The 64,279-nt window shown below is 57.7% G+C and overlaps 5 protein-coding genes and 1 long non-coding RNA gene across 7 annotated transcripts in view; 1 reads left to right on the forward strand and 5 right to left on the reverse strand.

Annotated features, from left to right (window-relative positions):
- Positions 1 to 5,630, forward strand: part of VANGL2 (VANGL planar cell polarity protein 2) — a gene marked incomplete at both ends in the record, with an annotated part of 8,545 nt that extends 2,915 nt beyond the window's left edge. Inside the window, 5 exons of one of the 2 annotated variants that reach the window (XM_084276803.1) lie at positions 1 to 130; positions 2,419 to 2,555; positions 3,392 to 3,530; positions 4,819 to 5,050; positions 5,370 to 5,630. The exon at positions 1 to 130 is cut by the window's left edge and continues 478 nt beyond it. In XM_084276803.1, coding sequence (XP_084132929.1) covers positions 1 to 130; positions 2,419 to 2,555; positions 3,392 to 3,530; positions 4,819 to 5,050; positions 5,370 to 5,630 — 899 coding nt within the window. The remainder of the gene's footprint in view (positions 131 to 2,418; positions 2,556 to 3,391; positions 3,531 to 4,818; positions 5,051 to 5,369) is intronic. The other variant, XM_084276804.1, reaches the window with a different exon arrangement.
- A 3,939-nt stretch (positions 5,631 to 9,569) lies between these two features.
- Positions 9,570 to 12,249, reverse strand: LOC311202246. The gene is made up of 5 exons (XR_014617907.1): positions 12,014 to 12,249; positions 11,217 to 11,318; positions 10,334 to 10,375; positions 10,172 to 10,233; positions 9,570 to 9,653 (listed from the first exon to the last, which is right to left on the reverse strand). It is a non-coding gene; the product is annotated as an uncharacterized lncRNA (long non-coding RNA).
- A 3,830-nt stretch (positions 12,250 to 16,079) lies between these two features.
- On the reverse strand, positions 16,080 to 22,795 carry LOC311202124 (SLAM family member 7-like; the record flags this gene model as incomplete). Its single annotated transcript, XM_084276669.1, has 9 exons — positions 22,724 to 22,795; positions 21,232 to 21,642; positions 20,499 to 20,765; positions 20,291 to 20,317; positions 19,505 to 19,597; positions 19,304 to 19,348; positions 16,861 to 16,913; positions 16,412 to 16,501; positions 16,080 to 16,211 (listed from the first exon to the last, which is right to left on the reverse strand). The coding sequence occupies exons 1-9, from the start codon at positions 22,770 to 22,772 to the stop codon at positions 16,080 to 16,082; spliced, it is 1,167 nt and encodes a 388-aa protein (XP_084132795.1). The 5' UTR covers positions 22,773 to 22,795.
- Positions 22,796 to 25,411: 2,616 nt separating this feature from the next.
- On the reverse strand, positions 25,412 to 32,905 carry LOC311202245 (signaling lymphocytic activation molecule-like; the record flags this gene model as incomplete). Its single annotated transcript, XM_084276793.1, has 7 exons — positions 25,412 to 26,086; positions 26,214 to 26,381; positions 26,918 to 26,991; positions 27,631 to 27,744; positions 28,759 to 29,040; positions 29,651 to 29,977; positions 32,842 to 32,905. 7 exons carry the CDS (start codon positions 32,903 to 32,905, stop codon positions 26,030 to 26,032), a joined length of 1,086 nt encoding a protein of 361 aa, XP_084132919.1. The 3' UTR covers positions 25,412 to 26,029.
- Positions 32,906 to 48,547: 15,642 nt separating this feature from the next.
- Positions 48,548 to 50,136, reverse strand: LOC311202125 (CD48 antigen-like; the record flags this gene model as incomplete). Its single annotated transcript, XM_084276670.1, has 4 exons — positions 48,548 to 48,636; positions 48,910 to 49,173; positions 49,253 to 49,570; positions 50,082 to 50,136. The coding sequence occupies 4 exons, from the start codon at positions 50,134 to 50,136 to the stop codon at positions 48,548 to 48,550; spliced, it is 726 nt and encodes a 241-aa protein (XP_084132796.1).
- A 6,635-nt stretch (positions 50,137 to 56,771) lies between these two features.
- Positions 56,772 to 59,547, reverse strand: LOC311202126 (uncharacterized protein; the record flags this gene model as incomplete). The annotated part of the gene is made up of 4 exons (XM_084276671.1): positions 56,772 to 57,122; positions 57,202 to 57,516; positions 58,606 to 58,923; positions 59,430 to 59,547. 4 exons carry the CDS (start codon positions 59,545 to 59,547, stop codon positions 57,019 to 57,021), a joined length of 855 nt encoding a protein of 284 aa, XP_084132797.1. The 3' UTR covers positions 56,772 to 57,018.
- Between the last annotated feature and the right edge of the window lie 4,732 nt (positions 59,548 to 64,279).

A 64,279-nucleotide genomic window follows, 5' to 3' on the forward strand; every position in this document is an offset into this window, starting at 1 on the left:
ACGCCCTGCTCTTCGTCCACTACCTGGCCGTGGTGCTGCTGGAGCTGAGGCAGCTCCAGCCCCAGTTCACCCTCAAGGCCGTGCGCTCGGCCGACGGGGCCAGCCGCTTCTACAACGTCGGGCACCTCAGGTACGGGCTGGGCTGGGTGCTGGGGGGGTGAGGTTACTGGGTGCTCCTGGCTGGGCACGTGTGCACATGTGTGTTCTTGTGTGTGTCTTTGGCTGGGGTGGGTGCTCGGGGGTTCCTGGCATGGTAGGTCCCCATTTTTTGGATGCTCCTGGGTGGGCACGTGCGCACACGCATGTTCTCATGTGTCTGTTTGGCTGGGGTGGGTGTTGGAGAGGTGCTGTCGTGGTGGGTCCCCGTTTTTTGGGTGCTCCTGGGTGGGCACATGTGCACACGTGTGTTTCCATGCGTGTGTTTGGCTGGGGTGGGTGTTGGAGAGGTGCTGTTGTGGTGAGTCCCCGTTTTTTGGGTGCTCCTGGGTGGGCATGTGCACACACGCATGTTCTCATGTGTGTCTTTGGCTGGGGTGGGTGCTGGGGGGCTACTGGTGCAGTGGGTCCCCCTTTTTAGGGTGCTTCTGGGTGGGCACGTGTGCACACATGTATTCTCGTGTGTGTGTTTGGCTGGGGTGGGTGCTTGGGGGCTACTGGCACTGTGGGTCCCTGGTTTTTGGGTGCTCCTGGGTGGGCATGTGCGCACACGCATGTTCTCATGTATGTGTTTGGCTGGGGTGGGTGTTGGAGAGGTGCTGTCGTGGTGAGTCCCCATTTCTTGGGTGCTCCTGCGTGGGCACGTGCGCACACGTGTGTTCTCGTGTGTGTCTTTGGCTGGGGTGGGTGCTGGGGGGCTACTGGCGCAGTGGGTCCCCCTTTTTTGGGTGCTCCTGGGTGGGCACGTGCGCACACGTGTGTTCTCGTGTGTGTCTTTGGCTGGGGTGGGTGCTGTAGCAGTGGGTCCCCATTTTTTGGGTGCTCCTGGGTGGGCACATGTGCACACGTGTGTTCTCGTGTATGTGTTTGGCTGGGGTGGGTGTTGGAGAGGTGCTGGCACGGTGGATCCCTGTTTTTTGGGTGCTCCTGGGTGGGCACGTGTGCACACGTGTGTTCTCATGTGTGTGTTTGGCTGGGGTGGATGCTGGAGGGGTGCTGTCGTGGTGGGTCCCCATTTCTTGGGTGCTCCTAGGTGGGCATGTGTGCACACATGTGTTCTCGTGTGTGTCTTTGGCTGGGGTGGGTGCTAGGGGGGTGCTGTAGCAGTGGGTCCCTGTTTTTGGGGTGTTCCTGGGTGGGTGCACACGCACACGTGTGTTCCCGTGCGTGTGTCACGTGTGTTGGTGCCCATCATGGATGGGGGGGTCCCTTCATGCGTGTGCACGTCTGTACTCATGGGTACAGGCTCCATCAGCAGAGGGGTGGCAGCAGGGACAGGGAGGGGATTGTCCCTCTCTGCTCTGCCCTCCCCAGCTGGAGTCCTGTGGCCAGAGCTGGGGCCCAACACAAGGAAGATGTGGGGCTGTTGGAGAGGGGTCAGGGGAGCCACGGGGATGCTCAGAGGGCTGGAGCAGCTCCCCATGGAGAGAGGCTGAGGGAGCTGGGCTGGCTCAGCCTGGAGAAGAGAGGGCTGTGGGGGGACCTCACTGCAGCCCCCCAGTCCCTGAAGGGAGCAGAGGAACAGGAGGGGAATCAGCTTGTTAAAGGGTGGATAATGGCAGGACAAGGGGATGGGGTGAAGCTGGAGGAGGGAAGGGGGAGAGGAGAGATTGGGGGGAAGTTCTGTCCAGAGAGAGTGGTGAGAGGCTGGAACAGGCTGCCCAGAGAGGGGGTGGGTGCCCCATCCCTGGGGGTGTCCAAGGCCAGGTTGGCTGGGGCCCTGGGCAACCTTGTGTAGCTCCAGGCCTGGAGGTTGGTGTCCCTGCCTGTGGCAGGGGGTTGGAGCTCTGGGACCCTTGGGGTCCCTCCCAACCCTGGCAGGGGGGTTGGAGCTCTGGGACCCTTGGGGTCCCTCCCAACCCTGGCAGGGGGGTTGGAGCTCTGGGACCCTTGGGGTCCCTCCCAACCCTGGCAGGGGGGTTGGAGCTCTGGGACCCTTGGGGTCCCTCCCAACCCAGCCCAGGCTGGGATTCATTCTATGGTTCTATGGCTGTGCACACCCGTGTGTTCCCCTGTGTGTGTTTGTGCACACGTGTGCAGCGATACACGTGTGTTGGTGCCCATCATGGGGCTGTGTGTGGGTCCTGGAGCAGACACGCTGCTCTCCATGCTGCCAGCTGGCTGGAGATGCCCCCAGCACAGCACATCCCACTGGGGCTACACGGTGCCACACCCCGTCCCTCCGTCCGTCCCTCCGTCCGTGTGTCCCTCCTGACCCTGCCCTGCTCCCGGTGCTGCCCGTGCCCGGCTGTCTCCCCGCAGCATCCAGCGAGCGGCCGTCTGGATCCTGGAGAATTACTACCAGGACTTCCCTGTGTACAACCCGGCCCTGCTCAACCTGCCCAAGTCCGTCCTGGCCAAGAAAATGTCCGGCTTCAAAGTCTATTCCCTCGGCGAGGGTGAGCTCCCCCGGCTTCTCCTCTCGTGCTCTCCCCTTCCTTTCCTCTTCCCTCCTTCCCCTTCCTTTTCCTGCCTTCCTTCCCCTTCCTTCTCCTCCCTTCCTTCCCCTTCCTTCTCCTCCCTTCCTTCCCCTTCCTTCTCCTCCCTTCCTTCCCCTTCCTTCTCCTCCCTTGCTGCCCCTTCCTTCCTTCCCCTTCCTTCCCCTTCCTTCTCCTCCCTTCCTTCCCCTTCCTTCCCCTTCCTTCTCCTCCCTTCCTTCCCCTTCCTTCCCCTTCCTTCTCCTCCCTTCTTTCCCCTTCCTTCTCCTCCCTTCTTTCCCCTTCCTTCTCCTCCCTTTTTCCCCTTTCCTTCTCCTCCCTTCTTTCCCCTTCCTTCCCCTTCCTTCTCCTCCCTTCCTTCCCCTTCCCCTTCCCCTTCCCCTTCCCCTTCCCCTTCCCCTTCCCCTTCCCCTTCCCCTTCCCCTTCCCCTTCCCCTTCCCCTTCCCCTTCCCCTTCCCCTTCCCCTTTCCTCCCCCTTCCCCTCCCCCTTCCCCTTCCCCTTCCCCTCCCCCTTCCCCTCCCCCTTCCCCTTCCCCTCCCCCTTCCCCTTCCCCTCCCCCTTCCCCTCCCCCTTCCCCTTCCTTCTCCTCCCTTCCTTCCCTTTCCTTCCTTCCCCTTCCTTCTCCTCCCTGTGTTTTCCCCTCCATTGGCTCCTCTCAGACCCACAAGAGCCCGGAGTGGGAGCTCACCGCATCCTGGTTGTAGGCCGGGGTGGGGGGGGCAACACAAGGCACCCCACAGCCTCCCCCCACCCCCAAAAAAAAACCCCTCCCTAACCCCATCCTTCTCCCCCCAGCAGAAAACACAACCAACAACTCCACGGGGCAGTCGCGGGCTGTCATCGCGGCGGCGGCGCGGCGGCGCGACAACAGCCACAACGAGTACTACTACGAGGAGGCCGAGCACGAGCGCCGCGTGCGGAAGCGCCGGGCCAGGTACAGGCCCAGCGGCTCCCTGGGGCTCCCTGGTGCCCTGATACCCCCTGGATCCTGGGGGCATCAAGAGGAGTGTGGGCAGCAGGTGACAGGAGGGGATCCTCCCCCTCTGCTCTGCCCTGCTCAGGCCCCACTGGAGTGTTGTGTCCAGGTCTGGGCTCCCTGGGATCAAACAGCCAGGGATCTCCTGGAGAGAGTCCAGAGGAGGGACAGAGATGCTGAAGGGGCTGGAGCATCTCCCCTGTGAGGAAAGGCTGAGGGAGCTGGGGCTGTTCAGCCTGGAGAGAAGACTAAGGGGGCACCTTATTAATGTTTATCAATATCTTCAGTGTGGGATGCAGGGGGAATGGGCAGCCCCTTTTCAGTGTCTGTGGGGACAGGACAAGGGGCGATGGGCTCAAGTTGGAGCACAGGGAGTTCCCCACCAACATGTGGAAGAACTTTTCCCCAGTGAGGGTGAGGGAGCCCTGGGACAGGCTGCCCAGGGGGTGTGGAGTCTCCTTCTCTGGAGAGATTCCAGCCCCATCTGGACACCGACCTGTGTGCCCTGTCCTAGGGAGCTGCTTTGGCAGGGGGTTGGACCCCATGAGCTCTGGAGGTCTCTTCCCACCTCTGTGGTTCCATGATCCCAGGACCTGGGCTGTGCTGGCAGGAGGGATGGGAACTCCCCAGGGTCACCTCCACCCCCCTGAGATGGTTGGGAAGCGGATCCCAAGCTTGGTGCTTGCATGGCACAGGCAGATCTTCTTCCCCAAAAAACTGGGGTTGGAAGCGGCTCCTCACAACCCCCAGGGCATCTCCAGCCATCCCCCAGGGCATCTCTTGCCCCTGGATGGACCCACTGTCCCCCCTGCTCCAGCCATCCCCCAGGGCATCTCCTGCCCATGGATGGACACCCTTTCCCCCTGCTCCAGCCATCCCCCAGGGCATCTCCAGCCATCTCCCAGGGCATCTCCTGCCCATGGATGGACACACTGCCCCCACCCTGCTCCAGCCATCCCCCAGGGCATCTCCTGCCCCTGGATGGACACCCTTCCCCCCTGCTCCAGCCATCCCCCAGGGCATCTCCAGCCATGTCTGAGGGCATCTCCTGCCCATGGATGGACACACTGCCCCCCCCTGCTCCAGCCATCCCCCAGGGCATCTCCAGCCATGTCCCAGGGCATCTGCTGCCCCCGGATGGACACACTGTCCCCCCTGCTCCAGCCATCCCCCAGGGCATCTCCTGCCCATGGATGGACACCCTTCCCCCCTGCTCCAGCCCTCTCCATGCCTTTCCTCCTGGCAGGCTGGTGGTGGCAGTGGAAGAAGCCTTCACCCACATCAAGCGGCTGCAGGAGGAAGACCAGAAGAACCCACGGGAGATCATGGACCCACGGGAGGCAGCTCAGGCCATCTTTGCCTCCATGGCCCGGGCCATGCAGAAGTACCTGCGCACCACCAAGCAGCAGCCCTACCACACCATGGAGAGCATCCTGCAGCACCTGGAGTTCTGCATCACCCACGACATGACACCCAAGGTGCGTGGAGTTTGGGGGGAAAACAGGGAGGTGGGGTGGGGTCTCTGGGTTTGCCAGAGGGTGAGGACTTTTTTTAGGGTGGGTTTTACTTCTGCACCATGTGAAATCATCACCCTGGGAGGAGAAGAGTTGGGGGATAGAGCCAGAAGAACGGGTGTCACCCCAAGGGAGCACCCTGGGGCTGGGAACCAGCTGCTGTGGGGGATGTTTTTCCTGCAGGACCCGCTGAGCAGCTTTGGGGCTGCCAAAAAAACTCAACCCCCAAGCCCAACCCCAGGCTGTAGGAAGGTGACTTGACATGCCCTTTCCCTCCTCCCAGGCGTTCCTTGAGCGGTACCTGACGGCTGGACCCACCATCCAGTACCACAAGGACCGTTGGCTGGCCAAGCAGTGGACCCTGGTCAGTGAGGAGCCGGTGACCAACGGCCTGAAAGATGGGGTGGTCTTTGTGTTGAAGCGCCAGGACTTCAGCCTGGTGGTGAGCACCAAGAAGATCCCCTTCTTCAAGCTCTCCGAGGAGTTTGTGGACCCCAAGTCGCACAAGTTCGTCATGAGGCTGCAGTCAGAGACCTCCGTGTGAGCTCAGAGAGGGGTGGAGAGGGGCTGGGGGGGGGTGGAGAAGACCCTCTCCGGTCCCCTCTGTCTCATCCTCCCCGTTGGGGGCTCAGGGAGGCCACAGCTCCAGGGCAGAACCGGGCAGCAGCACCCACGCCCAGCTCCATCACCTACCTGTGACCACTCGCCGTCCGCCTTGGCTCGGCCCACGTTGGGATGGGCTGAGCCCCTTCCTCCTCCTCCTCCTCCTCCTCCTCCTCCTCCTCTTCCTCCTCCTCCTGGTTCCCAAGCCCAGGTCCTTGTAGCACCCTCCCAGAAGGTGCAGCCAGGGGCACAGCCAGGAAGGAGCCAGCGTTCTGGTGCTGTAACTCAAGGGCTATTCTCACTCCTCACCTTCCTCACCAGCGTCTTCAAGCACCCTCAGGTCCCAAGGACCTTCTGCGCTCGCCCCTTTCCTACCTGGCAACTGTCCTGGCTCTGACCTTAAACCAGCACCTGGGGCTGGTTTTTAATTCCAAGGGATTCTTTGGGAATACTCTGCCAACACCTCCATGACCCGTGGCTGCTATGGAAACCTCCCCCAGCATCCCAGACACCGGAACGCTGGTGCTCCTGGCTGGAGGAGCATCCTCCTCACCCCTCTGCTGGTGGCTTCTGTGCTCAGCTCTTGAAAGCAAGTGGGAAATCCAGATTTGAAGAGAAACACGAGGTTGGGTTGGGGTTTTTTTTAAGGTGGTTTCCCCTGTTCCTGGGGTGATCCCGTGTCCCTGCTCCAGGCAGCATCCCTGGGGGGGCTTCCTGGTGCCAGCTGGAGCAGGCAGAGCAGCTTAAAGTGGCTCTTGGGGTCTAATCCTGGACCTTGAGGGTCTAATCCTGGACCTGGAGCTGGGGTGGTGAGTGAGATGAGGGGCTCCTGGTGAGGAAGATGAGGGCTCGTAGCTTGGTGAGGTCCTTAAGTCCCATCCCATGGTGGGAGGGGGCCCAGCGTGGTCCCACACCCCAGGGCTGCCTCCCCAGCAGGGGTGCAGGAAGCTCCTCCCTCCCCTTGGTTTTGTCACAGTCACAAATACCTCATGGATTTATTTTAATTATTAATCCCCCCCCCTCTGGATCCTCCTGTGCTGGGTTGGGGGTCTCAGGGGGGGTCCCAGGAGGGGGGGGGGTGTTGTGTTTGGGGAGGGCAGGGTGGGTTTGGCTGGGGGAGCTGCTGGATTTCATCCCAGGAAGGTGTGTGGAGGGGGTTGGGGGCGATTTATTTTGTCCTAAGCACTAAAAGGAGGGGGGGGGGGGAGATCAAGGGGAGGGGGCAAGGATGCTGCTTGGGCTGGGGGGCACGTGAGCTTCCCCAGTAAACACCAGTAACAAGATGCTGGAAGAAAGGTCCTGTGGGGTCCATCCCCATCCAGGCACCGTGCTGCCTTCCCCAGTAACCTCCATTTTTGGGGTGGGGGTGTTCTAACCCCTCCCTGCTCCCCCCCTCCAACCCCCTGAGCCCAAAGGACCCAGGTTCCACCCCCCCAAACCACCCCCCCCCAACTCCATCAGCACTCCTGGTGCTGGGAGCCCATTTTTGGGCTGCTTTGGGCTGTTTCCCTTGAGCAGACAGGGCAGCAGAGGGAGATGTTTTAAGACCCATAACCCCTTTTCCCCTCATTTCCTTTGGGGTCCCCCCCCTTGTCCCCCCACCCCCCCGCCAGGCAGAGCCCTTGTGCATGTGTGTAGAAAATTGTAAAGTGTAAAATTGGGGTTTAATATATAAAAAGCTGGAGTTTGGCAGTTTGCAGTGGCCCAAGGGGGTCCAGCAGCTCTAGGAAGGTTCCTCAGTTGGTGTTCTGGGGGTTGGGGTTTTTTTTTGGGGGGGGGGGGAGGTTTGTTGGGGTTTTTTTTTTTCAATAGAAGAATTAAAATTGTACAAATTTTTTTTTGTTTTTATAAAATAAACCTTTGGACATTTTTTTTTTAGGGTTTTTGTTTAATCCCTCAGCTTTGTTTTGGGGGTGGGGGCAGGGGGGTTGTTAGGGTGCTGCCTGATGTGGGGAGGGGTAGGGGATGCTGCAGTGGCAGGATGCAGCCTCAAGGGAGCTCTCAGGGAACCCCTGAGCTGCTTTTGGGGGGTTCTGAGCCTGTACAGGGCTTGGGGTGGGGGGGGGAGCCAAGGGTTTGGGGGCCAAAGGTGCAGGGGGGGAGGGGACATGGGTTTGGGGAACAAGGGTTTGGGGTTTTTGGGGGGGGACAAGGGTTTGGGGGAGAAGGTTTTGGGGTTCAAGGGTTTGAGGTTTTGGGGGGGCAAAGGTTTTGGGGACCAGGGTTTGGAGTTTTTTTGGGGGGACAAGGTTTTGGGGGTTCAGGGGGGACAAGGGTTTGGGGGACAAGGGTTTGGGGGTTCAGGGGGGTACAAGGGTTTGGGGGACAAGGGTTTGGGGGTTCAGGGGGGTACAAGGGCTTGGGGGACAAGGGTTTGGGGGTTCAGGGGGGGACAAAGGTTTGGGGGACAAGGGTTTGGGGGTTCAGGGGGGGACAAGGGTTTTGGGGGACAAGGGTTTGGGGGATAAGGGTTTGGGGCCTGTAGGTCCATGGGTTTGAGGTTTGGGGGGCCCAAAGGTTTGGGGGGGGCAAGGGTTTGGGGTTTTGGGGGCCTAAGGGTTTGGGGGACAAGGTTTTGGGGTCTCTAGGGCCAAGGGTTTTGGGGTTCAAGGGTTTTGGGGTTCAAGGATTTGGGGTCTGTGTGGCCAAGGGTTTGAAGTTTGGGGGGCCATGGTTTTGGGGGGTCTCTGGGACCAAGGGTTTGGGGGGGGCCATGGAGGGGTTTGTGTGAACTCCCCTCCCCCCTGCCCAGCTCCTTGTGGGGGGGGGGGCGGGGGGGGGGTGGGAAAGGGGGGGGCTGTGGGGCTGCTCCTTCCTGTCACAGCCCAGGTAACAGCTGCACCAACACCTTCGCCCCCCCATCACCCTCCCCAGCCTACACAGGGCTCTGAAAGCACCTTGTGGCCCCCCCCCCCCCCAGCAGCTGTTTCCTTTGGCTTTTACACCTCCTCTCAGCCCCCACATCCCCCCTACATCCCCCCCCCACCCCCATATCCCCCCCCCCCTACTGTCCACTCTTTCCTGGGGGGGGTGGGGGGGGAAACTGAGGCAGGTCAGTGCAGCCACAGCACTGACCCAGCTGCAGGGACAGGCACGAGTGTGGTGTCCCCATGGGGGGGGGGTGGGTGGGGGTGTGGGGGGGGTTATTTCCAGCCTGTGATGAGTTTGACAGTCATCTGCCACCAGGCTGGGGATGTGGGGGGGGTATTTCAGTCCCATGTTGGGGGTGTTTTCCCAGAGCAGCCCCAGTTCCATGACACAGGGGGGCTGGGGGTGGGGGGGGTAGTGACACCTGGGCTGAAATTTGGGGGGGGGGGGGGGGGGGGGGGGGCTGTTTGTCCCAGCAGAGGAAGTCCAGGGGTTCTGGGGTAAAATCCTGCTTTATTGGCACAGGGGTGCCCAGCACAGGCACCTGGAGACCCCCCCCCACCACCACCTCCCTGCTTGTACAGGGGGCACGACCACATCCCATGGGAGGGGTCCCTGCCCCCCCCCCCCCCATTCCCAGATCTGGGATGAGCATCCATAGGAGAGGCTGAGGTGCTGCTCCTGGTCCCTGGTCCCCAGCTGCTGCCTGGCCCCTGGCTGGGAGCATCATCCCTGCTCAGGCCCAGGGTGGTCTCTGCTCCATGGGGGGGGGGGGGGTGTCTGGAAGCTGCTGGGATCCCCTCCCCACCTTGGACCCCTCAGTCAGCACCAGGCTCCCCAGAGCTGCAGACCACCATCAGCTGGGGGTTACCAGGCTGGGGGGGGAGGAAGGAGAACAAGGTGTTGGGGGCTACAAACCTTCCCCAGGGACCCCCCAAGGGCTGGAGGGGCTCAGCTGGAAGCCCCCCATACCCCATCAGTGCCCAGGGGTCAGTGCATGGGGGTGCAATACCTGAGGTGGGGGGGGGTCTGGCTGGCAGAAGGTGGTTTCAGTGTGCTGTGGGGCTGGGGGCTTCTCTGCCCCCTTCCCCTCCTCCTGCAAGGAGGGCAGGGGTGCTTGAGGAGCTGCACTCAGCATCCTCATCACCCCTCCCACGGCGCTGCAGGGCTGGGGTGACAGGGAAACTGAGGCACGAGGTGGGAGACTGAGGCACAAGGTGGGGGAAACCGAGGCACGGGTGACAGGGGAAACTGAGGCACGGGTGATGGGGAAACTGAGGCACAGGGGAAGCTGAGGCACGAGTGATGGGGGAAACTGAGGCACGGGTGATACCAAGGCACGAGTGATGGGGAAACTGAGGCACGAGTAATGGGGAAACTGAGGCACGAGTAATGGGGGAAACTGAGGCACGAGTGATACCAAGGCACGGGTGATGGGGAAACTGAGGCACGAGTGATACCAAGGCACGGGTGATGGGGAAACTGAGGCACGGGTGATGGGGGAAACTGAGGCACGGGCTGGGCTTGCCCAGAGCTCTGCAGGGGCTGGAAATCAGCTCACCAGCACCCAGCTCACGCCCTGAGGGTGCCAGGATTCCCATCAGCCCGGCTTACCTGGGGACTGGTGATGATGGGGGTGGTGTCATGGGTAGGGGGGTGGTCCAGGGCTCCCAAATCTGCAATGCAACGAGCTGGGATGTGAACCACGGCCCTGAGGGCTGGGAGGAGGGGGGATGCCCCGGCCTCAGGTGGCTCGGGGGGGGGGTCGGGTCCCACCTGAAGAGTCGCTGGCGGTGGCAGCACCTGGGTCCAGGGTCTCTGTGGGCCGGGACAGACACGGGTGTTACACGGGTGGGGCTGGGTGGGGCCTGCACAGAGCCCCTGGGAAGTGGGTGGGGGGGATGGGGGGGCAAGATGGGGAGATTTGGGGGTGCTTTGTGGGGTGGGGGTTAAAGCAGAGAGGGGGAAAACCCCCCCCACCCAGGGCCAAGGGTCTGCAAAGAGCCCCTGGGAAGTGGGGGGGGGGGGGGATGGGGGGGGCAAGAGGGGGAGATTTGGGGTGCTTTGCAGGAGGGGGATTAAAGCAGAGGAGGGAAGAAGCCCCCCCCCAGGGCCAAGGGTCTGCAAAGAGCCCCTGGGAAGTGGGTGGGGGGGATGGGGGGGGCAAGAGGGGGATATTTGGGGTGCTCTGCAGGAGGGGGGGTGTAAAGCAGAGAGGGGGAAGAAGCCCCCCCAGGGCCAAGGGTCTGCAAAGAGCCCCTGGGAAGTGGGTGGCAGTGGAAGGGGGGGGTAAAGCAGAGCAGGAGAAGAAGCCCCCCCCCACACCAAGCCCAAGAGTCTGAGTGATGCAAAACTGGGCAGGAAAAGAGCCTTTTTGGGGTTAAACTTGTGGGTTTGTCCAGCCTGATTCAGGGGCTGAGCTGCTGTCAAAGGGCTGAGGCTGTGGCTGGTGCAAGGGCTGGATGCTGAGCCCCTTCCTCCCCCCCCCCCCCCAGCCCCCCCTTTGAAGCCCGACCCCCTCCCCATCCTCACCGAGCTGAGACAGAACAACATGTTTGTTGTGCTGGGGAGAGGATGTGGGCTGTGGGGAGGTTCTCACCCCTTCCTGCTCAGCCCTCTGAGCAGCTCAGCAAAGGGGAGAGGGGCCTGGGGAGCTCACCTGCCCCCCTCTTCCTCCTGTAGGCCACGAAGAGCACGACCAGGGCGATGACAACGAAAATGAGGGGGGCCCAGTACCTGACTGGGACAGCTGATGGGTTGTCTGTGGGAAGAGAGAGCAGGTGTGGGCCCTCCAAGGGGGCCTGGAGGGGGGGGCAAGTACTTAAGGGGGTGGCAAGTACTTGAGGAGGGGTCCCAAGTACTTCATGGGGGGGTGCCAAGTACTTGAGGGGGTGCCAAGTACTTGAGGAGGGGTCCCAAGTACTTGGAGGGGGGTCCGAAGTACTTTGGGGGGGGATGCCAAGTACTTGAGGAGGGGTCCCAAATACTTGGGGGGGGTCCCAAGTACTTGGAGGGGGGTCCAAAGTACTTGGAGGGGGTGCCAAGTACTTTGGGGGGGGTCCCAAGTACTTTGGGGGGGGGCGTGCCAAGTACTTGAGGAGGAGTCCCAAGTACTTGGGGGGGGTCCCAAGTACTTGAGGGGGTGCCAAGTACTTGAGGAGGGGTCCCAAGTACTTGGGGGGGGTCCCAAGTACTTCGTGGGGTGCCAAGTACTTGAGGAGGGGTCCCAAGTACTTGGGGGGGGTCCCAAGTACTTCATGGGGGGCTCCCAAGTACTTCATGAGGGGGTCCCAGGCACTTTGGGGGGGTGTCCCAAGTACTTCATGGGGGGGGTGCCAAGTACTTGGAGAGGGGTCCCAATTACTTTGGGGGGGTCCCTGGGGGAGACACAAGCCCCTCCAGGGATGGTGGCACCTCCCCAAGCTGCTCCCCTCCTCCTTTCTCCATGGGACTCACGGGTTTTGTTCCCCCCTGGGTCTGCTCCTAACAGCAGGGGGGTGGTGACGGGGTGCCCGGTCCCAGGAGGGGTTGGGGTGCCTGTTGTCCATGTGGTCAGGTTGTCCAGGTCCCCGGTGGGGGTGCTGGGGTGTCCTGTTGGCTCTGGGGTGTCATCCTGCTGCGTGGGGCTTTGTTGCAGAGGCTTCGACTGGTTTGATGCTGGGAAGGAGAGGCCTTAATTCCTGCCAACACCCTCCCCCCTCCCCAGACCAGAGCTGCTCCCAGGGGCAGAGATACAGAGCTGGGGGGGGGTCCTTTGCCCCCCACCCCCTGGTTCTGCACCCAGGAGCTCAGCCCAGCCCCAGCTTTGGAACTGGGGTGCCCCGAGCTGTGGGGCTGGGGGAGCAGCTGCCACCCCACATCCTGCTGTGCTGCTGGGCAGCTGCCTTCACAGGGGTCTGCTGAGATGAACCCCCCCCTAAAAAACCCCCCTAATAAGGGTAAGAAGCACAACAGCATCCGGGGAGATGCTGGAGCCCAGGGCCACCCCCTGCCAGGGCAGCGTCACGCTGACACAGCCCCTGGCAGCCAGGGGAGGTTGGGCAACTGGCAGCCACACCATGGCCAAAGGGTGACACCCCCACACCCCCCCAAGAAGCCACCCCTGGGGTCACCACATTCCTGGGGTCAACAAGCATCCCTGGGGCTTGGCCAGCACGGGGCTGGGGGAGCAGGGCAGGGGTCTGGGCACTGCTGGGTGCTGGGGGAGCCCAGGAAACCCCAATAACACACACCCCCCCCTCACCCCACCCCCTGAGCCAGCCCCTGGCTGAGCAGCACAGAGGGCAGCCTGAGCTTTGCCACCTCCCCCTCCCCAAAACAGCTGGCTGAGCATCCTGCCCTGAGGGTCCCTTGTGAAGGCATCACACCCGCTGCCTCCACACCGACCCTCCCTCCAGCCCCAGGGATGAGGGGGGACCCCCTGGACCCCACCCCAGCACCCCCCCAGCACCCCAGCACCACTCACCAGCTCGGGAGCAGAGGGCAGCGATGCAGAGCCACGCTGTCCCCACACAGCTCAGCTCCATCCTGCTCTGCCAGACCAAACCTTCCACCCTCTGCCCCTTCTTGCAACATCTTCCTTCCCCTTTCTGCCTGGCCAACGGCTTCCTGTGGCCTCAAAGGTGTTGGGACCAAAATAGGATGATTAATATAAAAACCATCTGGGGTGGTGCCTGGGGTAAGGGATGGAGCCCAATGGCGAAGGGGGAAGTGATGCTCCAACACTCCCCCAGCTCCATTTGGGCCGGGCATAGAGTCATAGAATCCCAGAGTGGGCTGGGTTGGGAGGGACCCCAAGGGTCCCAGAGCTCCAACCCCCTGCCAGGGTTGGGAGGGACCCCAAGGGTCCCAGAGCTCCAACCCCCCTGCCAGGGTTGGGAGGGACCCCAAGGGTCACAGAGCTCCAACCCCCTGCCACAGGCAGGGACACCAACCTCCAGGCCTGGAGCTACACAAGGTTGCCCAGGGCCCCAGCCAACCTGGCCTTGGACACCCCCAGGGACGGGGCACCCACCCCCTCTCTGGGCAGCCCCTTCCAGCCCCTCACCACTCTCTCTGTACAGAACTTCCCCCCAGTCTCTCCTCTCCCCCTTCCCTCCTCCAGCTTCACCCCATCCCCTTGTCCTGCCATTATCCACCCTTTAACAAGCTGATTCCCCTCCTGTTCCTCTGCTCCCTTCAGGGACTGGGGGGCTGCAGTGAGGTCCCCCCACAGCCTTCTCTTCTCCAGGCTGACCCAGCCCAGCTCCCTCAGCCTCCCTCCGTAGGGGAGCTGCTCCATCTCCCATCCCTGATGCCCTCCCTGCTGCTTCAGGCCCTGCCCAGGGCTGCAATTGGAGCTCCCAGGGCAGATTTGGTACCAAACAGACAAATTCCCCTGGTAAACCCACATGAGCCACAGGGGTATTTATATTGAATTGATCAGCATGAATTTGAGGAACTCAAACCCAAACCAGTCACGTGCTGGGAAAAGGCACAAATGACCCCACAGGCTGGTCAGAAATGGGCTGTTTTCACCCAAAATGACATGCAGGCAGAAATCGAGCTCAGATGTGTCTTGCATTTTTATTCCAGTAGCTCCTAGAGGGCTCTCCTGTGCCAGGAACTTCAAAGGAACCTCTGCTTTCATCCCTGAATAATTCACTTTCCTCACAGACACCAGGGGATGAGGCAGGGGAAGAGGCTTCCCAGCCAGGGCAGCGTCTGTCTGTCCAGCAGCACTGGGAAACTGGTGGCAGTGTGCAGGGTTTTGCTCAGTTACTGGTTCTGGGGGGAGATCTGTGCCCTCCCTGCTGGGTACCCAGGTCCCTGGGAGTTGGAGATGGGGTGAACCCACAGACATCACACAGGAAGCAGCTGTCACCGTGCTGAGTAGCATCCTGTGCCCTGCAGCAGCAGCAGCCCTGCATCCCCTGCCCTGCAGCAGCAGCAGCCCTGCATCCCCTGCCCTGCAGCAGCAGCAGCCCTGCACCCTCTGCCCTGCAGCAGCAGCAGCCCTGCACCCTCTGCCCTGCAGCAGCAGCACCATCCCTGCATCCCCTGCCCTGCAGCAGCAGCATCCCTGCATCCCCTGCCCTGCAGCAGCAGCATCCCTGCATCCCCCCCGTCCTGCAGCAGCAGCATCCCTGCATCCCCTGCCCTGCAGCAGCAGCATCCCTGCATCCCCTGCCCTGCAGCAGCAGCAGCATCCCTGCATCCCCTGCCCCGCAGCAGCAGCATCCCTACATCCCCTGCCCTGCAGCAGCAGCACCCCTGCATCCCCTGCCCTGCAGCAACAGCACCATCCCTGCATCCCCTGACCTACAGCAGCAGCACCCCTGCATCCCCTGCCCTGCAGCAGCAGCACCATCCCTGCATCCCCTGCCCTGCAGCAGCAGCACCCCTGCATCCCCTGCCCTGCAGCAGCAGCAGCATCCCTGCACCCTCTGCCCTGCATCCCCTGCCCTGCAGCAGCACCATCCCTGCACCCTCTGCCCTTCCCTGCTGGGAAGCCACCTAATTCTGCTGCCAGAGGTGCCATCCTCCCCCACAGGGGCTGTGTCCCTTGTCCTGCTCTTGTGGGAGACCTCAGACCCCCCAGTGCCCCCCTGCCATGAGCAGGGACACCCCCCACCAGCCCAGGGTGCCCCAAAGCCCCATCCAACCCAGCCTTGAGCCCTGCCAGGGGCAGCCCCAGCTTCTCTGAGCATCTCCTGGTCCCACTGACTGGGGATGCAGCCCAGGGCACTGGTGGCTTCCTGGGCCAACATTTCCAGGTCACACTGAGCTTCTCACCCCCCCAACACCACAACATCCTTCTCCTCAGGGCTGCCCTGCATCCATAATGCTTGGGATGCCTGTGACCAACGTGCAGGACTCAGCTTCATCTCCCCTGACCCTGAAGCATCTCAGAAGGGCACAAACTGCTTGTAGGACCCTCCCAACCCCTCCAAATCAGCAACAGTGGTTCACAGAGGAAAGCCAAACCGAGCACGGTGCTGGGGTGCAGACTTAGAAGCAGGAGGAGCTGAAAACACATCCAGCACCAGCAAGAAAAAACACAAGAAGTTGTTACTTTTCTTTCCTTTTTCTTTAAACAAACACCAGGTGAAGCAGTCAGGGTGCAGCTGTTGCACCCTGAAGCAGAAAGTAAAATCCTACCAGGGCTTGAGGAGGTCCCTGGAGTTTTCCTTGTGCATGGGGGAAAATTGTCCTAGAGGTAAAAAAAGACCCAGAGGAAAATAGCTTAGAGGCTTGTCAAAGATCCAGGCAAAGATCTGGAGGCTCCTCAGAGCTGTCAGGGGCTGGGTTAGCAGCAGTAGTGTTAGGCTGTGTTAATTGGTCTGGTTAGAGAGAGGAGGTAAAAGAGCCCAAATTCCACATGGATGCCAAAGAAAATGGGCAGAGCTCCTGTACCAGGTGAACCTTCCTTTGGAGGGATGCTGGTATCCTTCCCAAGAGGCTAAAGCAACCATGGGGAGGGGAAGGGGGGGGTGATGCTGCAGCCCCATGGGCCAGGGTCTGGCTGTGAGGAGCGTGGTGCTCAGAGCAGGTTGATGGAGACGCCGCGCCGGTGCTGCGCAGCGGGGTCTGTTTCACTGACTCTTGAGTAGATGCTCTTCTCATCCTGCTCTGGGCACCTTGGTGTGCTGTTACCCATCTTCCCATCACCTGTCTGCAGTTGGAAAGGGGCAGAAGCTTTGGTGGGGCTTCTGGGAGCTCATCCCTCCCTTGGCAGGAGATGGGAGACCCCCCCAGGCTCGGACCCCAAGGAAGCCCAGTGAAGATCCCTCTATCCCTTCTCCTCTCTCACCCCCAGGACTTGCTCAGCTCCATGTGAACACCCACAGGAGATGGCCATGAGCACCAACTCACCTGGGTCAGGCCCTGGACGGTGGAATAGATGGTTTTGGGGGTGTCCTGGGTGTTGTCTTGCTGTGTCTTGGGGACATTCTGCAGGTGCACCTGGGGAAAAGACTGGAGCTGGGAAAAGCCCTGGTGTCCCCAGGGCTCAGACCTGGTGAAGGGATCTCAAAGCCCATGGGGGTTAAAGCACCCAAGTTTGGTGGGGCTGGGGATGGAGACTCTGCTGATGCACCATGAAGCACAGGTGCTGCCCATGGGCAAGCCCCAGCGCTGGCACGTCCCCCTTCAAGTTCCTGGGGGGATTCAACAGACAGACAGACAAACCCTGGGGTTGTCCATCCAGCTGCTGTCCTTCCTCTCTGTCCCACACCACCCCCATCCCATGCAGAGACCCTCTGGCCAGGCAGCTGCCTCCAGCCCCATACCTGGAGCTCAGGGATGAGCTGGTCTGGACTCACCTGATGGGAAGAGCCGACATGGTCATACACTGTTGAGTAGTGGACTTCAGCCTCTGCAAGGAGAAAACAGCACAAGGTCAGCAAGGGAACAGGCTGCTGCATCTGGGAAGGGGCCAGGCTGCTCCTCAGTGAAGGCTGGAGGGAATCCCAGCACCTTCAGAGCTGCTGGAGGTGTTTGCCATGGGTGTGGGTCCAGGGGAGCATCGCTGAGCATCCACCCATCCCTCCTGCAGCAGGGTGGCTGCCTCCAGCTTCCAGCTTAAATCATCACAGCTGAAGGGACTTGAAAGTGAAAACCAGGTGCTTTGGGGTTTTTTAAATAGAAATACAAGATCCCTGGCTGCTTTCAGAGGATGATGTGGACTTGTGTCTCCTTCACAGGTTGCCACCCTTGCAGCAAGCGTGAGCATCAGCTCATTGAACAGAGGGGTGAAGAGAGGACTCAGATCCTTCAGAAACCCCATTTTGGGGTCAAAATTGCAATGCCTTCCCTTTGAAATGCTGCTGCCAGCCCCACAGAGAGGAGCACACTGGGGAAGAGGTTTTGCTGCTGGAAGAGCTGGATCCAGGAGGAGCCTGTGGTGCTGGTGCTCGGTGTGCTCCGGCATCCCGCTCGGGCACAAGCAAATGCCAAACGCAAGGTGGAAGCTCAGGTCAAGTTTATTTCTCTTTAGAGTAGCAACACAAAGTATAGAACAAGGGAAACAGCTGATGAGATGTGTGTGTGTTTGTTGGCTCAGTTGTAGCTCTGATGGAGATGGCACATGATATCCCTGGAGAGGAGGAGGGGATGGAAAACTGGTCCATGGATCTCCTCCTCTACCTTCTTTCTTGCTCACACCTGCTCCCTGAGAGCCTGAGTCCAGTGGGTTCTGTCCTTCCTACCTTCCTTCTTCCCTTCCTTCTTCCCTTCCTTCTTCCCTTCCTTCTTCCCTTCCTTCCTCCCTCCCTCCCTCCCTTCCTCCCTCCCTCCCTCCCTTCCTCCCTTCCTCTCTCCCTTCCTGCCCGCCTTCCTTCCTGCCTGCCTGCCTTCCTTCCTTCCTGCCTGCCTTCCTTCCTGCCTGCCTGCCTGCCTTCCTGCCTGCCTTCCTTCCTGCCTGCCTGCCTGTCTGCCTTCCTTCCTTCCTTCCTGCCTGCCTTCCTGCTTGCCTTCCTGCCTGCCTTCCTTCCTCCCTTCCTCCCTCCCTTCCTGCCTTCCTTCCTGCCTTCCTTCCTCCCTTCCTTCCTTCCCCCCTTCCTTCCCCCCTTCCTTCCCCCTTTCCTTCCCCCCTTCCTTCCCCCCTTCCTTCCCCCCTTCCTTCCCCCCTTCCTTCCCCCCTTCCTTCCCCCCTTCCTTCCCCCCTTCCTTCCCCCCTTCCTTCCCCCCTTCCTTCCCCCCTTCCTTCCCCCCTTCCTTCCCCCTTTCCTTCCCCCTTTCCTTCCCCCTTTCCTTCCCCCTTTCCTTCCCCCTTTCCTTCCCCCTTTCCTTCCCCCTTTCCTTCCCCCTTTCCTTCCCCCATCTCCTTCCCCCATCTCCTTCCCCCCTCTCCTTCCCCCCTCTCCTTCCTCCCTCTCCTTCCCCCCTCTCCTTCCTCCCTTCCTTCCTCCCTTTCTTCCTCCCTTCCTTCCCCCCTTCCTTCCCCCCTTCCTTCCCCCTTCCTTCCTCCCTTCCTTCCTCCCTTCCTTCCCCCTTTCCTTCCCCCTTTCCTTCCCCCCTTTCCTTCCCCCCTTTCCTTCCCCCTTTCCTTCCCCCTTTCCTTCCCCCTTTCCTTCCCCCTTTCCTTCCCCCTTTCCTTCCCCCTTTCCTTCCCCCTTTCCTTCCCCCTTTCCTTCCCCCTTTCCTTCCCCCTTTCCTTCCCCCTTTCCTTCCCCCTTTCCTTCCCCCTTTCCTTCCCCCTTTCCTTCCCCCTTTCTTCCCCCCTTTCTTCCCCCCTTCCTTCCCCCCTTCCTTCCCCCCTTCCTTCCCCCTTTCTTCCCCCCTTCCTTCCCCCCTTCCTTCCTTCCTTGCTGTGTGCTGGCATCACAGTGCTGCAGAGCAGGGAAACCAGGCAGCAGCAGACGCAGGCAGCGATGGCAGGCGGCAGCAGCAGCAGCAGCAGCTGGGGGGCTGGTTTCCAGATGTGTGTGCTCCTTGTACGCCTCTGCTTCTTCAGCCTTCTCACCTATTGCCTAAAGCCACTCTGCCTTTGAGGTTCTCATGGCTCAGCTCCTTGCTCCTGCTTGCTGGGCCGGCAGAAAGATTTCCAGGAAGAGACTAGGGGAGAGCACAGCCTCAGCCCCCACAGGGCCAGCCCCTTGCCCTCACCTCTGTGCAGCCAGGGTGGGGGGCACGGGGAAGCACCGGGGTCCCACACCCTGTGGTACCCTCCAGTACCAAGCCATGGTGGTGGCTGATTTCCCCCCCTGATCTTAAATAGGACCAGGTTATCCCCACCAGGGAGAAGTTAAAGCCCTCAAGTCCTACCTATGTTCGCTGGGTTGGGCGCAGGCAAGTTGAAAATGTCCCCACCTGAGGGACAAACAACACGGGACCCCCGTCAGCAGCCACAACCAAAGCAACCCCCCCACAGCATCCTCAGCTCTGGCTGCCACAGAGGCCCCTCAGAGGTCCCATCACCAGTGCATCAGGCCTGCTGGGATGGGTTCTGCAGGGGAAGCAGCTCACCTTTCTTTTTGCAGTAGACAATCAGCATGATAACAGTCAAAAGCACCCCAGTTCCAGCTACTGATCCAGTGATGATCCATACCTTCCAGGTGCCTTGGAAGAGGAAAAGGTCCGGTAACAACGTCCCAAAACATACCTGCCCCTTCCTGGCATCAGAGTGGGGGTCTAATCCCACTTCAACCTCCCCCCTCTGAGCCCTCCCCAGCTTCACAGGACCGTTAACTGGTGGTGCCACAGTCCAACATGGAAGGGATGCCACACAAGGATGAGTGGCTGTGTGGACAGAGCAGAGCTGGGACACTCCTGCCCCAAAGCCTCTGCTGTCCCCCAACTGATGTCCCCTTGCCCTTCAGGGACCTCACCAGTGTGGTTTTTTGGGGTGGGAAGGTGCAACCCCCACATGTGCTGGGGCATCAGTTGTACACGAAGCTCCAGCTTCCAGCTCATCCTTGGCTCTGCCTCTCTGCTACGCAAATCGATTTGATGCTCCCATCCCAAACTGGGACTTTTTTTGGAGAGGAGGGGGACAAGCTGGAAACACAGACCCACCTCCCCTCCCCAAACCCCCCCTGGGTAACAAAACCAGAGCACAAATGCTAAGAGCACTGCCCACAGAGTCGGGGTACCCCCACACTGCTTTGGGAGGAGATGGACCGTGCTGGCATCAGGCTCCCTGGCTCCCCCCTCTCCAGGCGTGGTGTTCCAGGGTGCCTGGCCACTAGCTTGAGGGCACATGGGGACGTCTAAGGGTGATACCAGCCATGGATGGGTGGTTTGGCAGCTCACCGGTGTCAGGAGGGTGGGTTGTGTTGTCTGGTGGCGTGGCAGGGGAGAGAACAGGGAGAGAGGTTAATGTCTCTGCTGGGGATGGGGGGAAAGGGGGAGGGGTCTGCGTTTTGCACAGCTCAGGAGGGGGAAAGTTTAGGGTGGCTGGGGGCAGGTTAAAGCCCATCCCCACCGCTCCCCCATCCCACATCCTCCCCACAGCCTTTACCTTTGCAGAGACCGGCGATCGAGGTGATGGTGACGTCCCTCTGGTCGATGGGGTTTCTCACCAGGCACATCACCGGCGACAGCTCATCCAGGAGTATCTCCTCCACCAGCATCATGGGGTCCTCACTTTGTGGTCTCCCCTCCATCCTCCAGCTGTAGGAGACGTTGCCCAAGCCAGAGCCCTGCACGGCGCAGCTCAGGGCGTAGCGGCAGCTGTGGGAGGAGCAGTTCTGCGCCGCGCACGTCACCATCGGCTTGGGCAGCTTCTCTGTGGGATGCAGGGGGGTGTCAGGAAATCTCTGAGCCCCCCACCCCATTTAACACCAAGGATGGAAAGAAATCCCAGAATCACAGGGACCTCCAGAGCTCATTGAGACCAACCCCTCTGCCAAAGCAGGGTCCCTAGGATGAGCAGTTCTGCGCCACACACGTCACCGTTGGCATGGGCAGCTTCTCTGTGGGATGCAGGGAGAGTGGCATGAAACCCTTGACCCTCCACCCCCATTCAACATCAAGAATTGAAAGAAATCCCAGAATCACAGAATCAAAGGGGTTGGAAGGACCTTGAGAGCTCATCAGGTCCAACCCCCTGCCAAAGCAGGGTCCCGAGGACAGGGAGCACAGGTTGGCATCCAGATGGGGCTGGAATCTCTCCAGAGAAGGAGACTCCACACCCCCTTGGGCAGCCTATTCCCCTCTCCAAACCCAAACAGCCAGCACTAGAAGGCACTTACTGTACACATGTAGGATGAAGTAGGTTTTTTTCCCTGCAGCCTTTGCAGTGTAGGTACCAGCATCCTTCATCGTCAAGTGGGAGATGGTGAGCGTGCTGCCATTACGGCTGAAAGACCAGTGCTTTCTGGGGTTTTCAAAAAAATGAATTTTGGGAGGATCACCAAATTCCACAGTTGCCACGACGTCATTGTTAAAGCTCCAAGCTACACCTTGCTCCTGCTGGTATCGGATGGTGAAGGAGACACAACCGTTCACAGGCTTGTTGTGCTCGGTGCTGGTGGGCACTGTGGACAGAACTGGAGCTGAAGACCGTGTGCCTGGTGAGAGGTTGTACACTGAGCTCAGGGACTGGCTGGTGGAGAAGGCAGGAGGGCTCAGAGAAGGGTCCTTGGCCAAATGATGAACCTCGGCTAAAAAGAAGGGGGCTCGCTGGGTGATCTACAGCAGCCAGAGCCCCCCCACCCACCCACCCAGTGCTACCATGCCCTGTGTCCCTGTCCAGCTGGGGGTAAAGTCACAGGAGAGTTTGGGATGGGAGGGACCTTTGAAGAGAGCCTCCAGGTCCAAAATGGAAGTGCAAGGAAGACTTTGCCATGGCTGAGAGGCTCTCCATCACCAGGCTGACATGTGAAGCAGGCAAGGCAGGAGGTGGCACTTCTCCCAAGTGCAGCTGGTTCTCCTTCTGAGAAGCATTTCCCTCTTATTTGAAATGCTTCCCATTTCCAGCAGTCAGTGCTTCCCGCTCTGGGCTGGGGGTGGATGGTTCCCCCCCAATCCTGAAAGAGGAACCCCCAGGTTTTCACATCTGCCAAGGGCTCTGCTTTCCCCTGGTGCTGTGGGGACACCTCCAGGAGATGGGGAAAGGTGTCTCTGGTCATGTGGAAAGGAAAAGTAGTCGAGGGGATAACCTCAAAGAAGAAAATCCCTCTGAAACAGCAGGTAAGGATGGGGGGGCTCATCTGGCAGGAAACCCCTCCTCAAGGCTGCAGGGACGGTGCCAGGGCAGTGCCACCAGCATCTCTGTCCATTCTTCCTTGTGGGAAGCATCCCCTGCTCCCCAAGAGCCCTAAAGACCCCACAGCAAAACCACAGGAGCACAGAACATGTGGACAACAGACCCCAAACATGCAGAACATGTGGCAACAGACCCCAGACTCAGGACAGACCAGCTAACCCAGCAACTGATGCACATCCAGCAGCAGCTGGATAACGCCAGTGCCATGACCAAGCCCTGAGCATCCCCTCCATCCCCTCATTAGCAGACAGACAGCACATGAGAGTGAGAGCTCAGCACCAGGTCCTGCTGAGCACCTTTCTCCTCACTCTGCCCATCATCCTTGGCACAAACTCCACCCCCAGCAGAGCCCTGCTGCTGGTCCCCACACACCAAACCCCATCCCTGCACTCCAGCCAGTTCTTCAACCCACCCAGAGCCCTTTGTGGGCTCCTCCCCTTGCTCTGCCCAGCTAAAACTGGGCATCCTCTACATACCTGCTCCGTGGAAGGGGAGAACGAGCAGCAGGCACCAGAAAACGTCCATCAAACCACCAGCACAAAGAAGAGATGTTTAGACACCCAGCATCTGCTGCAGATTATGGTCGCAACAGGAAGGCACCTGCTTCCCCACACCACTTCCTTCTATGTAAGTGCAGAGTTTACCCTGTGAAACCACCCATCTGAGGAATGTGTCCAAACTGCACTTAAGTGCCCCCCAGCTCACCAGTAGTGCAACAGAGCATCATGGAAATGAACATATTTTCAGTGACAAAGCGGCAAAGTCAAGTGTCAGCCACAGAGCTGGAGTGGAAGACTCATCAAAGGCAAATCTTACATCACTGGAACATCAACCCCCAGTACCAGTATCGGCTGGGGAATGGGCTGTTGGTGGGCAGCGTAGGGAGGAGGGACCCGGGGGACATGCCCAGTGGTGTGTCCTTGTGGCTGGGAAGGCTGATGGCATCTGGGGTGTGTGAGAAGGGGGGTGGGTAGGAGGTCAGGAGGTCGTTCTCCCCCTCTGCTCAGCCCTGGTGAGGTGGCACCTGGAATAGTGTGTCTGGCTCTGGGCCCCTCAGCTCCAGAAGCACAGGGAGCTCCTTGGGACAGCCCAGTGCAGGGACACCGAGGTGATGGAGGGAGTGGGACCTTTTCCCTGTGAGGAGAGGCTGGGGGAGCTGGGGCTCGTTCGAGGGGTGAGCTCATTAATACTGATCACTGAGCCGAGGGGGAGAGGCAGGAGGGCAGAGCCAGGCTCTGCTCAGGGGTGGCAGCCACAGGCCACGGGGCAGCGGGTGCTCCATGGGGCTGGCAGACTGTGTCCCTGTGAGGGGGATGGAGCCCTGGGAAGGGGTTCCCAGAGAGGCTGGGGAGTCTCCTTTCTGGAGACACTCAAACCTGTTGGGATGTGTTCCTGTGGGATTCAGCCTGGGGGATGCTGCTCTGCCAGGGGGTGGGACTGGATGAGCGTCCGTGGTGGCTCCCAGCTCCTCACGCTCTGTGAGTCTGGGATTCCATAAGGAAGGGGCATTGCAGAGCCCAGGACCACAAGCTGCCCACTGACCAGCATCACCAGAACATCCTTCCTAAGGGATGCTGAGCTCCAAACTCTCCATCCCCCCCCCCACACACACACAATTCCAACCCCCCTCAGATGGGACAGCAGAATGACAACAGCAGGGAAGGAGCCACTTCCCTAATTCTGGTCATCCTGAAGGAGTGTGACTGGTCACACTGGAGTTCACAGACTCACAGCCCAGCAGAGACCTCTGGACACCACCCCACCCAGCCCCTGCTAAAACAGGACCACCCTGAGCAGACCCCATGGGATTTGAATCTCTCCAGGATTTTCATCTCTCCAGAGGAGACCCCCAGCCTCTCCAGGCTGCCCGTCCCAGTTCTCCCAGTAAAGCAGTTTTACTTCATGTTCAGGTGAAGGAAGAACACTGGGCTGGATGGGGAAGTGGGGCTTGAAAGTAGTGCTGGATCCTCTGCCCAGTGAAGGAGCTGGGGGGGTGCTGTGGCCCCTCAGTGCTGCCCCCGTGCTCTGCTGAGGGTGGCTGGGGTAACACCAGCGCAGGGGTCAGCCTGTTGCTCGATGCTACAAGCAGCTTCTCTCTGTTGCAACACCCTGGCAGGGGGGTGAGAGGAGACAAAAGACACACTGGGGGATCACAGAATCATAGAATCCCAGACTGGGCTGGGTTGGGAGGGACCCCAAGGGTCCCAGAGCTCCAACCCCCCTGCCAGGGTTGGGAGGGACCCCAAGGGTCCCAGAGCTCCAACCCCCCTGCCAGGGTTGGGAGGGACCCCAAGGGTCCCAGAGCTCCAACCCCCCTGCCAGGGTTGGGAGGGACCCCAAGGGTCCCAGAGCTCCAACCCCCCTGCCAGGGTTGGGAGGGACCCCAAGGGTCCCAGAGCTCCAACCCCCCTGCCAGGGTTGGGAGGGACCCCAAGGGTCCCAGAGCTCCAACCCCCTGCCACAGGCAAGGCCACCAACCTCCAGGCCTGGAGCTACACAAGGTTGCCCAGGGCCCCATCCAACCTGGCCTTGGACACCCCCAGGGATGGGGCACCCACCCCCTCTCTGGGCAGCCCCTTCCAGCCCCTCACCACTCTCTCTGTACAGAACTTCCCCCCAGTATCTCATCTCCTCTCACCTCACCCACACAAGTACCAGGATTTGGGGCTTTCACACCCCTTTAGAGACACAAGAACAAGGTTGTCCTCACCCTTCCCTGGACCCCTCCTTGCTCCTGGGGGAAGCAGTGGCTTTGTGTGGGTGGACCTTTCCAAGGAAGCCACCAGGCAGATTCTTCTCTATTAGCAAAAGGAGGAAGCCAGGGAGATGCAACCTACCAATTTCTCTTCCCCCAACCCACCCCCTGGCCCACTCCCCCAGCAAAGCTTCCCAGAAAGGCTCCACTCCACATTTATTTTCCTTTCCCTTAGCAGCAGCGTTGTATATTATGGTATAAAATACCTTGGACTGTGAGGGAGGTTGATGGGGGAGGATTGGAAAGATTTGACAGCGTTGGTCCATGCTCCCAGCAGCCTCCAGCATCCCCCAGCATCCCCAGGCTGGGTATACCTGCAGTGATACTGGGAGCTGCTGGGGGCAGGGAGTGTCTCCCCCTACTCAGCCAGAAATTCAGCCTTGAATTGTCTGTCTGGAAGATCCTCCCCTGTTCCTGGAGTCATCAGGGATGAAGGATGAGGATGAAAAAGTGCAGTGCTCAATCCCCTGGGTGCAGGGGGTCAGGCTGGGTGCTGGGCAGGGCTCAGCCCCAAGGGGGTTGGAAAACTTTCTTCTCCCTCTTTCTGGGCTAAAAATACCAGGAGTTTTGTAAACAGATGCAGAGGGGTGGGGAACTTAAAGACAAGGAATGACTTTGGGCAGGGATGTGGGTTGGGTGTCAACTCACATCAACAGCGTGGCTGCCGCGAGCTGGGGGCTCCCTCTAGTGAAGCAGGATGAAGGTGCTGAGTCTCTCCCCTTTGCTGGTGCCTGGTTTGGGGAGGGGGTTATACCCAGAGCCCCTCCATCCTCTCCTGGTACTGGCTGCCCTTTGCCACAGCCCAGGGAGGTTTCTCCCCTTGCTTCAGCCCTGCTCTTTGCTCCACCATCCCTCCCCTCCACGGCCATCGCTGCAGCCCCAGCAGTAGTGGGTGGGGAGGGGGCTGCACACACCAGAGGATTTCACCCCAACGCCCCAGGGATGAGCAGGGGTCTCCTCCAGCTGGGATCGTGGGTGCTGGTGCCCAGTGAGCAGAGGCAGAGGCTGGGCTGCTGCCCAGAGGTACTCAGGCCAGGGGCATCATCACGCTGGCGTACACCGTCGTGAGCTCCTTGTCGGGGGTCTGCAGCAAAGAACAGGGAAGCAAAGGGGTCAGTGAGGTGCTTCAGGTGGTGGGGGGGGGCTCTGGGTTGCCCCATGGTGATGCCCAGCCTGGGCAAGGAGAGGGAGGAGGGAGCAGCCACCCTTACCTGTGGGAGGGGTGGGTGGCCATGCACGGCAGGCGGCTCCGCTGAGGGGCTGCCTGGGGCATGGGGGGGTCTGCTGGGGGCCAGGGCTGTGTCCAAGGGCAGGCCTGTGGCTGCTGCATAGATGGTGGTGCAGGAGGGGGGCTCGGTGGTGGGGGGCCCTTTCTGCTTCTGCATGGAGCCAAGGATGAGCAGCAGCAGGCAGCCCCTCCCTCCCTGCCCCCCTCTGCCCGACGTGGACCCCCCATTCCCTCCCCAGTTTGTGCCGAGCAGGACTCAGGGAGAGGAGAAAAACCCACATCATCCTCTGTCCCCAAAGCCACCCTGGGACACTGGGGACTGGGCACACCACAGCACCCAGCGACTCCCAAATCTAGGGTGGCCAAGCTGACCCCCGGCATGGCAGGGACAAGCAGCCCCCAGGAACCTACAGCCACCCCAAGTCCTCCCCCAGCCACAACATCACCCTCTCCCACACCAGTCCCGGGGCTGCTTTGGCACCCAGCACCCATCACTGAGGCTCCCACAGACCCTCTGCCCCCAGCAACGGCTCTGGGTGCTGCTGCTGCCTTCACTGCTGCCCAAAGCCAAGCTGCTGCCACCCAAGACACCCCCCCCAACCCCCCAAAAATCCCTGGCAGGGTGGTGCCCGTGGTCCCTGCCAGCTGCAGCTGAGGCTGGCTGAGGTCTGGCAGCTCGTGGCTCACCTGCACCCACTGCACTTGGGAGTAGATGGTGTGCACCGCGCTGTCCTCGGCGAGCGGCGAGCGCTCCTGCCCAGCTGGGGGGGGGATAAACAACTCACCAAACTGCCAAGGGGAGCAAGGACCTGGGTTGGGGGGGACCCCAGTGCTCCACAAGCTACATCCTGCTCCTAGGGACCCCTCCCCAGCACGGCCACCCACCTGCATCCCCATCACTGCAGCTGCCTGGATGTGCTCAGAGGATTTCTGGTGACCAGGGGTCAGCTTTGTGATTTGGCTGCTATACAGGGAATGGGAATTTGGGGGGGCTGAGGTGCTGGGAGGGATGAGGGAATGGGAATTTGGGGGGGGGTGAGGCCCTGGGAGGGTTGATGCTCCTTCTACTTTCATCTGAGTTCATTGAGTTCCTGGTCTCAGGAGGCCATCACGCAGCCGGGGCGTCAGAGATCACGTGTGGACACACTTCTCCTTTCTCCTCTTTGTTCTCCCCTCAAGAAGCTGCCTGACTTCCTGCTTCAATTTCTGCTTCAAGAGAAACCCCACCCCACCCCTTCCTGACAGCCAGGGCACTCCCCAGACAAGGTGTCCCATGGGGGCATCAGCTCCTTGAGCTGTTCTCTGGAGCTGGCTGGGGGCAGCTTCTCCCCCCACACCCCCCAACCCCTCCTCAAGGTTCAGCCCACCCACAGCCCACCAGCCTCTCCAGAGGAACTCACCGATGATGGGCACTGCCAAGTGGAAGGTCACAAAGCCCCCGGTGAGCATCATCACGGCGACGATGGGTACCACCACCGCCAGCACGAGATGCTCTGTCCTCAGCCCGGTGCTGCCTGGGATGGAGAGGAGCAGAGAGGGGATGGGATCAGCCACCAGCCCCAGCACCCAGCACCCAGGGTCACCCAGAGCTGAGCAGAGAAGGCTGCTGAAATACTTCATCGTCTTGTTAACTAGTTTTGGGCTGGTACAGGAAATCAGGCAGGAAATCCTTCAGCTCTCTGATCACCTTCAGAATGCAACAGGCAGCAAAAAAAAAACCAAACCAACCCTCCTGATGCCAGATAAAGCCCTTAAAAAACGTCTTTCTGGTGGCTTTTTGGCAGCTGGGGTGGAAGGAGCCCCTTTGTACCCACCCTCACATCGCAGGTGTGGGAGAAGAAGGGCTGGGGATAGAGCTCTGCAGCTCCAGGCACCGACCAGGCTCACTCTGTGGGGAGGCATCAGGGGTGGCCCCACTCCTGGACCACTAACGGTGACACCACGAGTGGTTTCTGGAGCAAAGGGGTAAGAAACCAGCCCCAAAACCTCCTGCATCCTCTCATTTCAGCATCTTATTCATGAGTCCCAAGCATTTTTCTCCCCCATGGGCATATCTTTTCTCAGCACAGGTCACTGTGAGAGCCCCAGAAGAGATGTGAGTTCACTTCTGGGTCCCCTGGGGAAGGGGCAGCCACCACACCACCCACCCCCATCAAAAACCCCCCACGTCACGAGGAAGTGCTAGAAAATCCCAGTGAGAGAGAGAGAAAGAGCATGACTCTTGCCCCAAGAGCCTCTGAAGGGGAAGTTGTCCTCCCCAAGGCATCCAGCAGACCAGCCTCATGTATTTAAAATATCCCTTGGGTGCTGATGCACATCAAATGCCATGGCTGGGTTGACCCTGGGACCCACAGCTCTGTGGCCAGAGCTTACTGGAAGGACTGGGCAACCCTGAGCAAGTGACACAGAGGCTGATTTTCTTGCAAATAGCTGCCTAGAGCAGCATGAAAAAGTCCATCCCCCCCTCCCCAAAGCAAGACCAGGGCTGGGAGTGCTGGAAGGAGCTGGGTCACACACTGGGAACTCACCCCCTTGCTCGTAGCTGCAGTCAGAGAAATCAAAGGCGACGACCTGGCTGCTGATGGGGTTGCTGGCCACGCAGGCACAGGCCATGCTGGTGTTCTGCAGGGAGTAGGAGAGGTGCAGGAGGCTGCCATTGTGGGAGCAGAGCCCCGAGGTGCTGGTGTCCTCACTGCCCCAGCTGTAGGTGACATTGTCCCCTCGCTTTGCTGTGCAGTTGAGGGTGATGGTGCAGCTGCTGTTGACCAGCACCCGGTTGAGGATCTGGATGTTGGGATCAGACACTGGTTCTGGAGAGGAAAGGGGAGGGGAGGAAAGGTTTGTGGCTGGGGAGGGATGCAGGCATGGCCTGTGCAATCCTGCTGACCTCTCCTAAATCCCAGGGAGATGGAAAGGAACCACTCTAGCCCCCAGACCCACCACAGACAGTGTTAGAGGGGGGCATGATCTGCATGCACCCAAAGCTTTCTGGGGGTACCCAGATGGGGCTGCAAGTGGGTCCTGGACTGCAAGAGGATCCTGGACTGCAAGAGGATCCTGGGCTCCAAGAGGACCCTGGACTGCAAGAGGATCCTGGGCTCCAGGAGGACCCAGGACTGCAAGAGGATTCTGGGATCCAGGAGGATCCTGATCTTCAAGAGGATCCTGGGCTCCAGGAGGACCCTGGACTGCAAGAGGATCCTGAGCTCCAAGAGGATCCTGAGCTGCAAGAGGATCCTGGGCTCCAAAAGGATCCTGGGCTGCAAGAGGATCCTGGACTCACTGCAGCACCTTGACATCAGGGTGGGCATCTCCCAACCCTTTCTTTGACCACCACCCACCTCCCAAACCTGCCCCCCAGCACCGCCAGCTGCTGGGAGCATCCACAGCACAGTCCTCCCGAAGCAGCGTGTGTCTCACCGTACACCTCCAGCTGTAGCTGCCAGACCCTCTCCTCCGACCCCTGGTTGACTATGTACTCGTAGAGCTGCCTGTCCTGCCGGCTGGTGTTCAGGATCTCCAGGGAGAAGTCTGAGGTGTGGAAGCGAGTTTGGCCCTGCACGTAGCTGGTGTAGTTGCCACCTACGTACTTGAGCAGGACCAGCTTGCTCCCCGGGTCCTCCGTGTAGCGCTTCCACACAGCCTCCCCGAAGCGCTTGGTGAGGTTCTGGAGGTCCTCAGGGACCCTCAGGATTGTGGCCTTCCCCAGGGTGCCCAGTACCATCTGCCTCGCCCCGTGGCTCGTGCCTGGGAGGAGAATGGAGAGAGAGGAGGGCTGAGGTAGGCTGGGTGACAGGGTGAGGGGCTCGGAGAGACCATCCCCACCCATCCCGGCTCTGCTGGAGGAGGGAGGATGCCTGTGGAGCTGTGGTGGTGGGTGATGGTGTTGGATCCAGCCTGGTGATTTGCAGATTGGGGATGGTTTAGGTGGTATCAGATAAATGTGTTAAAAATCGAACAGATTATATAACCATCTTCTCGAGCTCTGGGTTACCCACCACATCCTGCACGAGCTAAGTGGGAACATGACTCACACTGAATGCTGGGTCTGGGTGCGAGCTCTGCCCCACACTCATCCCACAGGATCATCCCCACAACCAAAGGAGCCACCCCCAAATCCTCAGTCCCAAAGGATGTGGGTGGAGTGCTTGGAGCTTGAAGCATTGCCTTCCTCTGGTCCTCCTCCCCACCCTCATCTTCCCAGAGTGAGAGACTCTTCATCTGCTGGGGGTGTTCAAGGCCAGGTTGGATGGGGCCCTGGGCAACCTTATGTAGCTCCAGGCCTGGAGGTTGGTGGCCCTGCCTGTGGCAGGGGGTTGGAGCTCTGGGACCCTTGGGGTCCCTCCCAACCCAGACCAGGCTGTGAGCCTATGATCAGCCTCAGCATTCCCACATGTCGGGCACCGCTGTGCATGATGGGAGAATCCCTCACCCCGTGGAGTGGGACAAAGTGCTTCCCATCCCAGTCTGGTGAGAGGTTGGGATGCAGTCTGGTGAAGGATGCTGGGAGCAGCAGGACAAGCCCAGAGAAGTCCCAGTGACACCAGGGCAGAGGGAAGTGATGTTCAATGGTCCTTGGCATGGGGTGCACGTCATGGCATCCACCTTTCTCCAGCACCTCAGCTTCAGAAACCCCTGGTGGGATTTTTCTTGTAGAAGTTACAGGAGATGCAACTCCAGGAGATGAGCTTGGGCATAGACCCAGGTTGTTCTCATTGAGGTGGTCCCAGCTGTGATTCTTGGTTTCCACGGAAAAGATGCTCATAAGATGCCATCTCCAAGCATCAAATCTGCATCCCAAAGCATCTTGACCACCTGGATTTCCTGGAGAGCACGCAGAAGGACCTTCTTCCCCAAGCCCTTTCTCACCTTTGGCTGTGAGGCAGCGATTCATATCTGCCCACACTCCCCAGGCAAAGCTTGTTTCTGCTGCTGCCAGCATGGAGGGGACCTCACCTCATACCTCCCTCCCCATTTCCTACTGCCTTCTTTCTCCCCAGATGAGGCTTCACCCCCAAAGGGAGAGGAAAAGAGGGGCGAGGTACCATGGAAGAGCAGGTCTGCGGATGCCCAGATAAAACCAGTACCCACCTCTCCTGGGGCACACATGGTTCCAGTAAAAACCACAGAGCAAATGCTCTCCCAAAGCGAGTGCCACCGCTTCATTTCTTCTTCCCCTCTGTGGCATGAAGCACGGGAGGTTCTGAGCAGGTTCTGAGCTGTCCCTGTGGACAACATCTCCCCAGCAGCAGAGCAGCTGTGTGGTCATGGCTGTGATCCCTCAGAAACCCTGTGGTCTGCATGACCTGGTGCCTCCTGCATGGTTGATTTCTGCTGATGCTCTTACAGCACGCGCAGGCGGATGCTGTTTCTCAGCAGCCCCTGTTTCTGACACGCAGCGGTTGAGGCTCCTTTATTAATTGCCAAATGGAAAAGCCCTTTTTACATCATGTTAGGGAAAAAAAAACCAACCTCTCTCTGCCCTGGTGAGGAGCATCTCCTTTGAGGGGGGAGGGAATAAAAACCTCCCAGCTGGAACGATGCTGCAGGAGGAGGGATGGGAAAAGTTCTGAAGCCATCCGGACCGATGCCTGGGGTGGAGGAGGGTGAGTGGTCTGTGCTGGGATGGTGTTAGGTCTGAAGGAGCAGGTATTGGGTTTGAGGGACTTTCAGTGTGCTGGCTAGGCAGAAAATCCCGGGGGGATTTTCAGAGCAGGTATTCTAGTAACAGTGAGGCAGTAGAGCCAAGGAGAAACCCCGGCTCGGATGAGATCTGTGGCTGAGATGTTCGTTGTACACAGGGGCAGTGGCAGAGGGGTTACAGGGACACACTGTGTCCCCAGGGAAGGGGAACCAGCACCAGGCTGACACAAGGAAAAGGGTCAGGATTAGGCAGAGCTGCCTTTGCTCTGCTCAGCTCAGGGACCCTGATTCACCTGCAGCTCAGCGCCACCGAAACCAATTTTGCAGCATCAGCATCCCGTAACTACCGCTGGGCTGGGAGGAAAGGACCCAGGACCCCTGGGGTTGGGGGTGTCCAGGGGGCCCTCGCTCCCTGATGAACTGGTCTGGGGGAGATTTCAACACAGCCAGGACACCACTGTCCCAGGGATGCCACCCACAGCTGGCCAGGGCTGTCCGGGCACCCAGAAAACCAGCATTACCCCACTGCCAGGGTACCACCTCCCAGCCCACTGGTGCCTCTTGATCAGAGACACCCAGTATCACCCAGCACAAGACAATCCACCTTCACCTCAAGTACCCCGATTCACATCTGGTACAGAACGACTTGCTCAGTGCTATTAACACCCCATTAAAACACACAGCACAGCGCTCGGCTGTTGCAGCTACACTTTCCCCATCACCATCTTCCCCCCCATTCATCATCTTTTATTCCCCTGCTCCTTCATCCTGACAAGCAGAGGCACATTAGGGATGCACCACACACCCAGCCCGGAGTTCCGAGCCGTTTATCCTCTATATATGAATATTTATACTCAATCTGCCCAGCCAGCCAGCAAAAACATTTCTAAAGGTCTTAACATCCAACAAAAATCCCCCAAAACAACCCAAACTGAGTATTTCCTGGAGAGAGAGGAAAGGATACATACCCCACACACGGCTGAGAGAGATGAGCAGCCAGAGGCACACGCTGCACCCCATCCCTTGGTTCATGGAGCCTCTGCTGACGTGGAGTTAATATCTGCTGCTGAGCTCATTATAAGCACAGGTATACTCAAATGAGAGACGCTGCCCCAGGCCATGCGTTTCCTGTTTTTGTCTCTTATTTTTTTTTTGCTTTCCTCTTCTTGAGTGGAAATTATTCAAAGTGCTGAGCTGTGCTGCTCAATGCTCCAGTGGAGACAGCCCCAGACCTGCAGAAGGAAGCCGAGCATCGATTTATAGCCGGTACCCAGAGCTGCATCATTCTGACATGAGTTCTTTAGCCCGACCCTAAAAGAAGAGGAAACAACCAACAAGCAAATCATTTCACATGCAGTAATAGTTTCCCGGGGGCTGTACAGAGCTGTCAAAACTCTGATACCACAGGAGGAGCAGAGGGAGGCGGCAGCATCCCGGCGTGGCAGCATCCCAACCGCTGCTGCTCCATCCCAGGGCTGTGGGGATGGAGGTTGGCACGATGCTTGGCCAGAGAGCACATCCACGAAGCCCACTGGTGCAGAAGAGCCTCAAATATTTTGGGATTAACACATACCCCTTGCTTTGGACTGCATGGGATCTACAGAGAGGATGGTTGTTGAAACTCCCTGAGGAAAAGCCCGCTCCTTGTTCTCAAGGACTCCCACCAACGTCATCCCCAAAGCAGGTGGCTGGGGACAAGGGACTGTCCCATCAGGGCTGGGGATGGAGAGGGGAACCAGGGATGGGGAGCCCAGGGAAAACACCACTCACTTGTTCCACTGCTGGAGAGGGGTGAGAAGAACGTGCTTGTTTGTGTGTTTCTAGTGGAATGAATTATTCACCTCGGCCCGTGCAGCTTTACTATGGATGAAGAGTTTTTTCCTATTTACTTTCTTCATGTTTTTATTGGGTATTTTTTCCTGTTTTTCAGAGAGCAGAGGCAGGAGTTCCTCCACCCTTCCGAACCAGCCTTGAACACCACGAGGAGCTAAAGGGTGAACTCAGCACCCCATCGCTTCTCAGTGGAGCCAAATGCTGAGACCTCCCCGAGTCTCCTTGCCAGGGAATTATTTCTAGTGAGAAACAGCATCAAGCCACACTACAGCAGCCCAGCTTCCTGCTAAGCTCCCTCCTGCTCAGAAAGCCTCTGCCTGAGGAAAAAAAACCAAACAACAAGAAAAAAACCCACCCCAAAAACATGCTATTTCCCAGTAGCTTACAGTTCACAGAGGGGAAGAGAATGAGTAAGAGCAGGACTCAGCTCCTTCTCTCATCGCACTTACACAAGGACTCAGCTGAAACAGGGTGATGCTCCTACCACAGGTCACCAGCTCCTGGACCAGCTGTTTTTCCAGATGATGGAGGGACAAAGACATCACCTTGGGGTGTTTTTACTGAGCAGCAAGATACCCAGGCACAAATCCCACCCGAAGAGGTCAGGAAGGAGGTCTCCAGTGGATGGGCTCCACCAACAGCCAGTTGGGCTGTAGGAACGTGCCCAGACTGTCATGACTTCCCAAATAAATTATGGGATTTGGTGAAGATGCTGCTATCTCAGTGGTGATCCTGGATTTTTTCACAGGCAGAAGAGCCCCTTCTCCTTGTGCAGGCACACTGCCATTGGGTGGGGGTCTTTGGGGGTCTCCTGGAGGAAGGCTCGTAGTCTCCCTCGCAGTGTGCTCTTCACCTTTGGATTGGAATGCTGAGCTGTCTGGGCTCCAAACCCCAGAGGTCTGGCTCCTGGATGTGCCATCCAACAGCCCCACCCCAATGGGCCCATAACCCCCCACCCAGAGCTGGCTCCTCCCGTGGGGCACAGCTGTGGAAGGGGCCTGTCCCCAGCAAGACTCTTGGGGGCAAATGCAGCTTCCTCCATCGTGTCCCCACACCCCGAGGACCCACTGCAGCCAACCCCAGCCCAGCAGAGAACGGCAAATCAGACACCTCAAGCCAAGGGGGTTAAGGTTTAATGACAGATCAGGGTTTAATGACAATTCTGAAGACAAGACTGTTGTTTCCCTGCTGAAATTCCTCTTGCAGTGAACTTCAGCCTCTGGTGCCACCTCACCTCTGCTCCCTCCAGTCACAATGGTGCTCTGGAGGTTGGCCAGACCCAATTCTACCCATCCTTGTGTCACTAGTTATGAGCCAAACACGGTCACTCCTGTCATGCACGACTCCCCAGTGCCATAAAGGGCATCACAGACAGCAAACCCTGTCTGAGGAGGATCCAGGTCAACAGGAAGCCCCAGGAAGGGCACAGATTCAGTTGCCCTGCAGACCTCCGGGTCAAGGACAGGAGACTTTCCAAGCACCCAACTGTTATTAAAGCACTAGAGATTGGTTGGGTTCTTGAAACACCAGTGCAAAGGATTTCACCCCCTTTAGTGCAAATCTAGAGAAGATGACCCCTGAGTAAAACAAAGGGGAGAAGGTGAGGAGGGAAACTGAGGCAGCAGCAGAGCAGCCAGAGGTGGGATGCAGGTGGCCGAGGATGTGACAGGCTGGGAGCTGGTGCGACAGACACCAGTTGTGACGGTTCCCTCCAGCAACCACATCCTTCAGCATCCAGTTGAGTTGGGAGCCTCAGCCAGGTGCTGAGTCCATGGTGCAGAGGGGGTGAGGGTGTCAGTGGTCACAATCACACAGAACATATCTACACAAAGCAGGTAAGCAGGCACTAGTTTATTGCAGCACTGGGGAACATGGGGGATGGCTCCACCAAAGACACGGTCACACACAGCTACAAAGCACAACATATTTATACCATTTTTAGTGGAGGGGACCTCTTCTTCTTCTGTAACAATCATTACCTAACTATGCTGATTGTTTTAAATATCAAGAGGGGAGGGTATTGATTAGCTTATTTATGTTATCTCCTGGAAATCTCCTCTGTGCACGTGTAGTTCCATTGAGCAGGATTCCTCTGGTGGTCCTCGATAGTCTTCCTCACGGTGTCTGCGAGTGAACCCCATTCTTGTGCAGGTTCATTTCATCTCCACCTGATCTTTCACAGCAACAGCCAGTTTCTCTGGTACCTATTGCTTTGAAGACGAGGAGCACAACAGCAGTTGTCACCATCATCTTCTCTCTGTGTCCACACCAACAGAAGAGATGTCACCCAGGCAAGGGAAACACCAAGGATCACCCAGGGCCAGCAGCCCCCACTGGCAGCCTCCACGGATCCCAAAGTGGGGCTGGGGATGCTCTGCAGGAACGGGGCTGGCAGAGTAGCAGTGACATGGGAAGATACCTCCATGGCTTCTCTTTTGTACAGCTGCTCTTCCTGAAACCAGGTGTCTGCCCCGATGTGCGTGACTTACAACACCTCTGATATCACCACTACCGCCCCGATGTGCGTGACATACAACACTTCTGATATCACCACCGCTGCAATAAATAAAGGGCATTCCCGGGGTCACAACTGCCCTTCAGAGCTTCCCTGACATCCCACAGGGTCCCACCAGCAATCCCAGCTCTGCATCCCTACCAAGCTCTGGCCGCCGGACATGCCATCAAACAGCCCCTGACGAGGACCGTGCCAGCAGGTTTCACCGCTATTTTCTCTCTGTCATGACAGGCTCAGAGCCCTCAGAGGGTTATTCATCAGGTGTGTTTATTGCAGCGCGGGGTGCAAAGGTGGTGGGTCTCCAAGGTGAACTTGCACACAAAGCAAGTGTCCTTTTACTGCACAAAAGTATGTTTATTGATTAAGAGGGTTGGGTTATTACACCAGGTAGGGGGATACGTGCGGTTATGATGATTATTTCTCTGAAGCCATTAGCAGAGAGCCCCTCCTCCTTGCTCAGGCACGCCACCATTGGGTGGGGGTCTTTGGGGGTCTCCTGGAGGAAGGCTCGTAGTCTCCCTCACAGTGTGCTCTTCACCTTTGGATTGGAATGCTGAGCTGTCTGGGCTCCAAACCCCAGAGCTGGTTCTAACTAAATCCTTACTTCACAAAGACAATTGAGTCTCTTCTGCTGCGTGCAGGTTCCAGTTACACACTGCGCTACAGCTCAGGGCTGCCTCCTTATCTTGTCTGGAGTTTAGTTCCAGGCCCCAATATTTGCTGAGGTTCACTGGATTACAGTAACAGGAATTAAATATTGATCCTCTGGATCACTGTCCACACCCAGAGATGTCACCCAGGCGAGGGTGACACCAAGGGCCTCCCAGAGCCAGCAGGCCCCACCAGCAGCACCCCCTGATCACAAAGCGGGGCTGGGGATGCTCTGCAGGCAAGGGGCTGGTGGGGTGGCAGTGACGCGACAAGATCTCCCCACGGCTTCTCTTGAACTGCTGGTCCTCCAGAAACAATGCACCTGCCCAAACCTGCCTGATGCACAACACCCCTGAGCCTCCCACTTCCCCCATCAGGATCAGCCCACCATCCTGAGGAGAGCCAGGGCCACACCTCCCCCTCAGAGCTGCCGTGACACCCCCACAGGGTCCCACCAGCAAACCCAGGCCTGTGTCCTCGCCGAGGCCTGGCTCCCAGACATGCCGTGCAGGCCCCACCCCAGTGGGCCCATAACCCCCCACCCAGAGCTGGCTCCTCCCGTGGGGCACAGCTGTGGAAGGGGCCTGTCCCCAGCAAGACTCTTGGGGGGAAATGCAGCTTCCTCCATCGTGTCCCCACACCCCGAGGACCCACTGCAGCCAACCCCAGCCCAGCAGAGAACGGCAAATCAGACACCTCAAGCCAAGGGGGTTAAGGTTTAATGACAGATCAGGGTTTAATGACAGTTCTGAAGACAAGGCTGTTGTTTCCCTGCTGAAATTCCTCTTGCAGTGAACTTCAGCCTCTGGTGCCACCTCACCTCTGCTCCCTCCAGTCACAATGATGCTCCGGAGGTTGACCAGACACAATTCTACCCATCCTTGTCTCACTAGTTATGAGCCAAACATGGTCACTCCTGTCATGCACGACTCCCCAGTGCCATAAAGGGCATCACAGACAGCAAACCCTGTCTGAGGAGGATCCAGGTCAACAGGAAGCCCCAGGAAGGGCACAGATTCAGTTGCCCTGCAGACCTCCGAGTCAAGGACAGGAGACTTTCCAAGCACCCAACTGTTATTAAAGCACTAGAGATTGGTTGGGTTCTTGAAACACCAGTGCAAAGGATTTCATCCCCCTTTAGTGCAAATCCAGAGAAGGTGACCCCTGAGTAAAACAAAGGGGAGAAGGTGAGGAGGGAAACTGAGGCAGCAGCAGAGCAGCCAGAGGTGAGATGCAGGTGGCCGAGCATGAGACCGGCTGGGAGCTGGTGTGACAGACACCAGTTGTGACAGTTCCCTCCAGCAACCACATCCTTCAGCATCCAGTTGAGTTGGGAGCCTCTTCCAGGTGCTGAGTCCATGGTGCAGAGGGGGGTGAGGGTGTCAGTGGTCACAATCACACAGAACATATCCACACAAAGCAGATAATCAGGCACTAGTTCATTGCAGCACTGGGGAACACAGGAGATCGATCGCTCCCTCCAAAGATTTGTTCACCCAAAGGTAAAAAAGCACAAGAATTTATACCATTTTTAGCAAACTCATTGAGTAAAACGCTCACTTCTCAGCCTGGCCTTTGCAATGACTGGCTTTTGGTAGCTTCATTTATCTATACTCTTGTTTTATAAAAATCATTGCTTAACTATGCTGATTGACTCCCCAGTAGAAAGGCCTCACACTGGAGACGTTCGAGGAGAACTGTCTCCCATGGGTGGGACCCCAGGGTCAGCAGGGGAAGGGGGTGAGGAATAACCCCCCCCAAAGCTAAAGGGAAGAACACCTCATGAGGAACTGACTGAAATCCCCATTCCCCCAGGCCCTGACCCTCCCCATGGCACAAAGAGGGGAAGAAGGGAGCAAAATACTGACTAAAGTGAAGGGAGGGATGGGGGGAAGGTGCTTTAAGATCTGGTCCCACTTCTCATACCCAGCTCTGGTGTCACTGGGGGTGCAGGGCAGGGCCATCAACTAGAGAGTTTTCTCTCCTTTATTTCTTGTTGAGTCTGTTCTGCCTGTGATGCTGATGGTGGAATGATCTCTCCCTGACCTTATCTCCATTCCTGAGCCTCTCAGTATCTATTTTGTCCCCTGTCCAGCTGAAAAGGGCAGTGACAGAGTAGCTCTGGTGGCATTTGGCCTCCAGTCAGGCCTAAACCACCTGTTACTTGACTGTTAGAGATTGTTTGGGTTCTTGAAACACCAGTGCAAAGGATTTCATCCCCCTTTAGTGCAAATTCAGAGAAGGTGACGCCTGAGTGAAAAAACAGGGAAAAGGTGAGGAGGGAAACTGAGGCAGCAGCAGAGCAGCCAGAGGTGGGATGCTGATGGCTGAGGATGAGACCAGCTGGGTGCTGGTGTGACACCGGTTGTGACAGTTCCCTCAAGCAACCACATCCTTCAGCATCCAGATGATTTGGGAGCCTCATCCAGGTGCTGAGTCCATGGTGCAGGGGGTGAGATACAACCAGAAGTGTCAGCTGCAGAGCATCTTTAGGCCAGAGTGAGGAGGAGGAGGAAGACGAGTCCCAGGGCTACCATCATGCTGGTCGTGGTGTAGGATGCAGGAGCGGAGGACGCATCTGCAGGCAGAAGAAGACCAAGGGTGAGGGGAGGGCTGTGGGCTGCACAGCCCTGGCAGGAGTCACCCCCCAGACACCCTCCCCAGGTGGGCTCCTGACACCCACCTGCCTACACTGCAAGGGGATAGGAACCAACCACTCCCCACCCATGGTCACCCCAAGCCTTGCAGGGACCCGCAGCCCTCAGGGTATTGACTGCTGCTCTGGGATCCCTCCAGGGCCAAGGCCCCCCCACAGCCCACCCCTCCTGTCCTCCCAGCTCACCAGACACAGTCAGTTGGATGGTTTCAGCGAGCTTACAGCTGCTCTCCTTATTCACGTATATCTGGTAGTTGCCGCTGTCGCTTTTCTTCAGGGAGGAGATTTTCAGAGTATTGTTGTTTAAGAGCTCCAGACGGCCTCTGTAGGTGTCACTGGGGAACCTGATAGTCTTATTCTTCTCCCTGATAGCAATCCTCAAAGAGTCATTGTAAATCCAGTAAACTTCTCTGTAGGCACTGCACTCAATTGGGATGGGAATGAGATAGGCGACCCCACCAACAGTCTCAACCACTGCCCGTGATGGTCGGTGTGCTTGGGCTGCTGAGAAGGAGGAAGTGGGCGTTGTTTGCACATCTGGGCTCAGCACTCCCCTCACCCCCTTCTGGGGACCCCAATTCCTCCCAGACCGATGGAAATCGCAGCCACCCACTGACTCACTAGTTCCCAACGCCGCTGCACTCGCTTGGCCCCAGCGCCACGTCCCAGGGACAAGCGGGATTTCTGCCTCCCCACCCTGTGCCCTGGGCTGCCCAGATTCCCCAGCGAAGGGGCTCTTTCTCCTTCACTTGCATTTTTGGGCTTGTGTCACCCTCCAGACTCCCCAGGAGCAGCCCCTTTCCCCCAGTTCAGTGGTGATGATGCCGGGCGCTCCCACAGGGAGGGAGAGGGTGGGTGACATCTTGTGACACAGCATCGGGAGGAGAAAATCATGGGGGAGAGAGCAGTGACATGGGCACATCCCCAAGGTTCCCCATGGTCCCCAGCACCCTCACCCCAAGGGAACGTGCCGCCCTACCTTGCGCGATGAAGACAAAGAGCACAATGGCAGTTGTCACCATCATCTTCTCTCTGTGTCCACACCCACAGAAGATGTCACCCAGGCAAGGGCGTCACCAAGGACCACCCAGGGCCAGCAGCCTCCACTGGAAGCCCCCACGGATCCCAAAGTGGGGCTGGGGATGCTCTGCAGGAACGGGGCTGGCAGAGTAGCAGTGACATGGGAAGATACCTCCACAGCTTCTCTTTTGTACAGCTGCTCTTCCTGAAACCAGGTGTCTGCCCCGATGTGCGTGACTTACAACACCTCTGATATCACCACTACCGCCCCGATGTGCGTGACATACAACACTTCTGATATCACCACCGCTGCAATAAATAAAGGGCATTCCCGGGGTCACAACTGCCCTTCAGAGCTTCCCTGACATCCCACAGGGTCCCACCAGCAATCCCAGCTCTGCATCCCTACCAAGCTCTGGCCGCCGGACATGCCATCAAACAGCCCCTGACGAGGACCGTGCCAGCAGGTTTCACCGCTATTTTCTCTCTGTCATGACAGGCTCAGAGCCCTCAGAGGGTTATTCATCAGGTGTGTTTATTGCAGCGCGGGGTGCAAAGGTGGTGGGTCTCCAAGGTGAACTTGCACACAAAGCAAGTGTCCTTTTACTGCACAAAAGTATGTTTATTGATTAAGAGGGTTGGGTTATTACACCAGGTAGGGGGATACATGCGGTTATGATGATTATTTCTCTGAAGCCATTAGCAGAGAGCCCCTCCTCCTTGCTCAGGCACGCCACCATTGGGTGGGGGTCTTTGGGGGTCTCCTGGAGGAAGGCTCGTAGTCTCCCTCACAGTGTGCTCTTCACCTTTGGATTGGAATGCTGAGCTGTCTGGGCTCCAAACCCCAGAGCTGGTTCTAACTAAATCCTTACTTCACAAAGACAATTGAGTCTCTTCTGCTGCGTGCAGGTTCCAGTTACACACTGCGCTACAGCTCAGGGCTGCCTCCTTATCTTGTCTGGAGTTTAGTTCCAGGCCCCAATATTTGCTGAGGTTCACTGGATTACAGTAACAGGAATTAAATATTGATCCTCTGGATCACTGTCCACACCCAGAGATGTCACCCAGGCGAGGGTGACACCAAGGGCCTCCCAGAGCCAGCAGGCCCCACCAGCAGCACCCCCTGATCACAAAGTGGGGCTGGGGATGCTCTGCAGGCAAGGGGCTGGTGGGGTGGCAGTGACGCGACAAGATCTCCCCACGGCTTCTCTTGAACTGCTGGTCCTCCAGAAACAATGCACCTGCCCAAACCTGCCTGATGCACAACACCCCTGAGCCTCCCACTTCCCCCATCAGGATCAGCCCACCATCCTGAGGAGAGCCAGGGCCACACCTCCCCCTCAGAGGTGCCGTGACACCCCCACAGGGTCCCACCAGCAAACCCAGGCCTGTGTCCTCGCCGAGGCCTGGCTCCCAGACATGCCGTGCAGGCCTCACCCCAATGGGCCCATAACCCCCCACCCAGAGCTGGCTCCTCCCGTGGGGCACAGCTGTGGAAGGGGCCTGTCCCCAGCAAGACTCTTGGGGGGAAATGCAGCTTCCTCCATCGTGTCCCCACACCCCGAGGACCCACTGCAGCCAACCCCAGCCCAGCAGAGAACGGCAAATCAGACACCTCAAGCCAAGGGGGTTAAGGTTTAATGACAGATCAGGGTTTAATGACAGTTCTGAAGACAAGGCTGTTGTTTCCCTGCTGAAATTCCTCTTGCAGTGAACTTCAGCCTCTGGTGCCACCTCACCTCTGCTCCCTCCAGTCACAATGATGCTCCGGAGGTTGACCAGACACAATTCTACCCATCCTTGTCTCACTAGTTATGAGCCAAACATGGTCACTCCTGTCATGCACGACTCCCCAGTGCCATAAAGGGCATCACAGACAGCAAACCCTGTCTGAGGAGGATCCAGGTCAACAGGAAGCCCCAGGAAGGGCACAGATTCAGTTGCCCTGCAGACCTCCGAGTCAAGGACAGGAGACTTTCCAAGCACCCAACTGTTATTAAAGCACTAGAGATTGGTTGGGTTCTTGAAACACCAGTGCAAAGGATTTCATCCCCCTTTAGTGCAAATCCAGAGAAGGTGACCCCTGAGTAAAACAAAGGGGAGAAGGTGAGGAGGGAAACTGAGGCAGCAGCAGAGCAGCCAGAGGTGAGATGCAGGTGGCCGAGCATGAGACCGGCTGGGAGCTGGTGTGACAGACACCAGTTGTGACAGTTCCCTCCAGCAACCACATCCTTCAGCATCCAGTTGAGTTGGGAGCCTCTTCCAGGTGCTGAGTCCATGGTGCAGAGGGGGGTGAGGGTGTCAGTGGTCACAATCACACAGAACATATCCACACAAAGCAGATAATCAGGCACTAGTTCATTGCAGCACTGGGGAACACAGGAGATCGATCGCTCCCTCCAAAGATTTGTTCACCCAAAGGTAAAAAAGCACAAGAATTTATACCATTTTTAGCAAACTCATTGAGTAAAACGCTCACTTCTCAGCCTGGCCTTTGCAATGACTGGCTTTTGGTAGCTTCATTTATCTATACTCTTGTTTTATAAAAATCATTGCTTAACTATGCTGATTGACTCCCCAGTAGAAAGGCCTCACACTGGAGACGTTCGAGGAGAACTGTCTCCCATGGGTGGGACCCCAGGGTCAGCAGGGGAAGGGGGTGAGGAATAACCCCCCCCAAAGCTAAAGGGAAGAACACCTCATGAGGAACTGACTGAAATCCCCATTCCCCCAGGCCCTGACCCTCCCCATGGCACAAAGAGGGGAAGAAGGGAGCAAAATACTGACTAAAGTGAAGGGAGGGATGGGGGGAAGGTGCTTTAAGATCTGGTCCCACTTCTCATACCCAGCTCTGGTGTCACTGGGGGTGCAGGGCAGGGCCATCAACTAGAGAGTTTTCTCTCCTTTATTTCTTGTTGAGTCTGTTCTGCCTGTGATGCTGATGGTGGAATGATCTCTCCCTGACCTTATCTCCATTCCTGAGCCTCTCAGTATCTATTTTGTCCCCTGTCCAGCTGAAAAGGGCAGTGACAGAGTAGCTCTGGTGGCATTTGGCCTCCAGTCAGGCCTAAACCACCTGTTACTTGACTGTTAGAGATTGTTTGGGTTCTTGAAACACCAGTGCAAAGGATTTCATCCCCCTTTAGTGCAAATTCAGAGAAGGTGACGCCTGAGTGAAAAAACAGGGAAAAGGTGAGGAGGGAAACTGAGGCAGCAGCAGAGCAGCCAGAGGTGGGATGCTGATGGCTGAGGATGAGACCAGCTGGGTGCTGGTGTGACACCGGTTGTGACAGTTCCCTCAAGCAACCACATCCTTCAGCATCCAGATGATTTGGGAGCCTCATCCAGGTGCTGAGTCCATGGTGCAGGGGGTGAGATACAACCAGAAGTGTCAGCTGCAGAGCATCTTTAGGCCAGAGTGAGGAGGAGGAGGAAGACGAGTCCCAGGGCTACCATCATGCTGGTCGTGGTGTAGGATGCAGGAGCGGAGGACGCATCTGCAGGCAGAAGAAGACCAAGGGTGAGGGGAGGGCTGTGGGCTGCACAGCCCTGGCAGGAGTCACCCCCCAGACACCCTCCCCAGGTGGGCTCCTGACACCCACCTGCCTACACTGCAAGGGGATAGGAACCAACCACTCCCCACCCATGGTCACCCCAAGCCTTGCAGGGACCCGCAGCCCTCAGGGTATTGACTGCTGCTCTGGGATCCCTCCAGGGCCAAGGCCCCCCCACAGCCCACCCCTCCTGTCCTCCCAGCTCACCAGACACAGTCAGTTGGATGGTTTCAGCGAGCTTACAGCTGCTCTCCTTATTCACGTATATCTGGTAGTTGCCGCTGTCGCTTTTCTTCAGGGAGGAGATTTTCAGAGTATTGTTGTTTAAGAGCTCCAGACGGCCTCTGTAGGTGTCACTGGGGAACCTGATAGTCTTATTCTTCTCCCTGATAGCAATCCTCAAAGAGTCATTGTAAATCCAGTAAACTTCTCTGTAGGCACTGCACTCAATTGGGATGGGAATGAGATAGGCGACCCCACCAACAGTCTCAACCACTGCCCGTGATGGTCGGTGTGCTTGGGCTGCTGAGAAGGAGGAAGTGGGCGTTGTTTGCACATCTGGGCTCAGCATTCCCCTCACCCCCTTCTGGGGACCCCAATTCCTCCCAGACCGATGGAAATCGCAGCCACCCACTGACTCACTAGTTCCCAACGCCGCTGCACTCGCTTGGCCCCAGCGCCACGTCCCAGGGACAAGCGGGATTTCTGCCTCCCCACCCTGTGCCCTGGGCTGCCCAGATTCCCCAGCGAAGGGGCTCTTTCTCCTTCACTTGCATTTTTGGGCTTGTGTCACCCTCCAGACTCCCCAGGAGCAGCCCCTTTCCCCCAGTTCAGTGGTGATGATGCCGGGCGCTCCCACAGGGAGGGAGAGGGTGGGTGACATCTTGTGACACAGCATCGGGAGGAGAAAATCATGGGGGAGAGAGCAGTGACATGGGCACATCCCCAAGGTTCCCCATGGTCCCCAGCACCCTCACCCCAAGGGAACGTGCCGCCCTACCTTGCGCGATGAAGACAAAGAGCACAATGGCAGTTGTCACCATCATCTTCTCTCTGTGTCCACACCCACAGAAGATGTCACCCAGGCAAGGGCGTCACCAAGGACCACCCAGGGCCAGCAGCCTCCACTGGAAGCCCCCACGGATCCCAAAGTGGGGCTGGGGATGCTCTGCAGGAACGGGGCTGGCAGAGTAGCAGTGACATGGGAAGATACCTCCACAGCTTCTCTTTTGTACAGCTGCTCTTCCTGAAACCAGGTGTCTGCCCCGATGTGCGTGACTTACAACACCTCTGATATCACCACTACCGCCCCGATGTGCGTGACATACAACACTTCTGATATCACCACCACTGCAATAAATAAAGGGCATTCCCGGGGTCACACCTGCCCTTCAGAGCTTCCCTGACATCCCACAGGGTCCCACCAGCAATCCCAGCTCTGCATCCCTACCAAGCTCTGGCCGCCGGACATGCCATCAAACAGCCCCTGACGAGGACCGTGCCAGCAGGTTTCACCGCTATTTTCTCTCTGTCATGACAGGCTCAGAGCCCTCAGAGGGTTATTCATCAGGTGTGTTTATTGCAGCGCGGGGTGCAAAGGTGGTGGGTCTCCAAGGTGAACTTGCACACAAAGCAAGTGTCCTTTTACTGCACAAAAGTATGTTTATTGATTAAGAGGGTTGGGTTATTACACCAGGTAGGGGGATACGTGCGGTTATGATGATTATTTCTCTGAAGCCATTAGCAGAGAGCCCCTCCTCCTTGCTCAGGCACGCCACCATTGGGTGGGGGTCTTTGGGGGTCTCCTGGAGGAAGGCTCGTAGTCTCCCTCACAGTGTGCTCTTCACCTTTGGATTGGAATGCTGAGCTGTCTGGGCTCCAAACCCCAGAGCTGGTTCTAACTAAATCCTTTCTTCACAAAGACAATTGAGTCTCTTCTGCTGCGTGCAGGTTCCAGTTACACGCTGTGCTACAGCTCAGGGCTGCCTCCTTATCTTGTCTGGAGTTTAGTTCCAGGCCCCAATATTTGCTGAGGTTCACTGGATTACAGTAACAGGAATTAAATATTGATCCTCTGGATCATTGTCCACACCCAGAGATGTCACCCAGGTGGGGGTGACACCAAGGGCCTCCCAGAGCCAGCAGGCCCCACCAGCAGCACCCCCTGATCACAAAGTGGGGCTGGGGATGCTCTGCAGGCAAGGGGCTGGTGGGGTGGCAGTGACGCGACAAGATCCCCCCACGGCTTCTCTTGAACTGCTGGTCCTCCAGAAACAATGCACCTGCCCAAACCTGCCTGATGCACAACACCCCTGAGCCTCCCGCTTCCCCCATCAGGATCAGCCCACCATCCTGAGGAGAGCCAGGGCCACACCTCCCCCTCAGAGGTGCCGTGACACCCCACAGGGTCCCACCAGCAAACCCAGGCCTGTGTCCTCGCCGAGGCCTGGCTCCCAGACATGCCGTGCAGGCCTCACCCCAATGGGCCCGTAACCCCCCACCCAGAGCTGGCTCCTCCCGTGGGGCACAGCTGTGGAAGGGGCCTGTCCCCAGCAAGACTCTTGGGGGGAAATGCAGCTTCCTCCATCGTGTCCCCACACCCCGAGGACCCACTGCAGCCAACCCCAGCCCAGCAGAGAACGGCAAATCAGACACCTCAAGCCAAGGGGGTTAAGGTTTAATGACAGATCAGGGTTTAATGACAGTTCTGAAGACAAGGCTGTTGTTTCCCTGCTGAAATTCCTCTTGCAGTGAACTTCAGCCTCTGGTGCCACCTCACCTCTGCTCCCTCCAGTCACAATGGAGCTCTGGAGGTTGACCAGACACAATTCTACCCATCCTTGTCTCACTAGTTATGAGCCAAACATGGTCACTCCTGTCGTGCACGACTCCCCAGTGCCATAAAGGGCATCACAGACAGCAAACCCTGTCTGAGGAGGATCCAGGTCAACAAGAAGCCCCAGGAAGGGCTCAGATTGAGTTGCCCTGCAGACCTCCGAGTCAAGGACAGGAGACTTTCCAAGCACCCAACTCTAATTAAAGCACTAGAGATTGTTTGGGTTCTTGAAACACCAGTGCAAAGGATTTCATCCCCCTTTAGTGCAAATATAGAGAAGGTGACCCCTGAGTAAAACAAAGGGGAGAAGGTGAGGAGGGAAACTGAGGCAGCAGCAGAGCAGCCAGAGGTGGGATGCAGGTGGCCGAGGATGAGACCAGCTGGGAGCTGGTGCGACAGACACCAGTTGTGACGGTTCCCTCCAGCAACCACATCCTTCAGCATCCAGTTGAGTTGGGAGCCTCTTCCAGGTGCTGAGTCCATGGTGCAGGGGGGGTGAGGGTGTCAGTGGTCACAATCACACAGAACATATCCACACAAAGCAGATAATCAGGCACTAGTTCATTGCAGCACTGGGGAACACAGGAGATCGATCGCTCCCTCCAAAGATTTGTTCACCCAAAGGTAAAAAAGCACAAGAATTTATACCATTTTTAGCAAACTCATTGAGTAAAACGCTCACTTCTCAGCCTGGCCTTTGCAATGACTGGCTTTTGGTAGCTTCATTTATCTATACTCTTGTTTTATAAAAATCATTGCTTAACTATGCTGATTGACTCCCCAGTAGAAAGGCCTCACACTGGAGACGTTCGAGGAGAACTGTCTCCCATGGGTGGGACCCCAGGGTCAGCAGGGGAAGGGGGTGAGGAATAACCCCCCCCAAAGCTAAAGGGAAGAACACCTCATGAGGAACTGACTGAAATCCCCATTCCCCCAGGCCCTGACCCTCCCCATGGCACAAAGAGGGGAAGAAGGGAGCAAAATACTGACTAAAGTGAAGGGAGGGATGGGGGGAAGGTGCTTTAAGATCTGGTCCCACTTCTCATACCCAGCTCTGGTGTCACTGGGGGTGCAGGGCAGGGCCATCAATTAGTTTCTCTCCTTTATTTCTTGTTGAGTCTGTTCTGCCTGTGATGCTGATGGTGGAATGATCTCTCCCTGTCCTTATCTCCACTCCTGAGCCTCTCAGTATCTATTTTGTCCCCTGTCCAGCTGAAAAGGCAGTGACAGAGCAGCTCTGGTGGCATTTGGCCTCCAGTCAGGCCTAAACCACCTGTTACTTGACTGTTAGAGATTGTTTGGGTTCTTGAAACACCAGTGCAAAGGATTTCATCCCCCTTTAGTGCAAATCCAGAGAAGGTGACGCCTGAGTAAAAAAAAAGGGAAAAGGTGAGGAGGGAAACTGAGGCAGCAGCAGAGCAGCCAGAGGTGGGATGCAGGTGGCTGAGGATGAGACCAGCTGGGTGCTGGTGTGACAGGCACCAGTTGTGACAGTTCCCTCCAGCAACAACATCCTTCAGCATCCAGATGATTTGGGAGCCTCATCCAGGTGCTGAGCCCATGGTGCAGGGAGCGAGATACAATCAGAAGTGTCACCTGCAGAGCATCTTTAGGTCAGAGTGAGGAGGAGGAGGAAGACGAGTCCCAGGGCTACCATCATGCTGGTCGTGGTGTAGGATGCTGGAGCAGAGGACTCAACTGCAGGCAGAAGGAGACCAAGGGTGAGGGGAGGGCTGTGGGCTGCCCGGCCCTGGCAGGAGACACCCCCCAGACACCCTCCACAGGTGGGCTCCTGACACCCACCTGCCCACAGTGCAAGGGGATAGGAACCCACCACTCCCCACCCATGGTCACCCCAAGCCTTGCAGGGACCCACAACCCTCAGGGTCTTGACTGCTGCTCTGGGGACCCTCCAGAGCCAAGGCCACCCCACAGCCCACCCCACCCGAGTCTCTCCACAGCAGGCAGTACCTGTCCAGGAGCAGGGGTGCCTGTAGGTCAGCGAGGCGCTGTTGAAGGAGACAGGGTTTCTGACATTGCAGGTGTAGGTTTGCCCCAAGAGTCTGTGGGACACTTTCAGCTGAGAACCATCTTCACTGCTCAGTGGGGGGTCCTCAACTCTGATCCACTCATAGGTCACCCCTTCCAGCCCCACTGAGCACTTCAGGGTGGCACTGCACTGCAATGAGTCGTCCCTCGTCACTTCAGCCTTCACAATGGGCTTTGGGACCAGATCTGCAAGAGGCAGGGGGATGTCACAGCGTCCCTGTCCCCCCAGGGGCACTGGGACATCCCTCCCGTCCTCCCAGCTCACCATACACAGTCAGTTGGATGGTTTCAATGAGCTCAGGGCCGCTCTCATCCTGCAGGTACACCTGGTACTTGCCACTGTCACTTTTCTGCAGGGAGCTGATTCTCAGAGTGTTGTTGGGGTAGAGCTCCAGGCGGCCTCTGTAGGTGTCACTGGGGTACGTGTTACCCTTATTCTTCTCCCATATGACGATCTTCACAGAGTCGTCGTACCTCCAGTGAACTTCTGTGTAGGCACTCCTGTCTTTTGGGCTGGGACTGAGATAGGCCACCCCACCAACAGCCCCATCCGCTGTTGACGACTGTCTCTCTGCTCCAGCTGCTGAGAAGGAGGAAATGGGTGCTGCTCACAGAGCAGGGCTCAGCACTCCCCTCACCCACACTCAGCCCTATCTGGGGACCCCGATTCCTCCCAGACCGATGGGAATGGCAGCCCCCCACTGACTCACTAGTTCCCAACGCCGCTGCACTCGCTTGGCCCCAGCGCCACGTCCCAGGGACAAGAGGGATTTCTGCCTCCCCACCCTGTGCCCTGGGCTGCCCAGATTCCCCAGTGGAGGGGCTCTTTCTCTTTCACTTGCATTTCTGGGCTCGTTTCTCCCCTCCAGGCACCACCGGAGCAGCCCCTTGACCCCAGCTCGGCGCTGGCGATGCCGGGCGTTCCCACAGGGAGGGAGATGGTGGGTGCGGCACCTCTCGCGATATGGCGTCGGGAGGAGAAAATCCCGGGGGGGGAGAGCGGCGACAGGGAGGCTTTACCCACGGGCACGTCCCCAAAGTCCCTCAGGGTCCCCAGCCCAGCGCCCTCACCCCAAGGAAACGCGCCGCCCTACCTTGCGCGATGAAGACGAGGAGCACAACGGCCTCCGCCGCCATCGCTGCCGCCATCTTGTCTCTGTGCCCGCATGCGTAGACGTCACCACCCAGGCAATGGCGTCACCAATGGGCGCCCAGAGCCAGCAGCCCCCAGTGACAGCGCCCACCGACCCCAAAAGTGGGGCTGGGGACGCTCTGCAGGAACGGGGCTGGCAGGTTGGCAGTGACACAGGAAGATCCCTCCATGGCTTCTCTCGCACTACCAGACTCCTGAAACAGGTGTTCACCCCGATGTGCGTGACATACAGCGCCTCTGACTTCCCCACCACCCTGGTAAATAAAGGGCAGAGCCGGGGTCACACCTGCCCTTCAGAGCTTCCCTGACACCCCACAGCGTCCCACCAGCAATCCCAGCTCTGCATCCTTCCCAAGCTCTGCCCCCCGGACATGCCATCCAACAGCCCCAGCCGAGGACCGTGCCAGCAGGTTTCACCCCTCTTTTCTCCCTCAGAGCCCTCAGAGGGTTATTAGGCAGCGCGGGGTGCAAAGGTCTCAAGTTGCACACAAAGCAAGTGTCCTTTTACTGCACAAAAGTATGTTTATTCGTTAAGGGGGAGGGGTTATTACACCAGGTAGGGGGATACATGCGGTTATGATGATTATTTCTCTGAAGCCATTAGCAGAGAGCCCCTCCTCCTTGCTCAGGCACGCCACCATTGGGTGGGGGTCTTTGGGGGTCTCCTGGAGGAAGGCTCGTAGTCTCCCTCACAGTGTGCTCTTCACCTTTGGATTGGAATGCTGAGCTGTCTGGGCTCCAAACCCCAGAGCTGGTTCTAACTAAATCCTTACTTCTCAAAGACAATTGAGTCTCCTCTGCTGCGTGCAGGTTCCAGTTACACGCTGTGCTACAGCTCAGGGCTGCCTCCTTATCTTGTCTGGAGTTTAGTTCCAGGCCCCAATATTTGCTGAGGTTCACTGGATTACAGTAACAGGAATTAAATATTGATCCTCTGGATCATTGTCCACACCCAGAGATGTCACCCAGGCGAGGGTGACACCAAGGGCCTCCCAGAGCCAGCAGGCCCCACCAGCAGCACCCCCTGATCACAAAGCGGGGCCTGCATGACGCGCAACTCCCCAGAGCCTCCACTTCCCCCATCAGGATCACTCCACCGTCTTGAGGAGAGCCAGGGTCACATCTCCCCCGCAGCTGAAGAGCGCGGTGACAGAGCAGCTTTGGTGGCATTTGGCCTCCGATCAGGCCTAAACCACCACAGCACCTAACTGTTACTTTAACATTTGAGATTGTTTGGGTTCTTGAACCACCAGTGCAAAGGATTTCATCCCCCTTTAGTGCAAATGCAGAGAAGGTGACCCCTGAGTGAAAAAACAGGGAAAAGGTGAGGAGGGAAACTGAGGTAGGGACAGAGCAGCCAGTGGTGAGACGCTGATGGCTGAGGATGAGACCAGCTGGGTGCTGGTGTGACAGACACTGGTTGTGACAGTTCCCTTGAGCAACCACAACCTTCAGCATCCAAATGATTTGGGAGCCTCATCCACGTGTTGGGTCCATGGTGCAGGGGGTGAGATACAACCAGAAGTGTCACCTGTTCAGCATCTTTAGGCCAGAGTGAGGAGGAGGAGGAGGAAGATGAGTCCCAGGGCTACCATCATGCTGGTCATGGTGTAAAATGCTGGAGCAGAGGACTCAACTGCAGGCAGAAGGAGACCAAGGGTGAGGGGAGGGCTGTGGGCTGCCCGGCCCTGGCAGGGGACACCCCCCAGACACCCTCCCCAGGTGGGCTCCTGACACCCACCTGCCCACAGTGCAAGGGGAAAGGAACCCACCACTCCCCACCCATGATCCACCCCAAGCCTTGCAGGGACCCGCAGCCCTCAGGGTCTTGACCACTGCTCTGGGGACCCTCCAGAGCCAAGGCCACCCCACAGCCCACCCCACCCGAGTCTCTCCACAGCAGGCAGTACCTGTCCAGGAGCAGGGGTGCCTGTAGGTCACCGAGGCGCTGTTGAAGGAGACAGGGTTTCTGACATTGCAGGTGTAGGTTTGCCCCCTGAGTCTGTGGGACACTTTCAGCTGAGAACCATCTTCACTGCTCAGCGGGGGGTCCTCAACTCTGATCCACTCATAGGTCACCCCTTCCAGCCCCACTGAGCACTTCAGGGTGGCATCGCACTGCAATGAGTCGTCCCTCGTCACTTCAGCCTCCACAATGGGCTTTGGGACCAGATCTGCAAGAGGCAGGGGGATGTCACAGCGTCCCTGTCCCCCCAGGGGCACTGGGACATCCCTCCCGTCCTCCCAGCTCACCATACACGGTCAGTTGGATGGTTTCAACGAGCTCACGGCCGTTCTCATCGTGCACGTACACCTGGTAGTTGCCGCTGTCACTTTTCTGCAGGGAGCTGATTCTCAGAGTGTTGTTGGGGTAGAGCTCCAGGCGGTCTGTGTAGGTGTCACTGGGGTACGTGTTACCCTTATTATTCTCCCTGATGGCAATCTCCACAGAGTCATTGTACCTCCAGTGAACATTTGGGTAGGCACTCCAGTCTTTTGGGCTGGGTCTGAGATAGGCCACCCCATCAACAGCCCCATCCGCTGTTGACGACTGTCTCTGTGCTGTGGCTGCTGAGAAACAAGAAATGGATGTTGCTCACAGAGCAGGGCTCAGCACTCCCCTCACCCGGACTCAGCCCCATCTGGGGACCCCGATTCCTCCCAGACCGATGGGAATCGCAGCCCCCCACTGACTCACTAATTCCCAACGCCGCTGCACTCGCTTGGCCCCAGCGCCACGTCCCAGGGACAAGCGGGATTTCTGCCTCCCCACCCTGTGCCCTGGGCTGCCCAGATTCCCCAGTGAAGGGGCTCTTTCCCCTTCACCTGCATTTCTGGGCTCGTTTCTCCCCTCCCAGCTCCCCCGGAGCAGCCCCTTGACCCCAGCTCGGCGCTGGCAATGCCGGGCGCTCCCACAGGGAGGGAGATGGTGGGTGCGGCACCTCTCGCGATATGGCGTCGGGAGGAGAAAATCCCAGGGGGAGAGCGGCGACAGGGAGGCTTTACCCACAGGCACGTCCCCAAAGTCCCCCAGGGTCCCCAGCCCAGCACCCTCACCCCAAGGAAACGCGCCGCCCTACCTTGCGCGATGAAGAGGAGGAGCACAACGGCCTCCGCCGCCATCGCTGCCGCCATCTTGTCTCTGTGCCCGCATGCGTAGACGTCATCACCCAGGCAATGGCGGCACCATTGGGCGCCCAGAGCCAGCAGCCGCCGCTGGCAACCCCCACGCACCCCAAAGTGGAGCTGGAGATGCTCTGCAGGAACGGGCCTGGCAGAGTAGCAGTGACAAGGCGAGATCTCTCCACGGCCACTGATTTGCTACCAGGCTTGTGAAACCAACATCCGCATGTATGCGCTGTACTCCGCCTCTAACTTCCTCAGTGTCACCCCGACTATGCGCAGAACCAGTTTCACATCTCATAGCCGCCGTGACGCACCCACAAGGTCCCTCCACAGAAAACCCAGGTCTGCATCCTCATTAAGGCCTGGTTCCTGGACATCCCATCCAACAGCACCAGCTCTAACTGGGACCACCAGCACCAGCATTCAGGATGTGCCCGGCACCCTGGTCCACATCTGGGAAGGAGACAGGAGGGATGACCTTCTGACCCTACAGCTCGTGCTGCAGCCCCAGCCACTGGCCTCCAACCAGGGCAGATTCCCTGTCCTTCGGGGGACAGGGACGCTGTGACATCCCTCCCATCCTCCCTACTCACCAAACACAGTCAGTTGGATGATTTCAACGTCCTCATGGCTTTTCTTGTCCTGCAGGTACATCTGGTACTTGCTGCTGTCAGTTTTCTGCAGGGAGCTGATTTTCAAAATAGTGTTGGGGTAGAGCTTCAGGCAGCCTCTGTAGGTGTCACTGGAGTACATGATACCCTTATTCTTCTCCCAGCTGATGATCTTCACAGAGTCATCGTACCTCCAGTGAACATTTGTGTAGGCACTCCAGTCTTTTGGGCTGGGTCTGAGATAGGCGACCCCACCAACAGCACCAACCACTACCGATGATGGACTCTGTGCTGTGGCTGCTGAGAAAGAGGAAATGGGTGTTGCTCACACATACAGGCTCAGTACTCCCCTCACTCAGACTCAGCCCAGTTTCGGGACCTCAATTTCTTCCAGACCAATGGAAATCGCAGCCACCCACTGACTCACTAATTCCCAACGCCGCTGCACTCGCTTGGCCCCAGTGCCACGTCACAGGGACAAGCGGGATTTCTGCCTCCCCACCCTGTGCCCTGGGCTGCCCAGATTCCCCAGTGAAGGGGCTCTTTCTCCTTCTCTTGCATTTTTGGACTCCTGTGTCCCCTCCAGACTCCCCTGGAGCAGTACCTTCCACCAGTTCAGTGGTGATGATGCCAGGCGCTCCCACAGGAAGGGAGAGGGTGGGAGACATCTTGTGACACAGTGTTGGGAGGGGAAAATCATAGAGGACAAAGCAACAACAGGGGGGCTTTACCCACGGGCACGTCCCCAATGTCTCCCACAGTCCCCAGCCGAGCACCCTCACCCCAAGGAAACGCATCACTCTACCTTGTGTGATCAGGATGAGGAGCACAACAGCAGGTTTCACCGCCATCTTCTCTCTGTTTCTGCACCCATAGAAGATGTCACCCAGGGAAGCCAGTTGCTCACCAAGGGCTACCCACAGCCGCCATATCCAACCACAAAGTGGGGCTGGGGACACTCTACAGGAAAGGGGCTGGAAGGGTGGGAGAGACACGGTAAGATCCCCCCATGGCTTCTATTTCGCTACTCAGAATGTCCGGAAACTGTAGCTTCCCAAAATTACAACCCGTACAACACCACGGACTTCCCCTTCTTCGCTGTCACCCAACCACAGCGACACTGAGCACCCTCAGAGCTGCCATCACACACCCACACAGCCTCACCAGCAAACTCAGATCTGTGTCCTCACCAAGGCCTGGCCCCTGCACATGCCATCCAACAGCCCCAGCCACAGTGAAGACCACCGTCACCAGCATTGGGGATGTCCCCAGCATCCCGGTCCACAGCTGGGAAGGAGACAGGAGGGATGACTTGCTGACCCTAAAGCTCATGCTGCAGCCCCAGCCGCTGGCCTCTGACCAGGGCAGATGCTCAAAGGGGAAGATTCTAATTACAGCCTGGATGCCTTCGTAGCCTCACAGCACCCCAGACTGGTTTGAGTGGGAAGGGACTGCAAAGATAACCTTAGATCAAGCCCCTGTCATGGGCAGGGACAGCCCAGCGTGCCCCAAGCCCCATCCAACCCAGCCCTGAGCCCTGCCAGAGATCCAGGGGCAGCCCCAGCTTCTCTGGGCACCCTGAGCCTAGGGGCAGATTCCACCTTTCCCAGACCTGCTGGTCCTCTTCCCCTACCCACCAACATTGTAACCCCATCATAGAAGGCCACCAAATCTGTAAGGCACCATTGTCCCTTATTGAAGCCGTGTTGGCTGTCGCCAATCACCTTCCTACTTCTCTTGTGCCTCAGCAGGGTTTCCAGAAGGATGTCTCCATCATCACATCAGGCACAGAGGTGAGACTCACCAGCATGTAGTTCCCTGGACCTTCCTTTTCTCCATCCTTAAAAGCAGGGTAATGTTCCCCCTTTTCCCATCTGCCACGACTTCCCAAATACTGACAGGGTTTGGTGGACTTACTGGTTCTCAGTAGTTGTCCCAGGTTTAGTCACAGGCAGAAGAGCCCCCAACCTCCATGTGGGAATGGACCAAGCCCCAAGCCAACCTGCCCAAGAGGGAGATTTCTGCACCAGGATCCATCGGTGCTAAAACCAGCAGCCACCCAGCAGGAATCACCCCGAGCTGCTCGTTAGATCCGGGAGCTGGAGCAACGTGTGCTGGTAGCTGAGTTTTGGAATGAGTGGGCGAGGTCCCTGTCGACCCTTTGATGAACCTTTGGAGTCTTTGCTTAAAGATGGCTCTGGAAAGTGGCACCTCTTGGGCTTTACCGTGCTAGAGCACAGCTTTCCCCTCTCTTGGGCTGGTTTGGTGGATCTGGCAGGAGCAGCATCACCCCAGGGCTGTGGTGGCCCTGAGACATGTCCCCATCCCTTCTTGTGAGATGAGGGAAATGTAGCTTCCTCCATCATCACCCTGTTCCCCAAGGACCCACTGCAGCCAACCCCAGCCCAGCAGAGAACTGCAAATCAGACACCTAAAGCCAAGGGGTTTAAGGTTTAATGACAGACCAAGGTTTAATGACAGTTCTGAAGTGTGTAGTTTCCCTGCTGAACCTTCCCTTGTAGTGAACTTCACCCTCTGGTGCCACCTCAGCTCTGCTCCCTCCAGTCACAAAGGTGCTCTGGAGGTTGGCCAGACCCAATTCTACCCATCCTTGTGTCACTAGTTATGAGCCAAAAACAGTCACCACTGTAGTGCACGACTCATCAGTGCTACAAAGTTAATTGCTGACAGAGAGGCCTTTCTGATGAGGCCTCAGGTCCACACAGGAAGCCCCAGGAAGGGCTCAGATTGAATTGCCCTGCAGACCTCCGGGTCAAGGACAGGAGACTTTCCAAGCACCCAACTGTAATTAAAGCACTAGAGATTCTTTGGGTTCTTGAAACACCAGTGCAAAGGATTTCATCCCCCTTTAGTGCAAATCTAGAGAAGGTGACCCCTGAGTAAAACAAAGGGGAGAAGGTGAGGAGGGAAACTGAGGCAGCAGCAGAGCAGCCAGAGGTGGGATGCAGGTGGCTGAGGATGTGACAGGCTGGGAGCTGGTGTGACAGACACCAGGTGTGATGGTTCCCTTGAGCAACCACATCCTTCAGCATCCAGTTGAGTTGGGAGCCTCATCCAGGTGCTGAGTCCATGGTGTAGGGGGAGTGAGGGACAACCAGAAGTGTCACCTGCAGAGCACCTTTAGACCAGAGTGAGGAGGAGGAGGGGGAGTCCCAGGGCTACCATCATGCTGGTTGTAGTGTAGGATGCAGGAGCGGAGGACTCAGCTGGAGGTAAAGGTAGATCTGCAAGAGGCAGGGGGATGTCACAGCGTTCCTCTCCCCCCAGGCACACTGGGATATCCCTCCCGTCCTCCCTACTCACCATACACCCTCAGTTGGATGATTTCAACGTCCTTATGGCCGTTCTTGTCCTGCATGTACATCTGGTACACGCCGCTGTCAGTTTTCTGCAGGGAGCTGATTTTCAAAGTAGTGTTGGGGTAGAGCTTCAGGCGGCCTGTGTAGGTGTCACTGAGGTACACGATACCCTTATTCTTCTCCCAGATGATGACGGTGATGTTGTTATGCTGCCACACAATGTGCTGGTAGGTGTCCCAGTCTTTCAGGCTGGGACTGAGATACACGTACCCACCAGGGCACCCAAGCACCTCCAATGATGATCTCTGTGCTGTGGCTGCTGAGAAAGGGGAAACGGGTGCTGCTCACACCCCTCACCCGGACTCAGCCCCATCTGGGGACCCCGATTCCTCCCAGACCGATGGGAATCGCAGCCACCCACTGACTCACTAATTCCCACCGCCGCTGCACTCGCTTGGCCCCAGCGCCACGTCCCAGGGACAAGCGGGATTTCTGCCTCCCCACCCTGTGCCCTGGGCTGCCCAGATTCCCCAGTGAAGGGGCTCTTTCTCTTTCACTTGCGTTTTTGGACTCCTCTCTCCCTGCCAGACTCCCCCTTCCCCCCAGTTCGGCACTGGTGATGCCGGGCGCTCCCACAGGAAGGGAGAGGGTGGGTGACATCTTGTGACACAGCGTTGGAAGGAGAAGATCTTGGGGAAGAGAGCAGTGACATGGGCACGTCCCCAAGGTTCCCCATGGTCCCCAGCACCCTCACCCCAAGGAAACGCGCCGCCCTACCTTGTGTGATGAAGATGAGGAGCCCAGCGGCAGTTTTCACCACCATCTTGTCTCTGTGTCCACACCCACGGAAGAGATGTCACCAGCCAGGGCTGACACCAAGGACCGCACAGAGGCAGCAGCCCCAGCACCGACCACACCCTGAGCCTTGTATATGCTCTGCAGGAAATGGGCTGTCAGGGTGCCAGTGACAAGGCAAAATCTCTCCACTGCTGCTTTTTTGCTACCAGGCTTGTGAAACCAACATCCGCCTGTATGCGCTGTACAGCTCTGTACAGTGCCTGCAACTTCCTCAGTGTCACCCCGACTATGCACAGAACCAGTTTCACATCTCAGAGCCGCCGTAACGCACCCACAGGGTCCCTCCACGGAAAACCCAGGTCTGCATCCTCATCAAGGCCTGGCTCCTGGACATCCCATCCAACAGCACCAGCTCTAACTGGGACCACCAGCATCAGCCTTCGGGATGTGCCCGGCAGCCATGTCCACAGCTGGGAAGGAGACAGGAGGGATGACCTTCTGACCCTACAGCTTGTGCTGCAGCCCCAGCCACTTGGCTCCAACCAGGGCAGATTCCCTGTCCTTCGGGGGACAGGGACGCTGTGACATCCCTCCCATCCTCCCTACTCACCATACACAGTCAGTTGGATGATTTCAACGTCCTCGTGGCTGTTCTTGACCTGCAGGTACATCGCGTACTTGCTGCTGTCAGTTTTCTGCAGGGAGCTGATTTTCAAAGTTGTGTTGGGGTAGAGCTTCATGCGGCCTCTGTAGGTGTCACTGGGGTACATGATACCCTTATTCTTCTCCCAGCTGATGATCTTCACAGAGTCGTTGTGCCTCCAGTGAACATTTGTGTAGGCACTCCAGTCATTTGGGCTGGGTCTGAGATAGGCGACCCCACCAACAGCCCCAACCGCTACCGATGATGGACTCTGTGCTGTGGCTGCTGAGAAAGAGGAAATGGGTGTTGCTCACACATCCGGGCTCAGTACTCCCCTCACCCAGACTCAGCCCAGTTTCGGGACCTCAATTTCTTCCAGACCAATGGAAATCGCAGCCACCCACTGACTCACTAATTCCCAACGCCGCTGCACTCGCTTGGCCCCAGCGCCACGTCCCAGGGACAAGTGGGATTTCTGCCTCCCCACCCTGTGCCCTGGGCTGCCCAGATTCCCCAGTGAAGGGGCTCTTTCTCCTTCACCTGCATTTTTGGACTCCTCACTCCCCTCCAGACTCCCCAGGAGCAGCCGCTTCCCCCCAGTTCAGTGGTGATGATGCCGGGTGCTCCCACAGGAAGGGAGAGGGTGGGTGACATCTTGTGACACAGTGTTGGGAAGGGAAAATCATAGAGGACAAAGCAACAATAGGGGGGCTTTACCCACAGGCACGTCCCCAATGTCTCCCACAGTCCCCAGCCCAGCACCCTCACCCCAAGGAAACACATCACCCTACCTTGCGTGATGATGATGAGGAGCACAACAGCAGGTTTCACCACCATCTTCTTTCTGTTTCTGCACCCATAGAAGATGTCACCCAGGGAAGCCAGTTGCTCACCAAGGGCTACCCACATCCGCCATATCCAACCACGAAGTGGGGCTGGGGGCTGGGGACACTGTACAGGAAAGGGGCTGGCAGGGTGGGAGAGAGACGGTAAGATCCCCCCATGGCTTCTATTTCGCTACTGAATGTCCAGAAACAGTAGCTTCCCAAAATTACAACCCGTACAACACCACGGACTTCCCCTTCTTCTTCGCTGTCACCCAAACACAGCGACAAATGTAGCACCGGCCACCCTCAGAGCTGCGATGACACATCCACACAGCCTCAAGAGCAAACCCAGCTCTGCATCCTCAATGAGGTCTGGCCCCTGCACATGCCATCCAACAGCCCCACTGGGGACCACCAGCACCAGCATTTGGGGATGCTTTGCAGAAATGGGGTTGGCAAGGTGGCTTTGACACGACAAGAACCCTTCACAGCTTCTCTGTCGCTGTCAGGCTCCTTCTGAAACCAAACATCAGCCGGTGTACAGATCACACTGCCTCCAACTTCCCCCCTCAGTGTCTTCTGAGAGATAACACCAGCCAGTGTCATAACTCCTCCTCAGAGCTGCCATGACACCCACACAGGGTCCCACCAGAAACCCAGATCTGTGTCCTCACCAAGGCCTGGCCCCTGCACATGCCATCCAACAGCCCCAGCCACAGTGAAGACCACCGTCACCAGCATTTGGGATGGCCCCAGCATCCCGGTCCACAGCTGGGAAGGAGACAGGAGGGATGACTTGCTGACCCTAAAGCTCGTGCTGCAGCCCCAGCCGCTGGCCTCTGACCAGGGCAGATGCTCAAAGGGGAAGATTCTAATTACAGCCTGGATGCCTTCGTAGCCTCACAGCACCCCAGACTGGTTTGAGTGGGAAGGGACTGCAAAGATAACCTTAGATCAAACCCCTGTCATGGGCAGGGACAGCCCAGGGTGCCCCAAGCCCCATCCAACCCAGCCCTGAGCCCTGCCAGAGATCCAGGGGCAGCCCCAGCTTCACTGGGCACCCTGAGCCTAGGGGCAGATTCCACCTTTCCCAGACCTGCTGGTCCTCTTCCCCTACCCACCAACGTTGTAACCCCATCATAGAAGGCCACCAAATCTGTCAGACACCATTGTCCCTTATTGAAGCCGTGTTGGCTGTCGCCAGTCACCTTCCTACTTCTCTTGTGCCTCAGCAGGGTTTCCAGAAGGATGTCTCCATCATCACACCAGGCACAGAGGTGAGACTGACCAGCATGTAGTTCCCTGGAACTTCCTTTTCTCCATCCTTAAAAGCAGGGTAATGTTCCCCCTTTTCCCATCTGCCACGACTTCCCAAATACTGACAGGGTTTGGTGGACTTACTGGTTCTCAGTAGTTGTCCCAGGTTTTGTCACAGGCAGAAGAGCCCCCGACCTCCATGTGGGAATGGACCAAGCCCCAAGCCAACCTGCCCAAGAGGGAGATTTCTGCACCAGGATCCATCGGTGCTAAAACCAGCAGCCACCCAGCAGGAATCACCCCGAGCTGCTCGTTAGATCCGGGAGCTGGAGCAACGTGTGCTGGTAGCTGAGTTTTGGAATGAGTGGGCGAGGTCCCTGTTGACCCTTTGGTGAACCTTTGGAGTCTTTGCTTGAAGATGGCTCTGGAAAGTGGCACCTCTCGGGCTTTACCATGCTAGAGCACAGCTTTCCCCTCTCTTGGGCTGGTTTGGTGGATCTGGCAGGAGCAGCATCATCCCAGGGCTGTGGTGGCCCTGAGACATGTCCCCATCCCTCCTTGCAGGATGAGGGAAATGTAGCTTCCTCCATCATCCCCCTGGTAGTGGCAGAGCAGCCAGAGGTGGGATGCAGGTGGCTGTGGATGTGACCAGCTGGGAGCTGGTGTGACAGACACCAGTGGTGACAGTTCCCTCGAGCAACCACATCCTTCAGCATCCAGTTGAGTTGGGAGCCTCATCCAGGTGCTGGGTCCATGGGGGGGGTGAGGAGGTGAGGATGTTAGTGGTTGCAATCAAGAACTTATCTACACAGAGCAGATAAACAGACCCTTCTTTATTGCAGCACTGAGGAACACAGGAGATATCTCCTTTGAAGATTTGTTCACCCACAGGTACAAAGCACAACAATTTATGCAGCTTTTAACAAACTCATTGAGTAAAATGCTCACTTCTTAGCTTGGCCTTTGCACTGACTGGCTTTTGCTTGCTTCACTTTACCTATATTCTTATTCTATAGCAATCTTTGGTTAGCTATGCTGAGGAGGGCAATGAATAGCATATCCATGTTATTTCCTGGAAATCATTATCATATGTACATCTCCTCCGTGCATGCCTAGTTACGCTGAGCTGGTTCCTCTGGTGGTCGTCAATAGTCTTCCTCACTGTGTCTGTGACTGAACCTCATCCTTGCGCTTGCTCATCTCATCTTCAGCTTATATATCGTAGCCAGAGCCAGTTGCTTCTTGCATCTATTATTTTAACTCAAGGTCCATAACCAGTACCCCCTGTTTTAATTCAGAGTCCATAGCGATTCTCTATAGTGATAAGGGAACACGCCATCTTGTTCCTAAAAGTCTTAACGTGCTGTATATTCTTATAACTATTCCTTTCCTTAGAATCCAAATCATATCTTCAACTAAATCAAAATACTCAGTTGTTTAATTTATAACACATGGACAAGGATGGGGAACAGAGATCCCATCTACAGCCTGTGGAGAGATTGATCCACACCACAGCAGGGTTGCTGGGGGACTTGTGACTCTCTGGGGGACCAGGCCCCACCAGTGTGGGCCCGAGGGACAGCACCCCATGGAAGGGAGCTGTGCTGAGGTAATTGGTGAGCAGCTGACTCCACAATAGAAAGGACTCCCATTGGAGAAGTTTGTGGAGAACTGTCTCCTGTGGGTGAGACCTCACAGTGCAGCAGGGAAGGGTGTGAGGAATACCACCCCCCCCCCCCCCGGCCAGCAAAGGGCGAGAACATCTCGTGAGGAACTGAGCGAAACCCCCATTCCCCCAGGCCCTGCCCCTCCCTGTGCCACAGTGGCAGGAAGAAGGGAGCGAAACCCTGACTAAAGTGAAGGGAAGGATGGGGGGAAGGTGCTTTAAGATCTGGTCCCACTTCTCATCACCCAACTCTGGTGTCACTGGGGATGCAGGGCAGGGCCATCAACTAGAGAGTTTTCTCTCCTTTATTCCTTGTTGACTCTGTTCTGCCTGTGATGCTGATTGTGGAATGATCTCTCCCAGTCCTTATCTCCGCTCCTGAGCCTCTCAGTATCTATTTTGTCCCCTGTCCAGCTGAAAAGGGCAGTGACAGAGCAGCTTTGGTGGCGTCCGGCCTCCAGCCAGGCCTAAACCACCACAGCACGTAACTGTTACTTGACTGTTGGAGATTGTTTGGGTTCTTGATCCACCAGTTCAAAGGATTTCAACCCCCTTTGTGCAAATTCAGAGAAGGTGATGCCTGAGTAAAACAAAGGGGAGAAGGTGAGGAGGGAAACTGTGTTAGTGGCAGAGCAGCCAGAGGTGGGACGCTGATGGCTGAGGATGAGACCAGCTGGGTGCTTGTGTGACAGACACCAGGTGTGACAGTTCCCTCCAGCAACAACATCCTTCAGCATCCAGATGATTTGGGAGCCTCATCCAGGTGCTGAGCCCATGGTGCAGGGGGTGAAGTACAAGCAGAAGTGTCACCTGCAGAGCATCTTTAGGCCAGAGTGAGGAGGAGGAGGAGGAAGATGAGTCCCAGGGCTACCATCATGCTGGTCGTGGTGTAAGATGCTGGAGCAGAGGACTCAACTGCAGGCAGGAGACCAAGGGTGAGGGGAGGGCTGTGGGCTGCCTGGCCCTGGCAGGAGACACCCCCCAGACACCCTCCCCAGGTGGGCTCCTGACACCCACCTGCCCACAGTGCAAGGGGAAAGGAACCCACCACTCCCCACCCATGGTCCACCCCAAGCCTTGCAGGGACCGACAGCCCTCAGGGTCTTGACCACTGCTCTGGGGACCCTCCAGAGCCAAGGCCACCCCACAGCCCACCCCACCCGAGTCTCTCCACAGCAGGCAGTACCTGTCCAGGAGCAGGGGTGCCTGTAGGTCACCGAGGCGCTGTTGAAGGAGACAGGGTTTCTGACATTGCAGGTGTAGGTTTGCCCCCTGAGTCTGTGGGACACTTTCAGCTGAGAACCATCTTCACTGCTCAGCGGGGGGTCCTCAACTCTGATCCACTCATAGGTCACCCCTTCCAGCCCCACTGAGCACTTCAGGGTGGCATCGCACTGCAATGAGTCGTCCCTCGTCACTTCAGCCTCCACAATGGGCTTTGGGACCAGATCTGCAAGAGGCAGGGGGATGTCACAGCGTCCCTGTCCCCCCAGGGGCACTGGGACATCCCTCCCGTCCTCCCAGCTCACCATACACGGTCAGTTGGATGGTTTCAACGAGCTCACGGCCGCTCTCATCCTGCAGGTACAGCTGGTACTTGCCACTGTCACTTTTCTGCAGGGAGGTGATTTTCAGAGTGTTGTTGGGGTAGAGCTCCAGGCGGTCTCTGTAGGTGTTACTTGGGTACTGGATTTTACTCTCCCTGATGGCGATCTTCACAGAGTCATCATACCTCCAGTGAACTTTTGGGTAGGCACTCCAGTCTTTTGGGCTGGGACTGAGATAGGCAACCCCACCAACAGCCCCAACCACTGTTGACGACAGTCTCTGTGCTGTGGCTGCTGAGAAAGAGGAAATGGGTGTTGCTCACACATCTGGGCTCAGTACTCCC

The sequence above is a fragment of the Gallinula chloropus genome (assembly GCF_964237585.1).
Source record: "Gallinula chloropus genome assembly, chromosome: 29".
Taxonomy (NCBI): Eukaryota; Metazoa; Chordata; class Aves; order Gruiformes; family Rallidae; genus Gallinula; species Gallinula chloropus.